Consider the following 72,089-nt stretch of genomic DNA (forward strand, 5'->3'; position numbering starts at 1 on the left):
AAAATAGTTTATAAACCATAGAGAAGTTGGAATACAGTAGGTTTAACACCAATATAAATAAAGAATGAGTTCATTACAGTACCTTGAAGTGGTCTTTTGTTTTCTTTCGCTAACGGAGCTCACGAGATTTTCTGCTAAGTTTTGTGTTGTGAAGTTTTCAAGTTTTGGGTGAAAGATTAGATGGATTGTGGAACAAGGAGTGGCAAGATCCTAAGCTTGGGGATGCCCATGGCAACCCCAAGATAATCTAAGGATACCATAAAGCCAAAGCTTGGGGATGCCCCGGAAGGCATCCCCTCTTTCGTCTACTTCCATCGGTAACTTTACTTGGAGCTATATTTTTATTCACCACATGATATGTGTTTTGCTTGGAGCGTATTGTATGATTTGAGTCTTTGCTTTTTAGTTTACCACAATAATCCTTGCTGTACACACCTTTTGAGAGAGCCATACATGATTTGGAATTTGTTAGAATACTCTATGTGCTTCGCTTATATCTTTTGAGTTATATAGTTTTGCTCTAGTGCTTCACTTATATCTTTTAGAGCACGGTGGTGGATTTGTTTTATAGAAACTATTGATCTCTCATGCTTCACTTAGATTATTTTGAGAGTCTTAAATAGCATGGTAATTTGCTTAAATAATCCTAATATGCTTGGTATTCAAGATTAGTAAAAACTTTCTTATGAGTGTGTTGAATACTAAGAAAAGTTTGATGCTTGATAATTGTTTTGAGATATAAAGATGGTGATATTAGAGTCATGCTGGTTGAGTAGTTGTGAATTTGAGAGATACTTGTGTTAAAGTTTGTGATTCCCGTAGCATGCACATATGGTGAACCGTTATGTGATGAAGTCAGAGCATAATTTATTTATTGATTGTCTTCCTTATGAGTGGCGGTCGGGGACGAGCGATGGTCTTTTCCTACCAATCTATCCCCCTAGGAGCATGCACGTAATACTTTGCTTTGATAACTTCTAGATTTTTCCAATAAGTATATGAGTTCTTTATGACTAATGTTGAGTCCATGGATTATACGCACTCTTCTTCCTTCCACCATTGCTAGCCTCTCTAATACCGCACACTTTTCGCCGGTATCATACACCCACCATAAACCTTCCTCAAAACAGCCACCATACCTACCTATCATGGCATTTCCATAGCCATTCCGAGATATATTGCCATGCAACTTTTCACCGTTCCGTTTATTATGACACGCTCCATCATTGTCATATTGCTTTGCATGATCATGTAGTTGACATCGTATTTGTGGCAAAGCCACCGTTCATAATTCTTTTATACATGTCACTCTTGATTCATTGCATATCCCGGTACACCGCCGGAGGCATTCATATAGAGTCATATTTTGTTCTAAGTATCGAGTTGTAATTGTTGAGTTGTAAGAAAATAAAAGTGTGATGATCTTCATTTTTAGAGCGTTGTCCCAAGTGAAGAAAAGGATGATGGAGACTATGATTCCCCCACAAGTCGGGATGAGACTCCGGACGAAAAATAAAAAAAATGAGAGAAAAAGAGAGAAGGGACAATGTTACTATCCTTTCACCACACTTGTGATTCAAAGTAGCACCATGATCTTCATGATAGAGAGTCTCTCATTTTGTCACGTTCATATACTAGTGGGAATTTTTCATTATAGAACTTGGCTTGTATATTCCAATGATGGGCTTCCTCAAAATGCCCTAGGTCTTCGTGAGCAAGCGAGTTGGATGCACACCCACTTAGTTTCTTTTGTTGAGCTTTCATATACTTATAGCTCTAAGTGCATCCGTTGCATGGCAATACCTACTCACTCACATTGATATCTATTGATGGGCACACTACAAAAAAAAAGACACATCCGTGACATTTTGGGCCGAACGAATTTTTTTTCTGTCATACATAGATAACTTTTCGTCCTATGATATCTATGACGATAATTGTGACAAAACCCGGTATCATCATAGATGTGGTGGGCTCCTACATCTATGACAAAAAATCATGACAGAAAATGGGCTTTTCGTCCTAGGCGGGCCGGAGACGCAGCTGCATGACATTCTTTGGGCCGTCCATGACGGAAAAAACTGTGGTAGAAGCAAGGGCGAGGAAAATTTCGGGGAGTTCCCGGTTACGGTGGGAGGTCGGGGGCCGAGCGATGCGCGTTTCTCTCGTACACGTACGCGCGTGTGTGCGAGGCGTTGGCTCTAACTGAACCCGAGCGAGGCGTTGGGCTCTAACTAAACCCGAGCGATTGCACTGCAGGCTACGCGTTACTGAACCCGAGCGATCGATCGATGGCTGTTAACTGAACCCGATCGAGCGATTCCTTCGCTACTGCTGCTAACTGAAGCCGATCTATGCTGCCTCTGGGATGAACAGTGAGCGTTGCGGGGGGGTTTGGATGAACAGTGAGCGGTGGCGTTGCCTCTGGATGAACAGGACCCCGTGGTGTGGTGGAGGGCTGGATGAACAGTAGACGTTGGAGGGGTGCCCGTGGAGGGGTGGTTGAACAGGACCTCGTGGTGTGGAGGGCTGGATGAACAGTAGACGTTGGAGGGGTGCCCGTGGAGGGGTGGTTGAACAGGACCTCGTGGTGTGGAGGGCTGGATGAACAGTAGACGGTGGAGGGGTGCCCGTGGAGGGGTGGTTGAACAGTAGCCGGTGGAGTAGCGCGCGGTGGAGTCTGGATGAACAGGAGCCCGTGGAGGCTGGAGGAGGTCGACGGTGGAGATGAACAGTATCTCGTGGAGTCCCGTTTTGCGGTACGCCACACCCCTCCCGATGAATACGACCCCCGTTTCGACCGCAGGAGGTCCGTTTCGTCTGTTTTGCGGTACGGCACACCCCTCCCGATCAACAGGACCCCCGTTTCGACCGTAGGAGATCCGTTTGGTCCGTTTTGCGGTACGCCACACCCCTCCCGATCAACAGGACCCCCGTTTCGACCGTAGGAGGTCCGTTTCCTCCGTTTTGCGGTACGCCACACCCCTCCCGATCAACAGGACCCCGTTCCGAACGTAGGAGGTCCGTTTCCCCCGTTGTGCGGTACACCGGGCCTCGTTTTCATCGCCTGTTCCGTCCATGCCCTCCCGATGAACACGACCACACATTCCGTTCCGACCCAGCCGGTTGGCTCCCACGCGTTCCGTTGCCTCCCGATGAACACGACGCATTCCGTTGCCTCCCCATGAACACGACGCATTCCGTTGCCTCCCCATGAACACGACGACGACGCTGTTTCTCCGTTCCGAACCAGCCATGTCAACGAGCCCTCGCCGTACGTATGCGCGAGTAGGCGTTCGAGACCCCGCCCGTATGTACACATACGTGGCCGTATTTTCTTTCTTGCACCTTGGCCGCTGTACGTACGTGTACATGCTACGCGCGCACCTCGACTACGACACGTGCGCGCCTCTACATCCACCAGTATATATGTATGTACACGTTCGCGACCAGAATGACAATGCTACGTACGCTTCGACCAGGTGGGTCCCGACTGTCAGGCACTTCCTTGCGTGCGAAGATGTAGCTGGTGGGTCCCAGCAGTCAGGGGGGCGAATCGTTTTGTTTTTTTTGCCCGGACGCACTTCCTTGCGTGCGAAGGTGTAGCTGGTGGGTCCCAGCAGTCAGGGGTGAAATGCTTTTTCGTGAAATACGGTGGCCCATCCGGTGGGTCCCCGCTGTCAGGTGGAGGAATAATTATTTTGCGCGTAATAAGGAGGCACTTCCTTGCTGCGGCCGTGGACCCAGCTGTCAGCGTCTCCACGCACAGTACTCTTCCGATAGAAGTCGGTCGTTGACCACATTGACCACGCCGCGCCGAGAGCACCACGGCGGTGGATGATGGCGAGGCCTAGGAAGGGGACGACACGGAGGCAGGGAAGACTTGGCAGTTGTTTCCCACGCGGAGGGGAGTACGACTGTACGAGGGTTTACTGGTTCGTCTGCCGTCGCCGGAGAATAACAGCAGGTGTGGGTGAGTAGAGGGATGGCTAGGCCAGCGATGGGAGTACGGTGGGGCGGGGAGGCCTGCGCGGCAGCACAGCCGGCCGCGGGGAGGAGGGAGCAGGCAGTCCCGCCAGCGCTTGTTTGAGCGGCTGGAGCAGGAAGAGCGGAGATTGAAGAAGCACGACGGCCGTTGGATGGACATCCAACAGTCAGTGCTTGTGCGTCAACCTTTTTTCTTAGGAAAGCCTCAAATCTGTGGAAAACAACATACAACTCATCTGCCATTATTTCTAATAATTTACAGCCCATTTGCTAATTCTTATGGTTTTTTTGGAGCCCATATTCTTTTTGTTAGCATCACAGCCCATATTGTGGCCACGGTTAAAAAATTATACGAAATTTTGCATATTTCGGTGTGGTCCGAACTGTTTTTAATCCCGAAATTTCGACTCACATTCAAACTGATTTTAAAAATAAATGTATATCAGTATAAAATCCAACAAATTCTCCACGCATAAAATTTAATGTAATTTAAAATCTTGAAATGAAAAAAAGATATTTGAAACTAATTGCCGGGTTGATGTGTTTTAAAAATGTACAACCCATTTCTCATTACTGATGGGCCATTTTCTCGGCCAGCCGAATGAAAGCTCTCCTCGTCTTGAAAGATTTGCAGCCCAGCAGGCCTGACAAAGTGACTTACTTGGCAAATCACAAAAAAAACTGGGCTGTGGCCGTTGCCCCAGCTGTCAGCCTCTCCACGTACAGTACTCTTCCGATGGAAGTCGTTCCTTGACCACGTTGACCACACCGCGCGGAGAGCACCACGGCGGTGGACGACGGCGAGGCCTAGGAAGGGGACGACGTGGAGCCGGGGAAGACGCGGCAGTGGAAGCCCGCGCGGAGAGGAGTACGAGGGTTCACTGGTTCGGCTGCGGTGTGAGGCTGCCGTCGCCGCAGGGCCTGGCCAGCGGTGGGAATAGTAGGGGGCGGTGAGGCCTCTGCGGCAGCATAGTCGGCCACGGGAGGCAGGAGCATGCGGCACGACCGGCGCTGCTTTGGGAGGCTGGAGCAAGAAGACCAGAGGTTGAAGAAGCACTACGGCCGTTGGATGGACATCATACGGTCACTGGAGCTAGAATCGTTCATATTGACTAAGTCTACAAAGCCCTTCGTCCCCGTCAACTTAGTAGGCCCACAAGTCAGCCTCCCACCAAGGTGGGTCCCAGCTAGCCGGGGGAGTATTCATTTTATTGTGCGTAATAAGGAGGCACTTCCGGTGGGTCCGAGCTGACAGCGGGGGGATCGTTTTTTTCGTGAAATACGGTGACCCGTCTGGTGGGTCTCAGCAGTCAGGGGGAAATGATTTTTTTCGCAAAATACTGGTGGCCCGTCCGGTGGGTCCCCGCTGTCAGGTGGAGGAATAATTATTTTCCGCGTAATAAGGAGGCACTTCCTTGCGGCTGCCGTGGACCCAGCCGTCAGCCTCTCCACGTATAGTACTCTTCCGATGGAAGTCAGTCGTTGACCACATTGACCACGCCGCGCCGAGAGCACCATGGCGGTGGACGACGGCGAGGCCTAGGAAGGGGACGACGCGGAGCCGGGCAAGACGCGGCAGTGGATGCCCACGCGGAGAGGAGTACGAGCATTCACTCGTTCGGCTGCGGTGTGAGGCTGCCGTCGCCGCAGAATAACAGGGGGTGTGGGTGAGTGGAGGGATGGCCTGGCCAGCGGTGGGAGTAGTAGGGGGCGGTGAGGCCTCTGCGGCAGCATAGCCGGCCACGGGAGGCAGGAGCAGGCGGCACGACCGGCGCTGCTTTGGGCGGCTGGAGCAAGAAGACCAGAGGTTGAAGAAGCACGACGGCCCTTGGATGGACATCGTACGGTCACTGCAGCTAGAATCGTTTATATTGACTAAGTTGACAAAGCCCTTGGTACGTCAACTTTTTTTTGAATGCATGCAGATCAGCTTAGTAGGCCCACACGTCAGCTTCCGAAATGGTGCGCCCCAGATGTCAGGGGGAGGAATCATTTTTTGGGCGGGTGAAGCTAGAATATCCGTGATTGAAGAAGAAGCACGGCATCCGTTGGATGGACATCCAACGGCCACTGCTGCTAGAACCGTGTGTTGACTATAAGTTGACAAAGCCTTGCATACGCGTCAACTCTGTTTTTTTAGGGGACGTGTCAACTTAGTAAGGCCAGAAGTGTGTGGCAGAGAACTTATAGCCCATTTGAGATTTGTAAGAATGTGTAGCCCATTTTTGAATTCTAATGGAATTTACTACAGCCCATTTACAGTTTGTTAAAAGTATAGCCCATTTCCATCAACCGTTCAAAACAGAATTCAATAAAATTTCCGACATTTTGATGGGATCCGAAATATTTTTATCCCGAAATTTCTAGTCAGTTTAAATACAATTTCAATATAAATTTATATTACGTAAAAATCCAACGAAACATTGCGCTCGCAACAATTAATGAAATTAATATTTTCAATATCCAAAAATAATATTTTATAAAGTAATCACGTGTTTGGTGCATTTTTTTATAGTTACTGCCCAGTTTTTATAATTACATCCCATTTATTATTTCTTAAAGCCCATTTTCTTGTTAAGCCTAATGCATCCCTCCTAGGAAAGATTTGCAGCCCAGCGGGGCAGAGAATAACAACTTGACCTTGCTTGGGTATTCCTAAAAAAAAGTATAGCCGGGCTAGCCATTTTCAGTTTGAAAAGAATTAATATCTGGGCTGGATATCTGGCCTGGGCTAGACGGGCCACAGCCCGCCCAGTTAATACCTGCAGCGATGTTTTCGTTGTTCTTCAGAGGAGAAAAATTAATATCTGGGCTAAACATCGAAAAACTCTGCAGTGCTCACACCTCAAAAACACAAATACTGCTCGAGCTGCTTGGTCCCAGCTGTCGGCCACTTCTTGTGCAATTCTCTCGTTTATTGACTACTACATAGGTTGACAATGGTGTGGGACCGTGATGTCAGGAAAGCAGGAGGAAGAAAAATAAATTATAGTTATATATATATATATAACAAGGAGGCACTTGCGTACGTGAGGCTATGGACCTGGTGGGTCCCCATTGTCATCCTCTCCAAGTAAAGTCATCTCCTCGCCCGCGCGCGCTTTCCGCCCGAAACAGTCAGCGCCGCCCGCACCGCTTCCCGGTGCAGGCGATTGCTCCGCCTTCAAACGACACAAGTGCCGTCCATCCGTCCATCTGCCGCCCACATTAAAGATACGCGGTTGCCAAGGCGGCTACTCCGGCGCCACACGTCCGTCCCTCCGCCCGCCCACCATTGCTATATAAACTGCTGCGCCAACCATAGCCGTAGTCATCCGCATCTGTTCCCTTTCTCCTGTCCACACCACTACTGCCCACCATGGCTTCCTCGCGCTCCAGCGCTCTTCGGGACGGGCGGACGACGGACCACAAGGAGATGGCAGCCATTGCTGCCGACCGGCTTGCCGGCAGGCAGCTGGAGGACGACGACGTCCCAATGGAGAACATGGTAGTCGACGATCCGGCGCCAACCCCCTCCTCCGCGCCATCCTCGCCGGCGCATTGCACCATGACCATCGGCGAGGCCCGTGCCCAATATATGGACAGGTTGAGGCAGATGCGTGAGGAGCAGTTCCGGGAGGCGCATGCCGATGCCGCCTACAACCACCATCTCCTCCAGGAGCACATGCAGGCGGAGGAGCAGATCGCCGCGGAGCAGGCGGAGCAGGAGGCGCTGCTCGACTCGTACCGCTCCGCCCGCAAGGGCCGCCTCGAGCGCTGGCGGTACCGCATGCGGGTGGCGGAGGCTGCGGCCGCCTACAAAGAGGCTAGCAAAGAGGGCGATGAAGCGGGCGAGGCGCTGTTTGGCGAGACCGAGGACGAGGCATAGGACAATGCCGGCTCCGACGAGTCCCCGCTCCGCTGGCGTCGACAAGGCCCTACTCCGCCGAGGCCCCGCGGCGCCAACAACGAGGCAGTGGACACCGCCGGCTCCGCCGAGGCCCCGCCCCACCAACAACGAGGCAGAGGACATCGCCGGCTCAGCCGAGGCCCCACCCTGCCGGCAACATGGGGGAGGATTTCCACCACTCTGCTGAGGCGCCGCCCGCCGGCAACGAGACAGAGGACATCGCCGGCTCCGCCCGCCGGCAACGAGACAGAGGACATCGCCGGCTCCGCCGAAGCCCCGCCCCGCTGCCAACGAGGCCGCGCCACACAGAAAATGAGGAAGAGTAGAACACGGTAGGTCGCCGCCGCTCGGGTCCAAGTAAGGCCACCGCTGCTACCCTCCGGTTGAAGCCAAGCTAGGCGGGGTGACCATTGACGGCCGGTTAGCTTCTTCGCGGCGACGTGGAGTCGGAGAGCTACGCTGGAGAAGAACGCTGCTTCTACTTAACTACTGGTGCAGTTGGCTGACTCACACGTGGGCCCAACATGCCACATGTCAGTTACGCAACTGCACCTGCAGTTAAGTCACTGAAGCTTCTGTTCGGCTCAGCGGGACACAGGTGGGTAGCTTCGGTTAATTAATTATACCTCTAGCGCACCCCTTTTTAGTTGAAGAATGTATGAAATGTAATGAAATCCGGCATGTTTATATGAAATCCGACCGTGTATGAATGAATTTATTTCGATTAGTTCGAATTCCTATATCACTGGCATTGGATGAACATGCAAAACAATACGTACTAGCATTATTCCCAGGGTGATCACCTCGTTTGCAGCAGTTTCACATGTACTCCCTCCGGTCCTTTCTAGTCTGCATACAAGTTTTGTCTGCAGTCAAAGTATCTCTACTTTGACCAATCTTATACAAAAAAGTATGCACTTTCACAATGTGCGAAGTAAAAAGGAACAGAAGGAGTACAAAGAGTTTGAGCAGCTTTTTAGCGTTTCTGTACATTGCAATCAAACACACAGGCCTGGCAATTCATAGAGAACATTCAAAACAATCAATGATTATGCATCTCAGCTACTCACATGTCAGAGGCAATATTTACTTCACAACTAAAGAATAAAGAAAAAATTGATCGACGCTGCTGACAGCAAAGGGCGTCCCATTCAAAAGTATCAAACGCATGTCTTGCTAAAATCAATGAGCAAAATTTGACAAGGTTGTACCATTCCAAAATATCAAATGCCTACGATTGTGGAATGGGCAGGGTTTGCCATCAGTTCGGACATTGACATGGCACCTCGTGCTAAATAAACCAGCTGTTCTTTTTGTGCAGTTCCACCAAAATCAACCAAATTCGCGCGTAGCTTGTATGATTCGCCCTTATATGTTGCAACGCCTTGAACTTCTCGGCGCCTCCTTTCTTGTGATGGAAATGAATGATTCGGTGTATTCATGAACATTTTGTGCAGTTCCCATTGAAATCAAGCTGAGCGCCCCTGTTTGCACAAATACAAAAAAGTGATTAGTATAAAGCAAACTGTACTATGAATTGATAGTTTCAACAGGCACATACATGGTCCATGTAGAGCACACTTTTAGAAAAATGGAACTCACCAGAAAGAATCCTAGAACAACATTGTACTCGCACATCATACCAAAAAAATGGAGATTTGTCAGTCCTTCGGAGCTGAAGTTAGTTTGGTCTTGTGGGGAGTAATGTAACCATCCTTCAACTTCTCCTTGTGAAATATCCTTATCTTACCTCAATGGGATATTACGGTGCACATATAGATTGGAAGTCTTGTCTCCATTTGTGCAGTTCACTAAAATCAAGCAACATTATCGTACTAGTAGCACAACATATGAGAGCACACAGCAGAATCATGTGAAAGAAGGCTAGTACTGACCTCTCATGATGCGGAATTCAAACAACTCACAAGAAGAAGATCTGCACCAAATTCGCCTTAACGGATAGGAAGTAAGATCTCCTCTTGTGCAGTTCCACTAAGATCAAGCAATCAAGCAACGTTGTCGGTGTGACATTTTGGTTGAACTGCACAAAACCCTCTTAAAATATAAGTGTTTTGTGCAGTGCAACAAAAGGTCACAATGGCAACGAGGTGAAGTAGATAACCCTGTTTACACAGAGGTGCAAAGGAAACAATTAGTGGTCAATAATGGTGGCTGACACAGAAGCCAACAAAAAGAAGCATCTACCTTATCTAAATGGGAAAGAAAGCAAGACAATAGCATTTCTCAAACGGTGGCATTGATTAATATTAACATAGAGATTATATTAACAATAAAATTCGTTAAACATGTAATTTGCTTTTAACTGTGGCATTGCATCAATTTTCCAGCGGCATTATTAGAGGGTGTTTGTTTACAGGGACATTTTTGTTGGGGAACGTAGCAGAAATTCAAAATTTTCTACGCATCACCAAGATCAATCTACGGAGTAATCTAGCAACGAGAGGGGAGGAGTGCATCTACATACCCTTGTAGATTGTGAGCGGAAGCGTTCAAGTGAACGGGGTTGATGGAGTCGTACTCGTCGTGATCCAAATCACCGATGACCGAGTGCCGAACGGACGGCACCTCCGCGTTCAACACACGTATGGAGCAGCGACGTCTCCTCCTTCTTGATCCAGCAAGGGGGAATGAGAGGTTGATGGAGATCCAGCAGCACGACGGCGTGGTGGTGGAAGTAGCGGGATCCCGGCAGGGCTTCGCCAAGCGCAAGTGGGAGGGAGAGGTGTCACGGGAGGGAGAGGGAGGCGCCAGGGGCTAGGGTACTGCTGCGCTCCCTCCCCCCACTATATATAGGCCCCCTGGGGGGGGCGCCGGCCCTGGGGATCCCATCTACATGGGGGGGCGGCGGCCAAGGGGGGAACTTGCCCCCCAAGTCAGGTGGGGCGCCCCCCAACCCCAGGGTTTCCAACCCTAGGCGCAGGGGGAGGCCCATGGGGGGTGCACCAGCCCACCAGGGGCTGGTTCCCCTCCCACTTCAGCCCATGGGGCCCTCTGGGATAGGTGGCCCCACCCGGTGGACCCCCGGGACCCTTCCGGTGGTCCCGGTACAATACCAATAACCCCCGAAACTTTCCCGGTGGCCGAAACTGGACTTCCTATATATAATTCTTCACCTCCGGACCATTTCGGAACTCCTCGTGACGTCCGGGATCTCATCCGGGACTCCGAACAACTTTCGGGTTTCCGCATACTAATATCTCTACAACCCTAGCGTCACCGAACCTTAAGTGTGTAGACCCTACGGGTTCGGGAGACATGCAGACATGACCGAGACGACTCTCCGGTCAATAACCAACAGCGGGATCTAGATACCCATGTTGGCTCCCACATGTTCCATGATGATCTCATCGGATGAACCACGATGTCGAGGATTCAATCAATCCCGTATACAATTCCCTTTGCCTACCGGTATAGTACTTGCCCGAGATTCGATCGTCGGTATCCCGATACCTTGTTCAATCTCGTTACCGGCAAGTCTCTTTACTCATTCCGTAACACATCATCCCGTGATCAACTCCTTGGTCACATTGTGCACATTATGATGATGTGCTACCGAGTGGGCCCAGAGATACCTCTCCGTTTACACGGAGTGACAAATCCCAGTCTCGATTCGTGCCAACCCAATAGATACTTTCGGAGATACCTGTAGCGCACCTTTATAGCCACCCAGTTACGTTGTGACGTTTGGTACACCCAAAGCATTCCTACGGTATCCGGGAGTTGCACAATCTCATGGACTAAGGAAATGATACTTGACATTAGAAAAGCTCTTAGCAAACGAACTACACGATCTTGTGCTAGGCTTAGGATTGGGTCTTGTCCATCACATCATTCTCCTAATGATGTGATCCCGTTATCAACGACATCCAATGTCCATGGTCAGGAAATCGTAACCATCTATTGATCAACGAGCTAGTCAACTAGAGGCTTACTAGGGACATGGTGTTGTCTATGTATCCACACATGTATCTGAGTTTCCTATCAATACAATTTTAGCATGGATAATAAATGATTATCATGAACAAGGAAATATAATAATAACCAATTTATTATTGCCTCTAGGGCATATTTCTAACAGTCTCCCACTTGCACTAGAGTCAATAATCTAGTTCACATCACCATGTGATTAATACCCAAGAGTTTACTAGAGTCAATAATCTAGTTCACATCACCATGTGATTGTAATGAATCCAACACCCATGGGGTTTGTTTATATCTCGCTTGTGAGAGAGGTTATTAGTCAACGGGTCTGAACCTTTCAGATCCGTGTGTGCTTTATGAATATCTATGTTATCTTGTAGATGCAGCTACCACGCGCTACTTGGAGCAATTCCAAAAAACTGCTCTACTATACGAATCCGGTTTACTACTCAGAGTCATCCGGATTAGTGTCAAAGTTTGCATCGACGTAACCCTTTACGACGAACTCCTTTTCCACCTCCATAATCGAGAAAATTCCTTAGTCCACTAGATACTAAGGATAAGTTCGACCGCTGTCATGTGATCCATTCCCGGATCACTATTGTACCCCTTGACTAACTCATGGCAAGGCACACTTCATGTGCGGTATACAGCATAGCATACTATAGAGCCTACGTCTAAAGCATAGGGGACGACCTTCGTCCTTTCTCTCTCTTCTGCTGTGGTCAGGTCTTGAGTCTTACTCAATACTCACACCTTGTAACACAGCCAAGAACTCCTTCTTTGCTGATCTATTTTGAACTCCTTCAAAAACTTGTCACGGTATGTATTCATTTGAAAGTACTATTAAGCGTTTTTGATCTATCCTTATAGATCTTGATGCTCAATGTTCAAGTAGCTTAATCCAGGTTTTCCATTAAAAACACTTTTCAAATAACCCTGGATGCTTTCCAGAAATTCTACATCATTTCTGATCAACAATATGTTAAGAACATATACTCATCAAAAATTCTATAGTGCTCCCACTCACTTCTTTGGAAATACAAGTTTCTCATGAACTTTGTATAAACCAAAAATCTTTGATCATCTCATCAAAGTGTTCATTCCAACTCCGAGATGCTTACTCCAATCCTTAGAAGGATTGCTGGAGCTTTGCATACTTGTTAGCATCTTTCAGGATTGACAAAACCTTCTGGTTGTATCACATACACCCTTTCCTCAAGAAAATCGTCGAGGAAACAATGTTTTGACATCCTATCTGCAAGATTTCATAAATAATGCAGTAACTGCTAATATAATTCTAACAGACTCTTAGCATCGCTACGAGTGAGAAAGTCTCATCGCAGTTAACTCCTTGAACTTGCCGGAAAACATCTTAACGATAAGTCGAGCTTTCTTAATGGTGACACTTACCATCATTGTCTGTCTTCCTTTAAAAATCCATCTGTACCCAACAGCCTTACTACCATCAAGTAGTTCTTCCAAAGTCTATACTTTGCTTTTATACATGGATCCTCTCTCGGATTTCATGGCCTCGAGCCATTCGTCGGAATCCGGGCCCACCATCGCTTCTCCATAGCTCGTAGGTTCATTGTTGTCTAGCAACATGACTTCCAACACAGGATTACGTACCACTCTAAAGTAGTACGCATCCTTATCGACCTACGAGGTTTGGTAGTGACTTGATCCGAAGTTTCATGATCACTATCATAAGCTTCCACTTCAATTGGTGTAGGTGCCACAGGAACAACTTCCTGTGCCCTGCTACACACTAGTTGAAGTTATGGTTCAATAACCTCATCAAGTCTCCACCATCCTCCCACTCAATTCTTTCGAGAGAAACTTTTCCACGAGAAAGGACCCGTTTCTAGAAACAATCACTTTTGCTTCCGGATCTGAAGTAGGAGGTATACCCAACTGTTTTGGCTATTCTATGAAGATGCATTTATCCGCTTTGGGTTCGAGCTCATCAGCCTGAAACTTTTTCACATAAGCGTCGCAGCCCCAAACTTTTATGAAACGACAACTTAGGTTTCTCTAAACGGTGTCGTCTCAACGGAATTGCGTGGTGCCCTATTTAAAGTGAATGCGGTTGTCTCTAATGCCTAACCCATAAACGATAGTTGTAGTTCGATAAGAGACATCATGGTATGCACCATATCCAATAGGGTGCAGTTATGATGTTCGGACACACCATCACAATATGGTGTTCCAGGCGGTATTAGTCGTGAAACAATTTCCACAATTTCTTAATTGTGTGCCAAACTCGTAACTCAGATATTCATCTCTATGATCATATCATAGACATTTTATCCTCTTGTCACGACGATCTTCAACTTCGCTCTGAAATTACTTGAACCTTTCAATAATTCAGACTTGTGTTTCATCAAGTAAATATTCTCAGCATCTACTCAAATCATCTGTGAAGTAAGAACATAACGATATCCACTGTGTGCCTCAGCACTCATTGGACTGCACACATCAAATGTATTACTTCCAACAAGTTGCTCTCTTGTTCCATCTTACTGAAAACGAGGCCTTTCAGTCATCTTGCCCATGTGGTATGATTTGCATGTCTCAAGTGATTCAAAATCAAGTGAGTCCAAACGATCCATCTGCATGGAGTTTCTTCATGCATATATACCAATAGACATGGTTCGCATGTCTCAATCTTTTCAAAAACGAGTGAGTCCAAAGATCCATCTACATGGAGCTTCTTCATGCGTTCTATACCAATATGACTCAAATGGCAGTGCCACAAGTATGTGGTACTATCATTACTATTTTATATCTTTTGGCACGAACATGTGTATCACTGCGATTGAGATTCATTTTAGGTGCAAGACCATTGAAGGTATTATTCAAATAAACAGAGTAACCATTATTCTCCTTAAATGAATAACCGTATTGAGATAAACATAATCCAATCATGTTTATGCTCAACGCAAACACCAAGTAACAATTATTTAGGTTAATCACCAATCTTGATGATAGAGGGAGCATGCGATGCTTGATCACATCAACCTTGGAAACACTTCCAACACATATCGTCATCTCACCTTTAGCTAGTCTTCGTTTATTCCGCAGCTTTTATTTCGAGTTACTAACACTTAGCAACCGAACCGGTATCTAATACCCCGGTGCTACTAGGAGTACTAGTAAAGTACACATTCGTATAATGTATATCCAATATACTTCTGTCGACCTTGCCTGCCTTCTCATCTACCAAGTATCTAGGGTAGTTCTGCTTCAGTGACTGTTCCCCTCATTACAGAAGCACTTAGTCTCGGGTTTGGGTTCAACCTTGGGTTTCTTCACTAGAGCAGCAACTGATTTGCCGTTTCATGAAGTATCCCTTCTTGCCCTTGCCCTTCTAGAAACTAGTGGTTTTACTAACCATCAACAATTGATGCTCCTTCTTGATTTCTACTTTCGTGGTGTCAAACTCTCGCGAGTTGCTCAAGGATCATCATGCCTATCCCTGATATGTTATAGTTCATCACGAAGCTCTAATAGCTTGGTGTCAGTGACTATGGAGAACCATCACTATCTCATCTGGAAGATTAACTCCCACTCGATTCAAGTGATTGTAGTACTCAGACAATCTGAGCACATGCTCAACGATTGAGCTTTTCTCCCTTAGTTTGCAGGCTTAAGAAACTTGTCAGGGGTCTCATACCTCTTGACGTGGGCACTAGTCTGAAATCCCAATTTCAGTCTTCGGAACATCTCATATGTTCTGTGACGTTTCAAAACGTCTTTAGTGCCACAATTCTAAACCGTTAGCATCACACACTGAACTATCACGTAGTCATCAAAACGTGTATGTCAGATGTTTCGTAACATCTACAGACGACGCTCGAGGTTCAGCACACCGAGCGGTGCATTAAGGACATAAGCCTTCTGTGCAGCAATGAGGACAATTCTCAGTTTACGGACCCAGTCCGCATAATTGCTACTATCAACTTTCAACTAAATTTTCTCTAGGAACATATCTTAAACAGTAGAACTAAAGCGTAAGCTATGACATAATTTGCAAAGACCTTTTTGACTATGTTCATGATAATTAAGTTCATCTGATTAACGAACTCCCACTCAGACAGACATCCCTCTAATCATCTAAGTGATACATGATCCGAGTCAAACTAGGCCGTGTCCGATCATCACGTGAGACGGACTAGTCATCATCGGTGAACATCTCCATGTTGATCGCATCTACTATACGACTCATGTTTGACCTCTTGATCTCTTGTGTTCCGAGGCCATGTCTGTACATGCTAGGCTCGTCAAGTCAACCTAAGTGTTTCACATGTGTTCCGAGGCCATGTCTGTACATGCTAGGCTCGTGAACACCCGTTGTATGCGAACGTTAGAATCTATCACACCCGATCATCACGTGGTGCTTCGAAACAACGAACCTTCGCAACGGTGCACAGTTAGGGGGAACACGTCTCTTGAAATTTTAGTGAGGGATCATCTTATTTATGCTACCGTCATTCTAAGCAAATAAGATGTAAACATGACAAACATCACATGCAAATCATAAAGTGACGTGATATGGCCAATATCATCTTGCGCCTTTGATCTCCATCTTCGAGGCGCGGCATGATCACCTTCGTCACCGGCATGACACCATGATCTCCATCATCGTGTCTTCATGAAGTTGTCTCGCCAACTATTACTTCTACTACTATGGCTAACGGTTAGCAATAAAGTAAAGTAATTACATGGCGTTATCATTGACACGCAGGTCATACAATAAATTAAGACAACTCCTATGGCTCCTGCCGGTTGTCATACTCATCGACATGCAAGTCGTGATTCCTATTACAAGAATATGATCAATCTCATACATCACATATATCATTCATCACATCCTTTTGGCCATATCACATCACATAGCATACCCTGCAAAAACAAGTTAGACGTCCTCTAATTGTTGTTGCATGTTTTACGTGGCTGCTATGGGTTTCTAGCAAGAACGTTTCTTACCTACGCAAAAGCCACAACGTGATATGCCAATTTCTATTTACCCTTCATAAGGACCCTTTTCATCGAATCCGATCCGACTAAAGTGGGAGAGACAGACACCCGCTAGCCACCTTATGCAACTAGTGCATTTCAGTCGGTGCAACCTGTCTCACGTAAGAGTACGTGTAAGGTCGGTCCGGGCCGCTTCATCGAACGATGCCGCTGAATCAAGATAAGACTAGTAACGTCAAGTAAATTGACAAAATCAACACCCACAACTACTTTGTGTTCTACTCGTGCATAGAAACTACGCATAGACCTAGCTCTGATACCACTGTTGGGGAACGTAGCAGAAATTCAAAATTTTCTACGCATCACCAAGATCAATCTACGGAGTAATCTAGCAACGAGAGGGGAGGTGTGCATCTACATACCCTTGTAGATCGCGAGCGGAAGCGTTCAAGTGAACGGGGTTGATGGAGTCGTACTCGTCGTGATCCAAATCACCGATGACCGAGTGCCGAACGGACGGCACCTCCGCGTTCAACACACGTACAGAGCAGCGACGTCTCCTCCTTCTTGATCCAGCTAGGGGGAAGGAGAGGTTGATGGAGATCCAGCAGCACGACGGCGTGGTGGTGGAAGTAGCGGGATCCCGGCAGGGCTTCCCCAAGCGCAAGCGGGAGGGAAAGGTGTCACGGGAGGGAGAGGGAGGCGCCAGGGGCTAGGGTACTGCTGCGCTCCCTTCCCCCCACTATATATAGGCCCCCTGGGGGGGGCGCCGGCCCTGGGGATCCCATCTACATGGGGGGGGGGGGCGGCCAAGGGGGGAACTTGCCCCCCAAGTCAGGTGGGGCGCCCCCCAACCCTAGGGTTTCCAACCCTAGGCGCAGGGGGAGGCCCATGGGGGGCGCACCAGCCCACCAGGGGCTGGTTCCCCTCCCACTTCAGCCCATGGGGCCCTCCGGGATAGGTGGCCCCACCCGGTGGACCCCCGGGACCCTTCCGGTGGTCCCGGTACAATACCGATAAACCCCAAAACTTTCCCGGTGGCCGAAACTGGACTTCCTATATATAATTCTTCACCTCCGGACCATTTCGGAACTCCTCGTGACGTCCGGGATCTCATCCGGGACTCCGAACAACTTTCGGGTTTCCGCATACTAATATCTCTACAACCCTAGCGTCACCGAACCTTAAGTGTGTAGACCCTACGGGTTCGGGAGACATGCAGACATGACCGAGACGACTCTCCGGTCAATAACCAACAGCGGGATCTGGATACCCATGTTGGCTCCCACATGTTCCACGATGATCTCATCGGATGAACAACGATGTCGAGGATTCAATCAATCCCGTATACAATTCCCCTTGCCTACCGGTATAGTACTTGCCCGAGATTCGATCGTCGGTATCCCGATACCTTGTTCAATCTCGTTACCGGAAAGTCTCTTTACTCGTTCCATAACATATCATCCCGTGATCAACTCCTTGGTCACATTGTGCACATTATGATGATGTCCTACCGAGTGGGCCCAGAGATACCTCTCCGTTTACACGGAGTGACAAATCCCAGTCTCGATTTGTGCCAACCCAATAGACACTTTCGGAGATACCTGTAGTGCACCTTTATAGCCACCCAGTTACGTTGTGACGTTTGGTACACCCAAAGCATTCCTACGGTATCCGGGAGTTGCACAATCTCATGGTCTAAGGAAATGATACTTGACATTAGAAAAGCTCTTAGCAAACGAACTACACGATATTGTGCTAGGCTTAGGATTGGGTCTTGTCCATCACATCATTCTCCTAATGATGTGATCCCGTTATCAATGACATCCAATGTCGATGGTCAGGAAACCGTAACCATCTATTGATCAACGAGCTAGTCAACTAGAGGCTTACTAGGGACATGGTGTTATCTATGTATCCACACATGTATCTGAGTTTCCTATCAATACAATTTTAGCATGGATAATAAACGATTATCATGAACAAGGAAATATAATAATAACCAATTTATTATTGCCTCTAGGGCATATTTCTAACAATTTTTGGTGTAGGGACTAAAAAAACTCCGTGTCAGTCCCATCTAAACCAAACAGGAGGGACTTTTAGGGACTAAAAGTGGGCATTTGGGACTAAAGAAAGAAGACCCCGAGGGAGTCTTTTTGGGACTTTTTCCAACAGTTGCCCCTGCCACGCATCGCACCTTGTCTATTAGTTCATTACTAGGGGTAACATGGTCTTTTAGCATGTCATTTAATAACCTCTAGTCCATGTTTAGTCCCTGGAACCAAGCAGGTAGGGACTAGGGAGTTTTTAACCAAACAGGGCCTTAGATTAACAACAGCTAATGAGTTGCACGGGACAGTGGACGCACCAGCACCATGTGCATCTACCGATGTACTGTGGTCATGCACAGTCTATTGCAACAAAGAACAAACAACCAAGGAGCATATTTGTGTTGGTCCCAGTTTTGTTATCTTTAGACACCTTTCCCTATGTGAGCGCAGCAAATCTAGTCCTGCTCAAACTCTACAGCCTTGTCCCTTCCTTTCCTTTTTGAACTAGTACTTTCACCCCTTCCTTTCCTCTTTGAACCACGTCCTAGATTTATGCGATACAACTTTCCCCACTACTTTCCCCCATTCCTTTCCTCTTTGAACCACGTCCTAGATTCATGCTATACAACTTTCCCCCTTCATTTCCACTTTGAACCACGTCCAAGATTCATGCTATATACAACTTTTCCCACTACTTTCCCCCACTCCTTTCCTCTTTGAACCACGTCCTAGATTCATGGTATACATGCAGCTAGAGCAATGCATGTGGAGTAAGTAAATTATACCTTAAGGTACTTGGGGCGTGGTTCGGTGGGCGACGGGACGACGACGAAGAAGAAGGGGTCGGAGGCCCTCCCGCGTCGCCGCTGGGTGGAAAGTGAACAGCTGCGCCGGTAGTCCCTCGCCGACGGCGACAACATTAAGCCTCCTTCCCTTCCCGGCAGACGGATCCTGCCGGCTCTTTGAGCAGCAGTGAGGGGAGAGAGAGGCCAACGAAGTCTTGTTTAGATCTGGAGAGGGCGAGAGAGTGTGAAGAGAGAAACTACAAGCGCTGAGGCTCCAGCGGGAGAGGGCGAGAGAGTGTGAAGAGAGCAACTACAAGTGCTGAGGCTCCAGCGTGTATATATATACTGGAGAGAGAGTGTGAAGCGTGCAAACCCTAGAAAACATTTTGACCAGTCAAAGAATCCTCCTGGCACAAATTATGCTCAAGTGTAGTTATCGAACCCGAGACCTGAAGTTTGATGAGCGAATAGGCTAACCAGCTACACAACCCTCCTGTTATGTTCAACGAGAGGGAAATAACCTTTTATACATTCATGCATTCGTGTGAAAAGCATGCCGTGTTTTTTTGTGTGTGTGGGAGTCATTGGGATTTCAATCATAATCGTGTCATGTGGCTTTGGTGGTAAGACTATCCACAGTGGTGCAGAAATAATGCAGCCTTAGTCACCTTACCTGTCTCCACGTAGTACGTTGGGTCCCACCAGTCAGAGGGTGAAACAAACAAATTAATAAGAAAAATTAAAAGCGCCAGCGGTGTATCTTACCTCACACATCTCGCTACTGCTCGGGAACACTGTCCAATTGATCCCTCTGTTCGCTCATGTACTATTTTAAGTGAATCCTTATTATAACATGCACACAAATTTTGGGCACTTGTATTCGACTTAAGTCAGTGTGCCACCGTATCTCGTATACTTACTACTCCCTCCGTCTAGGTGTAATAAGTCACGTTAGAAGGTGCAACGGGACCAAGGTGCGTGCGTGTGCATGTGTGTGTGTGTGTGTGTGTGTTTAACAGCATGTGTGTGTTAGAGAGAGCGACAGATCGACCTACTCCTACAGAGAGATGTTGTGCAGTGTACGATTTTAGCCACGAGAGTCGGTGCATCCTCTCGTTTCCGGGCGTGTCCGGTAGGGACATGCGGATAGCTGCCACGCCCGCTCCTGACCAACCTGGCCCACCCAAAGCCCCTCCATCGCCCGCGCGCGCTTCCCGCCCGAAACGGTCAGCGCCGCTCCAAAGAATCGGTGCCGCATTCATGCCCGGGCAGAGCGGACGCGACCTCTCACTGGCGCAAGAGTGATGGTTGCTTTGTCCGTCCAACTTACTGCTGGGTCTATGTGATTTGACGGCTCATTGGTCTTTATTACTGAGGTGGTAGGACTGCTGGATGTCCCACGCTTTTAGCGAAAGGAGGTACTACTACTAGATTACAATTTTCTCCATTCTTACAGCGGAGGCGTGCAAGAGCAGTGAAAACACGCAGGCTCAGTGATTACATGGCCCACCTCACACTATCACCGTGCGACACCTGACTCTTTACATAGTACTCCCTCCGTTCCTAAATATTACTAGATGAGTCCCCGCGAGTTGCCGCGGAACAGCGGTATATCTCTCTGCGCAAAATTATCGATTTCATAGAACTAAAAAAACTCTATAACCGCATGACAAATGTGGTAGCCAAACTAAATAAACTCCCATCATCATTTAGATCATCCCACGTAAGGAAAAAAGATCAGCCAACTCCTACTGCATAATGGGATTATAATTTTCTTTTTGACATGTTAATGGGACTTAAAAGCTCACCTACATGCATGCTACCGGTGCATGCTTGCATGCAGACATGTTGATGTGATTTAAAACCCACTCCCATGCATGTGCCACGGTATTTCTGCATGCTTGCATATGTCTTAGTGCGGAGCCTCTCAACGTCTAGATCAGACGGCTATTATGGACTGATTTACTTCATCTAACGGCTACATCAATTTTTATGATGTGGCTCAAGGAGAGGATAGAGAATTCCTAGTCGTGGGGGCTAGCTATTACTAGTAGATAAGTCTTTGTAGAGATTCCACTACATACGGAACAAAATGAATGAATCTACACTTAAAATGCATCTATATACATCCCCATGTGGTTCATGGTGAAATCTCTACAAAGACTTATATTTAGGAACGGAGGAAGTACTAGTATAGTACGTACTGTAATTTATCAGCGAGATAAATTTGTACAATGCTATGAAGCTTCCAGCTTCTGTTACATGTATCTTGCGTCCAAGGTTGCCCGTTGCAACATTTCATCAAATACAAAGGAGACTAACATGCATGCTATTGCATCTCAATGATTGACAGATCAGAGCAAATATGTACTCCCTCCATTCCAAAATAAGTGTCTCAACTTTGTGCAAACTTTAGTACAAAGTTGTACTACTACTAAAGTTGACACTTATTTTGGAACAGAGACAGCTAAAGAAAAAAACGATCCATGCAGTCCCTAGCCCTTGAACCGTGAACCCTGACCAGGCTTCAATTTGCTGGCAACGTTCGAGCTTCCTAATAAATGAAGTTTGCAACCTTTTGACCATCGGATCATTTTGTGCAGTTTCACCAAAATCGAGATGAGCATCCCTGTGGCAAAGAAATTGAAGAAGCGTGATTAGAATAAGATTACTGGGACTAGTTGATGAGACATAAACTCATCACAAATACAATACGTAGAAGCCAGTAGAGGTATGTGCGGGGCAAAGAAGTAGAGAAATATCCACAGGGAGTGATGTGGGCAGCTGGAGCAGTGGTGCAAGCCGGTTGTAAAGGGAGTTGTACCTGAGGGGCGTAGCACAACCATGAGGAGGGCGGTGGGAGGCGGCAACTGCCCACGTCGCGGCAGTGAGCAAGGGACGAGAAGGCAACCTCACCGGCTTTGTGAGAGAGAACGGCGGGGACCCCTGATCGGGACGTGCCGACAGTGGGTTTTCGTCGTCGGCGACGGCCACCGCATCTACACTAAGCATCCACCCCTTCCCCAAGCGGACGTGATCCGCCGGGATGTTAGAGATGTGGCCACAGTCGTTTTGTGCGAGAGAGTGTGAAGAGAGCAACCCCAGCAAGCAACCGTGTAGGCTGGCCCGTCCTGACTATGTATATAGTGGAGCGGTTTCCTTTTCTCTCCATATGAACCTATCATATTGCGTACGTGCCACTAAAGAAAAAAACTTTATTTATAAATGACACGGCACCTACTACTCATTCTCCTATAACCTTGCGCTTGGCATCTCCAAAATATTAACCTTGCGATTGGCTCTTCGCCTCTTCGGGAAGTCAAGCAATAATGGTAGTGCAGTATATATCGTTCTGGCTATATGAGACCGAATGAATTGCTGCACGTCCACCACGTGGGCGAGGGTCGAGGGGCGAGGGAGAGTGCTACATACGGAGCAAAATGAGTGAATCTACACTCTAAAATACGTCTATATACATCAGTGTTTGGAATATGTACTAGTAGTTCATATTGAAATCTACTAAAGGACATATATATTCCAAACAATATGATATAATCTCTGTAACCAAGGTAGTAGGGACGAGGAGTAAACGGAGGGAGTAGTAAATTTTTCTCCTCGTCCTGCGAGCCACCGCGCGCATGGGCGAGGGAGCGGGCGTAAGGCGGAGCAAGCTTCACCTCATCCTGCGAGCCACCGCGCCCGTGGGCGGGGGAGATGGCGTACTAAGCAAGCTTCTCCTCGTTCTGCGAGTTGATGGGACACATCAAAAGTACTCCAGTGTATAGAGCCTTGCCTCTAATGTAGGCCCCACATGGTTTGCCTCTTTTTTTAACATAACACGTCAAGTCGCAATTTGTTTGTTCACCCGTGGTAGACGATCCTCCCTCCACCAAGTGGACAACCAGTACACGTGCCAAATTACCACGTGGGCTGCCTTTTTCGTACAGAAATGAGCTCCACCATGTACCGCGCGGGTGTGGTTGGGAAAGAGACGGGAGTATGTGCGCCGTGCATGCACCTCTTCTCTTCGTGCACGTCCCCCACCTACGTGGGTGTGTGTGAGAGATACAAACCGCGTTCGTGAGTGGCTTTTGTTTTGGGGTGGGGGTGGGGTGGGGGGTTGATTTCGTGAATTATTTGTGGGAATATGTGTCGATGACATCTCAAACAAAATTTTGCATGCAATGTGTGTGAAATGGAGGCCTATCCATTTCATACATAGAGGGTCGGGCAATCCACGAGAAGAGAGGGAGGGGTCATAGCTATCGATAGAGTCGAAGAGAGGATCAAGTGGGTGGGTGCGAGATCGATGAAGAGAGCCATCGAAATTGTGTGTGTGTGTGCAAGTCAAAGATATAGGGCGACTGGCCTACCGGAACGTTAGAGGGCACATGTCAAGTTTGTGTGTGGCAGGGAGACATGACTAGAGCGCTCGATGTATCGGTGTGTGTGGGGGGGGAGGGTGTGGGGGAGGGGTAGGCAGATGCCTAACTATAGAGGTAGAACGACTCGTATATGTGTTGAGAAGGAGAGACCCAGCTATGTCTTGAGGGAGATCGGTCGACATCCATACATAACTGAAGGACGGGAAATATGATGGGACAGAGAGAGAGAGAGAGAGAGAGGAGAGAGAGGGAGGGAGAGGGAGGGAGAGGGAGGGAGAGGGGTAGAGTGCTGGATGGGTGATGGAGTTGCTTCTCGAAGATGGTGGGAGAGGCCTACTAGACAAACTGAGGGTGGAACTGCAATGTTATCAATAAGAGTGGGGATGTGTTTCTGTGTGTGCCTGTGCGTGATAGATCTGTCAGGACGCATCCATGGATGATGAAGGGGAACCATGTGTTTGGTAAGCAAACCTAACTAGATTGGTAGATCAATTGTTGTTTGTCGGAGGAAGGGAGAGACACAACTAATGAGGTAGATCGATTGACGTGTGGGTAAAAACGAGTTATAAGGACCTAGCTAGCTATATGTATAGCAAGAGATCGGTCGGTGTACGTCCATTTGTTAGAGGCAAATAAGGCCCAGCGAGACGGATAGACAGAGAGAATGGAGCTAGGAGGTGGTGCGAGAGGCCCAACTACTAGCTAGATAGGGGGAGGAGTGTGCGGTTGTGAGATCGATGAAAAGAGGGGCGAGAGTTTACACGTGTGTCTGACCGTATGAGAGACACGAGGCAAGGACACATAAAGGAGGAGACTGAAGGTGTGTGTGTATGTTGTAGGCAGGCATCGCTGGAGAGGTTTATCGATCGGTGTGTGTCGGAAAGGAGTTGTGGAGACTCTGGGAGAACGACCTAAAGAAAAAAATGAATGTGCCCGGTGGGTAGAATGCCGAGGGAGGGGGAGGGCGAGGAGGGCGTGTGCATGCACGAGAGAAAGTTAGTGGTAGCTACAAAGGTTAGGGGATTGTGTGGGTGTAAGAGACTGACAAAGATCATAATTTGATATGAAAGCGGATTCATATATTTGAATAGGAGATCATAGTGGTTTAAACATTGCATGCATGAATATAGCGGTGATACACGTGTTGTGCACATGTTATACCATAATGTGATAATGCATGGTTGCAACTCACAGCTAAATGCCGAACAATCTAAACCATACTATACATCAAACAATCTCACATTTTATTTGAATTTGTGATAATGTGTGGCGTTTGCAGCTTACAACTAAATATCGAACAATCTAAACAATACTATATATCGAACATTCTCACATTTTATTTGAATTTGTGGTAATGTGTGGTGTTTGCAACGCACATCTAAATACTTGTAGGCGTAGGGGGCGGGGCACCATACATAATGTGATAAACACATTATACATATGAGACATGGTTTAGATTATGAAGATCTAGCTAGAGCTAGAAATGTAATGTGATTTGAAATCAAAATAAAGTGGATTCAAAAAATCTAGTTTGAGTTCATATAGTACACATAGTTCATATGTAACTCGAGACTAATCATGTGGTGTGCTGTGAAGATAATACACAAACGTTGGTTTAACTTGACAATAATGATGATTGTAGATCTTAACTAAACAGAGAAACAAATTCAAATGCTTTGACTTCACAACAATCATTACTGTAGATCTTATTCAAATAGAGAAACGAATTCAAATTTAGTTCATGTTGAAGCGGTAGTACATACGTTTGGAATGCACTAAAACGTTCATTTGAGTAGTAGGTTGCATGCATTATACACGTACTGAAATATTTTAATTGAACATAACATGAATTCAAAGTTTTGAGTGACATTTGTAGTGCGCATTGATTTGGTACAGTACACGTTAGGCTTGTCCGGAAATTTCAACCCGCGCCTTGTTAGCCCGAAATATTTAAGATATATCTTTGTCTCGCTGTGCTCCGACAACTCCCTCCATCTCAACCCGCGCCTTGCTATTCCGAAATTACAACGCGCGCGAAAACTCCCACCTCCTGTGAAATCCTGACACGCGAAATGCCCGTGCTACCCTTGAACCGAAAGAACCGCCTCAAATCGGTGGAGGTACTTTCGTAACTTTCCCCACATTTCGGACAAGCGCGTCTCTAAGCCATGGTTCCCCACTGCCATCCCATCCGCCCACCCATTCGTACACCGAGGCCGCGAAAACCCGCGACGAAACCCCACACCCTGCTCCATCCGCCACCCAGCCGGAGCCTCTTCCCCGACGACGTCGTCCACAGCAACACCTCGACGTCCCTCATCCACCGTACCGTTTGAGGATCCATCGTTGATCTCATCGTCCCCACGGTTCAGCCACCCCGTCCTCCACCTCCAAGGAGCTGCCCCGACGTTGCCCTCGTCTTTCGCGCCACCTCCATTCCCACACCGCCGTCTTCACCTGCACCACCGGAAGAGCATCATCATCACCGTTTCCTCGGATGAAGCTGCGGCCTAATCGGCGCCACCAAAGAGGTTGTACACTAATCGCCGCATTTTCTTCTTGATTCGATCTCACGGTGCTGCCGGCGCTCGGTCCCGAGCCGACACGGCGCGGCTCCATCCACAGCGGCGTCGCCGGCCACTTCCTCCACGGCATCGCTCCCTCGGCGGCGATGTCCACATCAGTAGGAGCTGCTGCTGCTTTAGCTCTCGCTGCTGCTCTGCTCTTGCTCTCGATCCCCTGCCTGGTCTGCTCTTGCTATTGCTCTTGCTCGCGCTACTGCTCTCGCTCTTGCTTGCGATGCTGCTCCGATTTAGCTACACTTCAGTCGACTGAATCGACTTTTGGGTCAGTCGATTTTTAGGGGGTGGGGGGCTCGCCGGGTGAAGGAAGAACCAGCCGCAGCGGGGAGGGGGGCTCGCTGGAGAGGTACCCCACTATCTATCTTAGGGTTCAGGATGGGGGCGGTGGTCGCCGGCGGTGGTGGGGCGTTGGCGGGGCAGTGGCGTGGGGATCGCCGGAGAAAAAGCTCGGCACGGGGGGGCCTAGAGGGATGGCCGGGGCGGCGGCGGACCGGCGGTGGGGAGTGTTTTCGGGGCGGGCGGGGTGGCGCACCGCCGGCCGCGGGCGGCGGGGGGCTGCTGTTTGGCCGGTGGTGGCTGGCGGCTCAGGGGGGTGGAGGTTGAAGATGAACTGCAGGACCTTGATTTCGTATCCAACGGCTGCAAAATCGACTGACTAGAGATGAAAAAGTCAGTCGACCGACGTGTAGCCTCACCTTGCTAGTGCGTTCAGTTTCGACAGCAAAATTCAGTTTCGACAGTAAAATTCAGTTTCGACAGTTAAGTTCAATTTTGACAGTTAAGTTCAGTTTCGACAGTTAAGTTCAGAGATGAGCGGCTGATGTATTTTACATCTAGCACTTTGTGGTTATGTATTTTACGTCATGTATTGGAGATGCTATTAGAATTCCACTCAGGTTAACGTTGTTCGTTGTCTCTCTTGTCCTGCTTCAGCCTCGGCGTTGTACAACTCACCGGAGCTGCTCCAACGACGAAACCCTTCATCACAGCGGAGCAGTACCTCGGGCTCCATCTCCAGACGCCTAAGATCTTCTTCCCCTCCTCCGACAGCAAAGTCAGCCGGAGCATCCTCACCGGCCAACACAATCACGCTGAGATCGACATGGCTTCGCCAAAGAGGTTGTACACTTGCGTGGTTTGTCCCGCTCCTGCTGCGCCGTCGTCCACCCCAGCTCACCTGCTCCAACGACAGAAGGGTCCAGCACAGTAGGGATCCAGCCTCCAGACTGTTTTTCGCCGCCTCAGATCTTCTTCCCCGCCGCTGGCAGCCATGAAAACTGCATTACCATCATCAACCGAGCAGATGACCTCGAGGACTACACGGGTCCGCAAGAGAGGTCGCACTCTTTCGTGTCTGCTTACGTTATGCATCGCTTAATATTACATGCTACTTTATCATCCTGTTCACCGATTAGACTCTGAGTCAGCTCCAAATTAATGGTCAAACTTGAGTTTTTAAATGGTTGTGGGGTACATATCGGGGCCGCTATCAATAGTATCTATCTACTATCTGGTTAATCTCCGGTGTCTACTATGAGTTTCATGTTGGGTGGGAAACAAACAGTAAAGAAGCCATTATCTGTATTTTTTTACTGAAGCCATTATCTGCCTGCTATTATTGGTTTTGGGTCTATCCACAGGTTGCTACCATCACTCTGGATTTCTGCATGCACTCCTTACATAATCTCACTATGTTTTATTACTATGCATGACAGTTATTGTAAACAATGGAACTGAACATGTAGAGCAAAAGAGACAAGCCTTGCGTGGCAATAAAATTTCATGCAGACGTCGCTCCATGGTAGGCGCAAAGGCAGCCCCCCCACCACGCATTTCGCATTGTAATCGAGAGGAAGATATCTGTTCTGAGGGGGATTCAGAAGGAGAAGAAAACTCCTATTTACCCCCTGAGGTCTTCGCTCTAACTTGGCATGCTGATGTTGGTTATATCATGCATATGGTGTCTTGCATTGCTTACTTTATACATCAAATATGTCATCTGCTTAGTTTACACATCCTTTGTGCGAATGCCATCTATTTATTTTATTCATCGTTTATGTGAATTATGCAACGCCATCTTGTTTAGCCAGGCATCATATATGTGAATTTTGCAATGCCATCCTGCTTAGCCAGTCATCTTATATGTAAATTATATCAGGCCATCCTTTTTTCGTTACATATTACATTTGTCAACAATGTTAGTACATTCAACTGCTCTTCGTGTGCATCAGCCATTTGACACGGTGATGGCAAATTCTGGAGTGAAAACAAGGTCTTCAGAGCAGACTATGCTATATGACAAAGCGCATATCTCGCTGGTTACGGATAGCTCCTCAGAGGAGGATTCAGAGACAGATGACCAGTCCTATCCCCCCCGGAGGTGTATGCTCTATCTTGCCAGGGTTATGTTGCTCATATCGTGCATATGGTGTCTCACATTGCTATGTCATTTGATTAGTTTAGACATGCTTTGTGTGAATGCCACCTGTTCAGTGTCTAATTACCATATATGTGAATTATGCATTGCCATCTTGTTGCAAAACATTATATATGTGAATTATACAATGCTATCTTGTTGCAAAGGCATTATATATGTGAATTATGCAATGCCATGCTGTTTAGCCAATCATCATGTATGTGAATTATATCATGCTATCATTTTTTTGTATTACGTGTTCCATTTGTCGACAAAGTTTGTATATTCAACTACTCTTCCTGTGCATCAGCCAATTGAAGCGGTGATGGAAGTATCTGGAGTGAAAACAAGGTATTCAGAGCAGACAATGCTACCTGCTGAAGCAGACATCTTGCTGGTTACAGAGAGCTCCTCAGAGGAGGATTCAGAGACTGATGACCAGTCCTATTTCCCCCCTGAGGTCTATGCTCAAACTTGGCAAGGTTATATTACCCATGTCATGCATGTTGTCTTGCATTGCTTACATCATATATGGATTGCCATCTGCTTACCTGCTTACTATATAAATCATATATTTGAATTATATCATGCCATCATGTTTACATAGTACATACACATCATCTATCTGAATTATGGCATGGCAACCCATTTAATAAAGACATCATATAGTTATATCATCTCATCCTGTTTAGTGTTTACAGTCATCATATTTTGAATTATGGCATTCTATCCGTGAATGTATGTGAATTATGGCATGCCAACCTATTTAATAAACACATTATATAGTTATGTCATGTCATCCTGTTTACATAGTCTCATATTTTGAACTATGTCTTTCCATCTTTTTTAGTTAGCCATCATAATGTGAAATTGTGTCATGCTATCCTGTTTAGTTAGCCATCATATATGTGAAATTGTGTCATGCTATCCTGTTTGGTTAGACAACATAATATGAATTATTTCATGCCCTCTTTTATTCCCCACTATCCATTGCACCTGTCTACCATACAATGTCTATACTTTCAATTACTTTTCTTGTTTATCAGCCATTTGAATTGGAGAGCGTGATGGCAGTATCTAAGGGAGTAACAACACGGTCTTCAGAAAAGATAGTGCTACCAGTTGATGCAGATAGAAACACGGTTGTACTTGCCCAAGGACCAGATCCACCACACATAACCCAGACTCTCGCAGATTGTACCCCTACCAGTTGGACAGAGAACCAGCTACACTCCTTCTAACTCCAACCTCGGCAGATAGTAACCCAGTTCCAGTTGACACAGCACCGTCTCCACCACAGAGCACCCAAACACGAGCAGTTAGTAAGGGAACTACAGTGCCCAAAGCACGAGGACAACCACTCCAAATCCCAACTCAACGCTTAAAGGAGAAGAAGATTTGTTCTCAGGTCAGGTTCTGTAGCTATGGTTCATACTCCTTTGCCCTTGCATTACTGTATTTACTCATACCAACTATTTTCAATTTTGAAGGATGGAATTGAAACTCCAATGGCACAACAGGTATGTTTTAAACCTGTTTCTTTAACTGGTTTGCTGTTGTAACCTGCTCTATGTTGATTTCAGTTTCAATTGAATAAACAGTTATGTTCTCATGTCATGCACATTACAAGTGTTGTTATTGCTCTATAGTTACCCACACTTATATTCCGTCTATTCTGCTTTGTCTTGAACAAATATTATTTGAACTGTGTCTCTATCTTGATTTGGCAACAAAAACTAGAATGATATAGACCATAAAGTGACCATGGTACATAGATATATGTTTGTTTCATGCTGTTATCCTGTCCACTTTACTACTGAACTCATTTACCAAAATGAGTTTCATATACAACATGGTAAACATGTGATGTGTCTGCTTGTTTCTCTTTTAGAATGCGGACAAAATATTGGAGAACAGTACCGCGTTATCCAATGGTAAAGGAAGTAATGCAGATAAGGTCCAAGATAGTGAGACATCCCTGTTGGTCTCCAAGAAAGCTGATAAAAACTATCTTGACGACAGTGAGGGAACCCAAAAGTCCTGTCTTGATGTAGTGTTCGAGTTACTGGCCACTACTGCTGGCACAAGCTCTTCGAACTTGCTGCCTGAATCAGTTCGTCTTCTTGAGTCTCAACTTCAAGTTGAAAGACATCGATCAGATGTGCTATGACAGGAAGCTGAAGGACTGAGGAAGTCCCTGCAGAATTCAGATGCATATTTTCTGGTGCAACAGCAAGCGCTGGAGGATTTAAGCGCCAAACAAGAGAAAGTTAATAAGCTTGCTAAGCATCTTGCCAGCATTATGGGTACCCAGGATATTGTTTCTTGAGACCTTCTGAAGTGGTTTCAGTTCTGGATTTGTTTTGCTGCGGCGTTTATTTGCGCTGGTCACCAACTTTGACAACCAGTGTATATGATATGCTGCTTTGTTCCCTATATTTGCACTGGTGGCGAACTTTGATGCACAGTGGATGTAATATGTGTAATAGCTGTGATAGCCTAGCGTTAGTTGCTTTCTTATTTATTTCCTTGTTGTCTTGTTTATTTGTTTGCTTGTAGTCATTGCAGTTCTTTTTCCGCGGTTAGCTAGTGGCTGCAATAACCTATTTTTTTAAAACTAGGCCACAATAACCATGGGCTAATATTTACTGTAGTGACACTGGGCCTCCTACTGGCCGTAGAAACAGTGGGCCTTCTACGGGCCGTAGAAACAATGGGCCTTCTACGGGCCGTAGAAACAATTGGCCTTCTGTGGGCCATATCATCAATGGGCCTTATACGGGCCGTATGATCGATTGGCCAAACATGGGCCAAACAGACCGCATTATGGCCGTAAACGGGCTAGAGTTGGAATCGTCTGTTCATGGGCCGACCATAACGGGCCATCGTTAATAGGCCGTATTTGATGACACTATGAAAACGGCCCAACGTATTAACGGACCACAAACAGGCCGACTGTAACCACGGGCTGAATTTGGCCCACAAGCAGAAAATGACAGTAACGGGCCGTAAGTAAACGAATGCTGGAAATGAGCCCAAGAATAAATGGGCTCTAAGAAGGCCGGAAGATAACATGGGCTGGAAACGGCCCAACGGAATAACAGGTCGTTAATGGGTATAAAGTGATACACTGTTCATTACGGGCCAGTTTCACCACGGGCCGTTAATGGGTGTAAAGTGATACACTGTTCATTATGGGCCAGTTTCACCACGGGCCATTAATAGGCCAAGAGTTACATAGGGCCTCATATGGGCCGAAAGACGTCATGGGCCATACATGCGCCAGAAGTGAAAACGGGCTGGAATCATATTGGATGGCCCAGATGACGCTACTGGGCCTAATTCGGATAGGGCGTAACGGGCCTTGGGTTAGCGGGCTGTAAATGGGCTATATGCGAACAGGCCGTTAACAGGCTTTCCATGGGCCGGCCCGCCACCTTTTGACCAAGTCAAACGGGCTGGCCTTTTCACAATAATGGGCCTCTGTTGGGCCGTGCCACGTGTCAACGTATCATAGGCGCCTTCCGTCCAATGAGTGGATGACATCTGTCCCAACGATGAGCCGACACGTGTTTCCTCCAGCCAATGATGATTTTACACGTGGAAAATCCCATTGGTCGGGGCTGTTAACGGGTTATCGGATCCAAAAACCGACCCGATAGCTTAACGGCGTTCCGTTATGGTGGATGCCACGTGTCGGTCACCCTTGACGAAAGCACTTCTGTGACGCACGATTTATCGTCATGGAAGTGGACACTTCCGTGATGATAATTTGGCAATGTCATGGAACACTTCTACGACAGCACAGGTATGACTATCTTGATTCTGTCATAAATTTGTCATGGATGTACATGCATGACAGAAAACGCGACCTACTGTGACAAACACGTGTCATCACGGAAGTGTATTTTTTTTGTAGTGGCATCTCCATAGCCCGTTGATACGCCTAGTTGATGTGAGACTATCTTCTCCCTTTTTGTCTTCTCCACAACCACCATTCTATTCCACATATAGTGCTATGTCCATGGCTCACGCTCATGTATTGGGTGAAGATTGAAAAAGTTTGAGAACGTCAAAAGTATGAAACAATTGCTTAGCTTGTCATCGGGGTTGTGCATGATTTAAATACTTTGTGTGGTGAAGATAGAGCATAGCCAGACTATATGATTTTGTAGGGATAACTTTCTTTGACCATGTTATTTTGAGAAGACATAATTGCTTTGTTAATATGCTTGAATTATTATAATTTTTATGTCAATATTAAACTTTTGTCTTGAATCTTTTGGATCTGAATATTCATACCACAATTAATAAGAATTACATTGAAATTATGCCAAGTAGCACTCCGCATCAAAAATTCTATTTTTATCATTTACCTACTCGAGGACGAGCAGGAATTAAGCTTGGGGATGCTTGATACGTCTCCAACGTATCTATAATTTTTGATTGCTCCATGCTATATTATCTACTGTTTTGGACATTATTGGGCTTTATTATTCACTTTTATATTACTTTTTGGACTAACCTATTAACCGGAGGCCCAGCCCAGAATTGCTGTTTTTTGCCTATTTCAGAGTTTCGCAGAAAAGGAATATCAAACGGAGTCCAAATGGAATGAAACCTTCGGGAACGTGATTTTCAGAACGAACAAGATCCAGGAGACTTGGACCCTACGTCAAGAAATAAAAGGAGGAGGCCACAAGGTAGGGGGCGCGCCTACCCCCAGGGCGCGCCCTCCACCCTCGTGGGCCCCCTGTTGCTCCACCGACGTACTCCTTCCTCCTATATATACCTACGTACCCCGAAATGATCAGATACGGAGCCAAAAACCTAATTCCACTGCCGCAACCTTCTGTACCCACGAGATCCCATCTTGGGGCCTGTTCCGGAGCTCCGCTGGAGGGGGCATCCATCACGGAGGGCTTCTACATCATCACCATAGCCCCTCCGATGAAGTGTGAGTAGTTTACCTCAGACCTTCGGGTCCATAGTTATTAGCTAGATGGCTTCTTCTCTCTTTTCGGATCTCAATACAATGTTCTCCCCCTCTCTCGTGGAGATCTATTCGATGTAATCTTCTTTTGTGGTGTGTTTGTTGAGACCGATGAATTGTGGGTTTATGATCAAGTTTATCTATGAACAATATTTGAATCTTCTCTGAATTCTTTTATGTATGATTGGTTATCTTTGCAAGTCTCTTCGAATTATCAGTTTGGTTTGGCCTACTGGATTGACCTTTCTTGCAATGGGAGAAGTGTTTAGCTTTGGGTTCAATCTTGCGGTGTCCTTTCCTAGTGACAGTAGGGGCAGCAAGGCACGTATTTTATTGTTGCCATCGAGGATAACAAGATGGGTTTTTTATCATATTGCATGAATTTATCCCTCTACATCATGTCATCTTGCTTAAGGCGTTACTCTGTTTTTATGAACTTAATACTCTAGATGCATGCTGGATAGCGGTCAATGAGTGGAGTAATAGTAGTAGATGCAGGCAGGAGTCGGTCTACTTGTCTTGGACGTGATGCCTATATACATGATCATACCTAGATATTCTCATAACTATGCTCAATTCTGTCAATTGCTCAACAGTAATTTGTTCACCCACCGTAAAATACTTATGTTCTCGAGAGAAGCCACTAGTGAAACCTATGGCCCCCGGGTCTATCTTCATCATATTAATCTTCCAATACTTAGTTATTTCCTTTGCTTTTTACTTTGCTTTTATTTTACTTTGCATCTTTATCACAAAAATACCAAAAATATTATCCTATCATATCTATCAGATCTCACTCTCGTAAGTGACCATGTAGGGATTGACAACCCCTTATTGCGTTGGTTGCGAGGATTTATTTGTTTTGTGTAGGTGCGAGGGACTCGCGCGTAGCCTCCTACTGGATTGATACCTTGGTTCTCAAAAACTGAGGGAAATACTTACGCTACTTTGCTGCATCACCCTTTCCTCTTCAAGGGAAAACCAACGCAGTGCTCAAGAGGTAGCATACGACGATATGACCGAGGTGTGTAACTGTGGAGGGGGGCACCGCACACGGCTAAGACATTGTCTATTGTGCTATTGGGGTGCCCCCTGGCCATGTATATAAAGGAGGGAGGGAGAGAGGAGGCCGGCCAGGTTGGGCGCGCCAAAGGGGGAGTCCTACTTGGACTCCTAGTCCAAGTAGGATTCGCCCCCCCCCCTTTTCCTTTCTTCCACCGAAGGGAAAGGGAAGGGAGAGAGAGGGGGAAGGAAAGAGGGGGGCCGGCCCCCTCCCCTAGTCCAATTCGGTTTGGGCAAGGGGAGGGCGCTCCCCTCTCTTGTGGCCCTTTCTCCTCTCCTCCAATAAGGCCCACTAGGCCCAATACTTCTCCCGGGGGGTTCCGGTAACCTCCCGGTACTCCGGAAAAATGCCCGAACCACTCGGAACCATTCCGATCTCCAAATGCAACCTTCCAATATATGAATCTTTATGTCTCGAACATTTCGAGACTCCTCGTCATGTCCGTGATCTCATCCGGGACTTCGAGCAAACATCAGTCATCAAATCACATAACTCACAATACAAACCGTCATCGAACGTTAAGCGTGCGGACCCTACGGGTTCGAGAACTATGTAGACATGACCGAGACATATGTCCGGTCAATAACCAATAGCGGAACATGGATGCTCATATTGGCTCCTACATATTCTACGAAGATCTTTATGGTCAAACCGCATAACAACATACGTCATTCCCTTTGTCATCGGTATGTTACTTGCCCGAGATTCGATCGTCGGTATCATCATACCTAGTTCAATCTCGTTACCGACAAGTCTCTTTACTCGTTCCGTAATGCATCATCCCGTAACTAACTCATTAGTCACATTGCTTGCAAAGCTTATAGTGATGTGCATTATCGAGAGGGCCTAGAGATACCTCTCCGATACACGGATTGACAAATCCTAATCTCGATCTATGCCAAACCAATAAACACCTTCGGAGACACCTGTAGAGCATCTTTATAATCACCCAGTTACATTGTGACGTTTGATAGCACACAAGGTGTTCCTCCCGTATTCGGGAGTTGCATAATCTCATAGTCAGAGGAACATGTATAAGTCATGAAGAAAGCAATAGCAATAAAACTTAACGACCATTATGCTAAGCTAACGGATGGGTCTTGTCCATCACATCATTCTCCTAATGATGTGATCCCGTTCATCAAATGACAACACATGTCTATGGTCAGGAAACTTAACCATCTTTGATTAACGAGCTAGTCTAGTAGAGGCATACTACGGACACTTTGTTTTGTCTATGTATTCACATATGTATCAAGTTTCCGGTTAATACAATTCTAGCATGAATAATAAACATTTATCATGGTATAAGGAAATAAAATAATAACTTTATTATTGCCTCTAGGGCATATTTCCTTCACAACTAACTCTCCACATATCTTCCCTAAAAAACCCTCTCCACATATGACCTACCAGTCCCGTAGACGTCGCCGCGCTCGCCATCCGCAGCACTGCCCCTGCTCTCTCTCCCCCAGCATGAGTTCCCGACCATCCCATCTACGACCTCTGCTCCATCTCGTCGGTGCGCCATCTCGTCTGGCATCCGCGCGGGGACTGACTGACCACCTGCTCATCCGACGAGCTTGTAAACTCCCACGCCGCCGTGAATGCCACCAAGATCGGACCCTGCTCCACCTGCATTCTGGCGTCCGATCCACCTTGCCGGTGGGTCGTCTCGGTTTGTGAATGAGGTCAGCGAGGATAGGCTATCACGACATGCAGGAGGATGACTTACCATGCGATGTTGTATCTCAGCTTCACATGCGCAAGTAGGTTACGAGGGTGAAGCATATGTGAGTCTCGATTGATGCATTAGCTTCAATCTGGATTGCACGTATCGTTTATTCATCATTAATTAATGGAGGATTATAGTTTGTATTGTTCTTTTTTCCATTGGGATATTTTCATTATTTTAAGCATTATAGAGTTCTTCTTCATCATTCTTCGATTTGTTCATCGAATTTTGTTAACACCGTCACATGATTATGTCATACAAGAAGCACTGAAGAAGGCAGTAAGATGCAACACGTCTTTCCACAGGCCACGGTGTGAGAGACAAGGTCTTGACACTTTAGCTTGCAGTTCATGTCACTGCCGTAGATGGTGTGCAGTGCTTCAAGATCACCGTGAAAGCAAATTATCTCCTTAACTGAGACAAATGTTGCACAGTTGTGAAAACATATTCCCATGCAGTTTAAGTTATATATTTTTCTCTTTTGATGGGAACAAATATATGTCTGTATGGAAGCAATTCTCTGATACATGAAAATATAGTATCATGATGATTTAGGAAGAAAGTGTATATCTTTGGAGCAAATCCTGATCATATGTGTCATTTTTGTTGTATGGAGTAGATGCAAGTTCCAAATTCTTTGGAAGCATTCTCATTTCTTAGGATGCATATACCAAATTCTTTGGAAGCAAAGTCCCAATTTAATCAATGCAAATACCAAATTCCATGGCGTTGCTAGCTTGTCCCCTATGTCGATGCACTGGTAGAAAAAGAGGCTTCCATACGCCCCCATTAGTCCCCAAAACAATCGAACCGCGACCAAAGGGGTCTTTAGTCGCGGTTCGGGAGAAGACCCGCGACCAACTATCTGGGCCCAGCGCGCTCGGTCGACAGCTGGCGGACGGGAGGGGCTTTAGTCCCGGTTGGCCTGGCCAACCGGGACTAAAGGTCCCCGAAGGCCTTTAGTCGCGGTTGGCCAGGCCAACCGGGACTAAAGGCCCATCCAGCTGGCGGACGGGAGGGGCTTTAGTCCCGGTTGGCCTGGCCAACCGCGACTAAAGGCCCATCCCTATATATAGGACTCAGCTCACTTCACTTCACTCAGCTCACTTCACAATTTTCAGAAGGGGGTGGTGGGTTTGCTTTTGGTTTCTCCTATGCACACAAGGTGTTTGATGAAATGCCCGAGAGCCTGAAACAAACATGATATGAAGTGTCCGAGCCACACTTGAGCTTTCTCATTTATTTTTCCTCCGCGATCGCGGTTAGCAACTTGAACCTTTCATGTGTCATTGATAAAATATGCATGTGTGTAGTTCATTGTTTAATTTGTATTATTTCTAGCTAGTTAGTTTAACAAATGCATGATGGTTAATTATATACTTTATATAATAATAATGCAGATGAATCGACAATGGATGTACGGTCCCCGACTCTCCGGCGAGTTCACTACGGGTTTGAAAGATTTCCTTGTAGTGGCAAATGCGAACAAGCAGCAAGGTTTTATTATCTGTCCATCTGCTGTCTGTAAGAATCAGAAGGGTTACTCCTCCTCAAGAGACGTTCACATGCACCTGCTTCGGCACGGTTTCATGCGAAGCTATAATTGTTGGACCAAGCATGGAGAAAGAGGGGTTAGAATGGAAGAAGATGAAGAAGGGGATGATATCGATGACAACTATCATGATCATTTCGGTGATACTTTCATGGAGGATGATGCTGAAGGTGGGGAAGGGTTAGGTGAAGGTGAAGAAGAGGCACATGATGAGCCCGCTGATGATCTTGGTCGGACCATTGCTGATGCACGGAGACGCTGCGAAACTGACAAGGATAGGGAGAATTTGGATCGCATGTTAGAGGATCACAAAAAGTCGTTGTATCCAGGATGCGATAATAGTCTGAAAAAGCTGGGCTGCACACTGGATTTGCTAAAATGGAAGGCACAGGAAGGTGTAGGTGACTCATCATTTGAAAATTTGCTGAAAATGTTGAAGAATATGTTCCCGAAGAATAACGAGTTGCCCGCCAGTACGTACGAAGCAAAGAAGGCTGTCTGCCCTCTAGGTTTAGAGGTTCTGAAGATACATGCATGCATTAATGACTGCATCCTCTACCGCGGTGAATACAAGAATTTGAATGAATGCCCTGTATGCACTGCATTGCGTTATAAGATCAGAGGCGATGACCCTGGTGACGATGTTGAGGGCGAGAAACCCAGGAAGAGGGTTCGCGCCAAGGTGATGTGGTATGCTCCTATAATACCACGGTTGAAACGTCTGTTCATGAACAAAAAGCATGCCAAGTCGTTGCGATGGCACAAAGAGGACCGTAAGTCCGACGGGGAGTTGAGACACACCGCTGATGGAACGCAATGGAGAAAGATCGACAGAGTGTTCAAAGATTTTGCAGCTGACGCAAGGAACATAAGATTTGGTCTAAATACTGATGGCATTAATCCTTTTGGCGAGCAGAGCTCCAGCCATAGCACCTGGCCCGTGACTCTATGCATCTACAACCTTCCTCCTTGGTTGTGCATGAAGCGGAAGTTCATTATGATGCCAATTCTCATCCAAGGCCCTAAGCAAACCGGCAACGACATCGATGTGTACCTAAGGCCATTAGTTGAAGAACTTTTACAGTTGTGGGCCAGACCTGGTGTACGTGTCTGGGATGAGCACAAAGGAGAGGAATTTGACCTACGAGCGTTGCTTTTTGTAACCATCAACGATTGGCCTGCTCTCAGTAACCTTTCGGGACAGACAAATAAGGGATACAATGCATGCACGCACTGCTTACATGAGACTGAAAGTGTACGTTTGGTTAATTGTAAGAAGAACGTGTACCTGGGTCATCGTCGATTTCTTCCCCGAAATCATAACGTAAGAAAGAAAGGCAAGCATTTCAACGGCAAGGCAGATCACCGGCCGAAGCCTGCGGAACGTACTGGTGCTGAGATATTTGATATGGTCAAGGATTTGAAAGTCATCTTTGGAAAGGGTCATGGCGGACAATCAGTTCCGTGGGGAGTTGACAGGCACGCACCCATGTGGAAGAAGAAATCTATATTTTGGGAGCTAGAATATTGGAAAGTCCTAGATGTCCGCTCTGCAATCGACGTGATGCATGTTACGAAGAATATTTGCGTGAACCTGCTAAGCTTCTTGGGCGTGTATGGGAAGACAAATGATACAAAGGAAGCACGGCAGGACCAGCAACTTTTGAAAGACCCAGATGACCGGCATCCGGAATGGTTTCAAGGTCGTGCCAGCTACGCTCTTACCAAAGAAGAGAAGGTCATTTTTTTGAATGCCTGAGCAGTATGAAGGTCCCGTCTGGCTTCTCGTCGAATATAAAGGGAATAATAAACATGGCGGAGAAAAAGTTCCAAAACCTGAAGTCTCACGACTGCCACGTGATTATGACGCAATTGCTTCCGATTGCTTTGAGGGGGCTCCTACCGGAAAATGTTAGAGTAGCCATTGTGAAGCTATGTGCATTCCTCAATGCAATCTCTCAGAAGGTAATCAATCCAGAAGATCTACCACGGTTACAGAACGATGTGGTCCAATGCCTTGTCAGTTTCGAGTTGGTGTTCCCACCATCCTTCTTCGATATTATGACGCACCTCCTGGTCCACCTAGTCGAAGAGATTTCCATTCTCGGTCCTGTATTTCTACACAATATGTTCCCCTTTGAGAGGTTCATGGGAGTATTAAAGAAATATGTTCGTAACCGTGCTAGGCCAGAAGGAAGCATCGTCAAGGGCTATGGAAATGAGGAGGTAATTGAGTTCTGTATTGACTATGTTCCTGACCTTAAGCCGATTGGTATTCCTCAATCGCGGCACGAGGGGAGACTAAGTGGAAAAGGCAAGATCGGAAGGGAATCCACGATATGTATGGACGGTCATTCTATGACTGAAGCACACCACACAGTTCTGCAAAATTCCAGCTTGGTGGCTCCGTACTTCGAGCAACACAAGAATATTTTACGCTCGGACAACCCGGGGAAGCCTGAATCCTGGATTAGAAAGGCCCACATGGAGACTTTCGGCAGTTGGTTGCGAAAACATTTAATGAATGACAATGATGTTGGAGATCAGCTGTACATGTTGGCCAAGAAACCATCTTCGACTAAACGACTTTCCAAGGGTACGAGATAAATGGGAATACATTTTACACCATCGCCCAAGATAAAAAGAGCACCAACCAAAACAGTGGTGTCCGCTTTGATGCAGCAACCGAGAATGGGCAAAAGGTCACATATTATGGTTACATAGAGGAGATATGGGAACTTGACTATGGACCCTCCTTTAAGGTCCCTTTGTTCCGGTGCAAATGGTTCAAGCTAACAGGAGGTGGGGTAAAGGTGGACGAGCAATACGGAATGACAATGGTGGATTTCAACAATCTTGGTTACCTTGACGAACCATTCGTCCTTGCCAAAGATGTCGCTCAGGTTTTTTATTTGAAGGACATGAGTAGCAAACCGAGGAAACGGAAAGATAAGAAAACGATCAGTACATCATGCGATGATCCAAAGCGCCACATTGTTCTTTCAGGGAAAAGAAACATCGTGGGAGTGGAGGACAAGACAGACATGTCAGAAGATTATAATATGTTTGGTGAAATTCCGCCCTTCAAAGTGAACACTGACCCAAGCATTAAGTTAAATAATGAGGATGCTCCATGGATACGGCACAATCGTAAGCAAGCAGGGACACAAGGGAAGAATTGATGTGTAATAATTTATTGTACCAAACTTTGTATTTGGTCGATGAACTGAAGGGAAGAAGAAGAAGAAGAAGAAGGAAGAAGAAAAAGGAAGAAGAAGAAGAAAGAAAAAGGAAGAAGAAGAAGAAAGAAAAAGGAAGAAGAAAAAGGAAGAAGAAGAAGAAAGAAAAAGGAAAAAGGAAGAAGAAGAAAGAAGGAAGAAGAAAACAAAAGAAAAACAGAAGAAAAACAAGAAAAAGGAAGAAAAAAGGAAAAAGGAAGAAAAAAAAGAAAAAGGAAGAAAACAACAGAAGAAAAACAAAGGAAGAAGAAAAAAAAAGGAAAACACAAGAAAAACAAACAGAAGAAAAAAAACAAAAGAAAACAAAAAAACAGAAGAAAAACAAAGGAAGAAGAAAAAAACAAAAGAAAACAAAAAAACAAAAAAAAGGAGGAAGAAAAACAAAGGAAGAAGAAAAACAAAGGAGGAAGAAAAAAAAGGAAGAAGAAAAACAAAGGAAGAAGAAAAACAAAGGAAAAAGAAAAAAAGAAAGAAGAAAAAAAAAGGAAGAAGAAAAAAAGGAAGAAGAAAAAAAGAAAGAAGAAAGAAAGAAGAAAGAAAAGGAAGAAGAAAAAACAAGAAAGAAAAAGGAAGAAGAAAAAGAAAGGAAGAAGAAAAACAAAGGAAGAAGAAAAAAAGAAAGAAGAAAAAGGAAGAAGAAAAAAAGAAAGAAGAAAGAAAGAAGAAAGAAAAAGGAAGAAGAAAAAAATGAAAACCAAATGAAAACCAAAAGAAAGAAGAAAGAAAAAGGAAGAAGAAAAAAAGAAGAAGAAAGGAAGAAGAAAGGAAGAAGAAGAAAGAAAGAAAAAAGAAGAGGGAAGAAGAAGAAAGAAAGAAGAAAGGAAGAAGAAGAAAGGAAGAAGAAGAAAGAAAGAAGAAGAAAGGAAAAAGGAAGAAGAAGAAAGGAAGAAGAAGAAAGAGGAAGAAGAAAGGAAGAAGAAGAAAGAAAGAAGAAAGAGGAAGAAGAAAGGAAGAAGAAGAAAAAAAGAATTTTTACTTAAAGAATCTTATTTTTTAATTCCTCCTCCTCTATGTCCCCTTAATCTTATTTTTTAATTCCTTTATACTTAAAGAATTTTTACTACATGCAGGAGTGACATATGGCGGACGATAGAACCGAGCCGCTTAGGGATCCGGAGGCTGAACGTTATTTAATGGGCATCATCAACAACGAGATTCCTTATGTGCCGGGCTCAGAATATGAGCAACAAGAGGATGTAGTCTCTTCTTATCTGAACCTTGACGGTGGAACAGAGATTGTCGATGATCAAGAAGGTGAAGGAACGGACATTGTCGACGGAGGTCAACCGTCAACAACCGACGATCTCGAATTGCAAGTAGCAACCACCTCCGGCGAGGTATATATATACATTGAGAGCCTCTCGTGATACAAACTTACTGAAATGTGAATACATATGTATTAACGCGCGCGACTCTCTTTCTTTTTTTAGCCCTCCGGATCGAGTACGACAAAGCGTGGCAAATCCAAGGCGATGAAAACAGGAGAAACATATGCCATTGAGTTTGTCAGTGAAACCAGCAAGCCCCTACAGCACACCTCAAAGTTTATCAACCAATGCGGAGTCGTTGTTAGAGACAACGTCCCGATCACCGTCCAGGAATGGAAGGAGCCAAAGAAGGCACGTATTGGTTTCAGTTTTGTCGACAAGAGAACGAAAAAGGATTGCTGGAGAAAGCTTATGGAACATTTCATTCTACCTCCGGAATACAACAAAGTCGATGAATTCGGTAACGAGGTTCCGGGTGGACGTCAGAGGAGGAGGCTAGTTAAAGAGTTCGCTCTTCAGAAGATGGGCGAAGCATTCCGGAACTTCAAGAAAAATTTAACCCGTGACTATGTCAACAAGGGCAAGACTCCGGATTTCAATGGACAACATGAGAAACTGAAAGATGATTGGCCAGAATTTGTGAGGCAAAAGCAATCGGAGCATTTCAAGGAAATATCGAAAAAAAAGGATAATGCGAGTAAGAAAAAGTTCCATCATATTATGGGGCCAGGAGGATACCGCCTTTCGGAGCCTAGGTGGCAGAACATGGAGGAGGACCTGAGGGTGCGAGGAATCCCTCTAGGTACAGAGGGATGGGACCCAAGGGCCAAAAGCTGGTGGTACGGGCATGGGGGATCGCTAGACCCGGAGACAGGGGTGTGTGTTCACCGGCAGAGACAGTTTGCTCCCACCCAAGCCCTTATTGACGCAATGACCCAAGCTCAAGAGGGCTTGATCAAGTTCAACAGAGAGAAAGACGCACTGACAACAGCCCTCGGGAATGATGAACACGGAGGACGTGTACGAGGCAAAGGCAAAGTTCCGTGGAAAGTAGGGTTTTCCCAGGACAATGACCCGTACTGTTACAGAAGCCGTAAGAGAAAGACGGACCGGGATGCAGATCTTATGACAAAGTTTGCATCGGAACTCCATGAGTTGAAGCAGACCGTGCATGAACTAGTGAAAGAAAAATCGGTTAATCTCCGCAACGGTGCACAGTTAGGGGGAACACGTCTCTTGAAATTTTAGTGAGGGATCATCTTATTTATGCTACCGTCATTCTAAGCAAATAAGATGTAAACATGACAAACATCACATGCAAATCATAAAGTGACGTGATATGGCCAATATCATCTTGCGCCTTTGATCTCCATCTTCGAGGCGCGGCATGATCACCTTCGTCACCGGCATGACACCATGATCTCCATCATCGTGTCTTCATGAAGTTGTCTCGCCAACTATTACTTCTACTACTATGGCTAACGGTTAGCAATAAAGTAAAGTAATTACATGGCGTTATCATTGACACGCAGGTCATACAATAAATTAAGACAACTCCTATGGCTCCTGCCGGTTGTCATACTCATCGACATGCAAGTCGTGATTCCTATTACAAGAATATGATCAATCTCATACATCACATATATCATTCATCACATCCTTTTGGCCATATCACATCACATAGCATACCCTGCAAAAACAAGTTAGACGTCCTCTAATTGTTGTTGCATGTTTTACGTGGCTGCTATGGGTTTCTAGCAAGAACGTTTCTTACCTACGCAAAAGCCACAACGTGATATGCCAATTTCTATTTACCCTTCATAAGGACCCTTTTCATCGAATCCAATCCGACTAAAGTGGGAGAGACAGACACCCGCTAGCCACCTTATGCAACTAGTGCATGTCAGTCGGTGCAACCTGTCTCACGTAAGAGTACGTGTAAGGTCGGTCCGGGCCGCTTCATCGAACGATGCCGCTGAATCAAGATAAGACTAGTAACGTCAAGTAAATTGACAAAATCAACACCCACAATTACTTTGTGTTCTACTCGTGCATAGAAACTACGCATAGACCTAGCTCTGATACCACTGTTGGGGAACGTAGCAGAAATTCAAAATTTTCTACGCATCACCAAGATCAATCTACGGAGTAATCTAGCAACGAGAGGGGAGGTGTGCATCTACATACCCTTGTAGATCGCGAGCGGAAGCGTTCAAGTGAACGGGGTTGATGGAGTCGTACTCGTCGTGATCCAAATCACCGATGACCGAGTGCCGAACGGACGGCACCTCCGCGTTCAACACACGTACAGAGCAGCGACGTCTCCTCCTTCTTGATCCAGCAAGGGGGAAGGAGAGGTTGATGGAGATCCAGCAGCACGATGGCGTGGTGGTGGAAGTAGCGGGATCCCGGCAGGGCTTCCCCAAGCGCAAGCGGGAGGGAAAGGTGTCACGGGAGGGAGAGGGAGGCGCCAGGGGCTAGGGTACTGCTGCGCTCCCTTCCCCCCACTATATATAGGCCCCCTGGGGGGGCGCCGGCCCTGGGGATCCCATCTACATGGGGGGGGGGGGCGGCGGCCAAGGGGGGAACTTGCCCCCCAAGTCAGGTGGGGCGCCCCCCAACCCCAGGGTTTCCAACCCTAGGCGCAGGGGGAGGCCCATGGGGGGCGCACCAGCCCACCAGGGGCTGGTTCCCCTCCCACTTCAGCCCATGGAGCCCTCCGGGATAGGTGGCCCCACCCGGTGGACCCCCGGGACCCTTCCGGTGGTCCCGGTACAATACCGATAAACCCCAAAACTTTCCCGGTGGCCGAAACTGGACTTCCTATATATAATTCTTCACCTCCGGACCATTTCGGAACTCCTCGTGACGTCCGGGATCTCATCCGGGACTCCGAACAACTTTCGGGTTTCCGCATACTAATATCTCTACAACCCTAGCGTCACCGAACCTTAAGTGTGTAGACCCTACGGGTTCGGGAGACATGCAGACATGACCGAGACGACTCTCCGGTCAATAACCAACAGCGGGATCTAGATACCCATGTTGGCTCCCACATGTTCCATGATGATCTCATCGGATGAACCACGATGTCGAGGATTCAATCAATCCCGTATACAATTCCCTTTGCCTACCGGTATAGTACTTGCCCGAGATTCGATCGTCGGTATCCCGATACCTTGTTCAATCTCGTTACCGGCAAGTCTCTTTACTCATTCCGTAACACATCATCCCGTGATCAACTCCTTGGTCACATTGTGCACATTATGATGATGTGCTACCGAGTGGGCCCAGAGATACCTCTCCGTTTACACGGAGTGACAAATCCCAGTCTCGATTCGTGCCAACCCAATAGACACTTTCGGAGATACCTGTAGCGCACCTTTATAGCCACCCAGTTACGTTGTGACGTTTGGTACACCCAAAGCATTCCTACGGTATCCGGGAGTTGCACAATCTCATGGTCTAAGGAAATGATACTTGACATTAGAAAAGCTCTTAGCAAACGAACTACACGATATTGTGCTAGGCTTAGGATTGGGTCTTGTCCATCACATCATTCTCCTAATGATGTGATCCCGTTATCAACGACATCCAATGTCGATGGTCAGGAAACCGTAACCATCTATTGATCAACGAGCTAGTCAACTAGAGGCTTACTAGGGACATGGTGTTATCTATGTATCCACACATGTATCTGAGTTTCCTATCAATACAATTTTAGCATGGATAATAAACGATTATCATGAACAAGGAAATATAATAATAACCAATTTATTATTGCCTCTAGGGCATATTTCTAACAATTTTTGGTGTAGGGACTAAAAAAACTCCGTGTCAGTCCCATCTAAACCAAACAGGAGGGACTTTTAGGGACTAAAAGTGGGCATTTGGGACTAAAGAAAGAAGACCCCGAGGGAGTCTTTTTGGGACTTTTTCCAACAGTTGCCCCTGCCACACATCGCACCTTGTCTATTAGTTCATTACTAGGGGTAACATGGTCTTTTAGCATGTCATTTAATAACCTCTAGTCCATGTTTAGTCCCTGGAACCAAGCAGGTAGGGACTAGGGAGTTTTTAACCAAACAGGGCCTTAGATTAACAACAGCTAATGAGTTGCACGGGACAGTGGACGCACCAGCACCATGTGCATCTACCGATGTACTGTGGTCATGCACAGTCTATTGCAACAAAGAACAAACAACCAAGGAGCATATTTGTGTTGGTCCCAGTTTTGTTATCTTTAGACACCTTTCCCTATGTGAGCGCAGCAAATCTAGTCCTGCTCAAACTCTACAGCCTTGTCCCTTCCTTTCCTTTTTGAACTAGTACTTTCACCCCTTCCTTTCCTCTTTGAACCACGTCCTAGATTTATGCGATACAACTTTCCCCACTACTTTCCCCCATTCCTTTCCTCTTTGAACCACGTCCTAGATTCATGCTATACAACTTTCCCCCTTCATTTCCACTTTGAACCACGTCCAAGATTCATGCTATATACAACTTTTCCCACTACTTTCCCCCACTCCTTTCCTCTTTGAACCACGTCCTAGATTCATGGTATACATGCAGCTAGAGCAATGCATGTGGAGTAAGTAAATTATACCTTAAGGTACTTGGGGCGTGGTTCGGTGGGCGATGGGACGACGACGAAGAAGAAGGGGTCGGAGGCCCTCCCGCGTCGCCGCTGGGTGGAAAGTGAACAGCTGCGCCGTTAGTCCGTCGCCGACGGCGACAACATTAAGCCTCCTTCCCTTCCCGGCAGACGGATCCTGCCGGCTCTTTGAGCAGCAGTGAGGGGAGAGAGAGGCCAACGAAGTCTTGTTTAGATCTGGAGAGGGCGAGAGAGTGTGAAGAGAGAAACTACAAGCGCTGAGGCTCCAGCGGGAGAGGGCGAGAGAGTGTGAAGAGAGCAACTACAAGTGCTGAGGCTCCAGCGTGTATATATATACTGGAGAGAGAGTGTGAAGCGTGCAAACCCTAGAAAACATTTTGACCAGTCAAAGAATCCTCCTGGCACAAATTATGCTCAAGTGTAGTTATCGAACCCGAGACCTGAAGTTTGATGAGCGAATAGGCTAACCAGCTACACAACCCTCCTGTTATGTTCAACGAGAGGGAAATAACCTTTTATACATTCATGCATTCGTGTGAAAAGCATGCCGTGTTTTTTTTGTGTGTGTGGGAGTCATTGGGATTTCAATCATAATCGTGTCATGTGGCTTTGGTGGTAAGACTATCCACAGTGGTGCAGAAATAATGCAGCCTTAGTCACCTTACCTGTCTCCACGTAGTACGTTGGGTCCCACCAGTCAGAGGGTGAAACAAACAAATTAATAAGAAAAATTAAAAGCGCCAGCGGTGTATCTTACCTCACACATCTCGCTACTGCTCGGGAACACTGTCCAATTGATCCCTCTGTTCGCTCATGTACTATTTTAAGTGAATCCTTATTATAACATGCACACAAATTTTGGGCACTTGTATTCGACTTAAGTCAGTGTGCCACCGTATCTCGTATACTTACTACTCCCTCCGTCTAGGTGTAATAAGTCACGTTAGAAGGTGCAACGGGACCAAGGTGCGTGCGTGTGCATGTGTGTGTGTGTGTGTGTTTAACAGCATGTGTGTGTTAGAGAGAGCGACAGATCGACCTACTCCTACAGAGAGATGTTGTGCAGTGTACGATTTTAGCCACGAGAGTCGGTGCATCCTCTCGTTTCCGGGCGTGTCCGGTAGGGACATGCGGATAGCTGCCACGCCCGCTCCTGACCAACCTGGCCCACCCAAAGCCCCTCCATCGCCCGCGCGCGCTTCCCGCCCGAAACGGTCAGCGCCGCTCCAAAGAATCGGTGCCGCATTCATGCCCGGGCAGAGCGGACGCGACCTCTCACTGGCGCAAGAGTGATGGTTGCTTTGTCCGTCCAACTTACTGCTGGGTCTATGTGATTTGACGGCTCATTGGTCTTTATTACTGAGGTGGTAGGACTGCTGGATGTCCCACACTTTTAGCGAAAGGAGGTACTACTACTAGATTACAATTTTCTCCATTCTTACAGCGGAGGCGTGCAAGAGCAGTGAAAACACGCAGGCTCAGTGATTACATGGCCCACCTCACACTATCACCGTGCGACACCTGACTCTTTACATAGTACTCCCTCCGTTCCTAAATATTACTAGATGAGTCCCCGCGAGTTGCCGCGGAACAGCGGTATATCTCTCTGCGCAAAATTATCGATTTCATAGAACTAAAAAAACTCTATAACCGCATGACAAATGTGGTAGCCAAACTAAATAAACTCCCATCATCATTTAGATCATCCCACGTAAGGAAAAAAGATCAGCCAACTCCTACTGCATAATGGGATTATAATTTTCTTTTTGACATGTTAATGGGACTTAAAAGCTCACCTACATGCATGCTACCGGTGCATGCTTGCATGCAGACATGTTGATGTGATTTAAAACCCACTCCCATGCATGTGCCACGGTATTTCTGCATGCTTGCATATGTCTTAGTGCGGAGCCTCTCAACGTCTCGATCAGACGGCTATTATGGACTGATTTACTTCATCTAACGGCTACATCAATTTTTATGATGTGGCTCAAGGAGAGGATAGAGAATTCCTAGTCGTGGGGGCTAGCTATTACTAGTAGATAAGTCTTTGTAGAGATTCCACTACATACGGAACAAAATGAATGAATCTACACTTAAAATGCATCTATATACATCCCCATGTGGTTCATGGTGAAATCTCTACAAAGACTTATATTTAGGAACGGAGGAAGTACTAGTATAGTACGTACTGTAATTTATCAGCGAGATAAATTTGTACAATGCTATGAAGCTTCCAGCTTCTGTTACATGTATCTTGCGTCCAAGGTTGCCCGTTGCAACATTTCATCAAATACAAAGGAGACTAACATGCATGCTATTGCATCTCAATGATTGACAGATCAGAGCAAATATGTACTCCCTCCATTCCAAAATAAGTGTCTCAACTTTGTGCAAACTTTAGTACAAAGTTGTACTACTACTAAAGTTGACACTTATTTTGGAACAGAGACAGCTAAAGAAAAAAACGATCCATGCAGTCCCTAGCCCTTGAACCGTGAACCCTGACCAGGCTTCAATTTGCTGGCAACGTTCGAGCTTCCTAATAAATGAAGTTTGCAACCTTTTGACCATCGGATCATTTTGTGCAGTTTCACCAAAATCGAGATGAGCATCCCTGTGGCAAAGAAATTGAAGAAGCGTGATTAGAATAAGATTACTGGGACTAGTTGATGAGACATAAACTCATCACAAATACAGTACGTAGAAGCCAGTAGAGGTATGTGCGGGGCAAAGAAGTAGAGAAATATCCACAGGGATTGATGTGGGCAGCTGGAGCAGTGGTGCAAGCCGGTTGTAAAGGGAGTTGTACCTGAGGGGCGTAGCACAACCATGAGGAGGGCGGTGGGAGGCGGCAACTGCCCACGTCGCGGCAGTGAGCAAGGGACGAGAAGGCAACCTCACCGGCTTTGTGAGAGAGAACGGCGGGGACCCCTGATCGGGACGTGCCGACAGTGGGTTTTCGTCGTCGGCGACGGCCACCGCATCTACACTAAGCATCCACCCCTTCCCCAAGCGGACGTGATCCGCCGGGATGTTAGAGATGTGGCCACAGTCGTTTTGTGCGAGAGAGTGTGAAGAGAGCAACCCCAGCAAGCAACCGTGTAGGCTGGCCCGTCCTGACTATGTATATAGTGGAGCGGTTTCCTTTTCTCTCCATATGAACCTATCATATTGCGTACGTGCCACTAAAGAAAAAAACTTTATTTATAAATGACACGGCACCTACTACTCATTCTCCTATAACCTTGCGCTTGGCATCTCCAAAATATTAACCTTGCGATTGGCTCTTCGCCTCTTCGGGAAGTCAAGCAATAATGGTAGTGCAGTATATATCGTTCTGGCTATATGAGACCGAATGAATTGCTGCACGTCCACCACGTGGGCGAGGGTCGAGGGGCGAGGGAGAGTGCTACATACGGAGCAAAATGAGTGAATCTACACTCTAAAATACGTCTATATACATCAGTGTTTGGAATATGTACTAGTAGTTCATATTGAAATCTACTAAAGGACATATATATTCCAAACAATATGATATAATCTCTGTAACCAAGGTAGTAGGGACGAGGAGTAAACGGAGGGAGTAGTAAATTTTTCTCCTCGTCCTGCGAGCCACCGCGCGCATGGGCGAGGGAGCGGGCGTAAGGCGGAGCAAGCTTCACCTCATCCTGCGAGCCACCGCGCCCGTGGGCGGGGGAGACGGCGTACTAAGCAAGCTTCTCCTCGTTCTGCGAGTTGATGGGACACATCAAAAGTACTCCAGTGTATAGAGCCTTGCCTCTAATGTAGGCCCCACATGGTTTGCCTCTTTTTTTAACATAACACGTCAAGTCGCAATTTGTTTGTTCACCCGTGGTAGACGATCCTCCCTCCACCAAGTGGACAACCAGTACACGTGCCAAATTACCACGTGGGCTGCCTTTTTCGTACAGAAATGAGCTCCACCATGTACCGCGCGGGTGTGGTTGGGAAAGAGACGGGAGTATGTGCGCCGTGCATGCACCTCTTCTCTTCGTGCACGTCCCCCACCTACGTGGGTGTGTGTGAGAGATACAAACCGCGTTCGTGAGTGGCTTTTGTTTTGGGGTGGGGGTGGGGTGGGGGGTTGATTTCGTGAATTATTTGTGGGAATATGTGTCGATGACATCTCAAACAAAATTTTGCATGCAATGTGTGTGAAATGGAGGCCTATCCATTTCATACATAGAGGGTCGGGCAATCCACGAGAAGAGAGGGAGGGGTCATAGCTATCGATAGAGTCGAAGAGAGGATCAAGTGGGTGGGTGCGAGATCGATGAAGAGAGCCATCGAAATTGTGTGTGTGTGTGCAAGTCAAAGATATAGGGCGACTGGCCTACCGGAACGTTAGAGGGCACATGTCAAGTTTGTGTGTGGCAGGGAGACATGACTAGAGCGCTCGATGTATCGGTGTGTGTGGGGGGGAGGGTGTGGGGGAGGGGTAGGCAGATGCCTAACTATAGAGGTAGAACGACTCGTATATGTGTTGAGAAGGAGAGACCCAGCTATGTCTTGAGGGAGATCGGTCGACATCCATACATAACTGAAGGACGGGAAATATGATGGGACAGAGAGAGAGAGAGAGAGAGAGAGGAGAGAGAGGGAGGGAGAGGGAGGGAGAGGGAGGGAGAGGGGTAGAGTGCTGGATGGGTGATGGAGTTGCTTCTCGAAGATGGTGGGAGAGGCCTACTAGACAAACTGAGGGTGGAACTGCAATGTTATCAATAAGAGTGGGGATGTGTTTCTGTGTGTGCCTGTGCGTGATAGATCTGTCAGGACGCATCCATGGATGATGAAGGGGAACCATGTGTTTGGTAAGCAAACCTAACTAGATTGGTAGATCAATTGTTGTTTGTCGGAGGAAGGGAGAGACACAACTAATGAGGTAGATCGATTGACGTGTGGGTAAAAACGAGTTATAAGGACCTAGCTAGCTATATGTATAGCAAGAGATCGGTCGGTGTACGTCCATTTGTTAGAGGCAAATAAGGCCCAGCGAGACGGATAGACAGAGAGAATGGAGCTAGGAGGTGGTGCGAGAGGCCCAACTACTAGCTAGATAGGGGGAGGAGTGTGCGGTTGTGAGATCGATGAAAAGAGGGGCGAGAGTTTACACGTGTGTCTGACCGTATGAGAGACACGAGGCAAGGACACATAAAGGAGGAGACTGAAGGTGTGTGTGTATGTTGTAGGCAGGCATCGCTGGAGAGGTTTATCGATCGGTGTGTGTCGGAAAGGAGTTGTGGAGACTCTGGGAGAACGACCTAAAGAAAAAAATGAATGTGCCCGGTGGGTAGAATGCCGAGGGAGGGGGAGGGCGAGGAGGGCGTGTGCATGCACGAGAGAAAGTTAGTGGTAGCTACAAAGGTTAGGGGATTGTGTGGGTGTAAGAGACTGACAAAGATCATAATTTGATATGAAAGCGGATTCATATATTTGAATAGGAGATCATAGTGGTTTAAACATTGCATGCATGAATATAGCGGTGATACACGTGTTGTGCACATGTTATACCATAATGTGATAATGCATGGTTGCAACTCACAGCTAAATGCCGAACAATCTAAACCATACTATACATCAAACAATCTCACATTTTATTTGAATTTGTGATAATGTGTGGCGTTTGCAGCTTACAACTAAATATCGAACAATCTAAACAATACTATATATCGAACATTCTCACATTTTATTTGAATTTGTGGTAATGTGTGGTGTTTGCAACGCACATCTAAATACTTGTAGGCGTAGGGGGCGGGGCACCATACATAATGTGATAAACACATTATACATATGAGACATGGTTTAGATTATGAAGATCTAGCTAGAGCTAGAAATGTAATGTGATTTGAAATCAAAATAAAGTGGATTCAAAAAATCTAGTTTGAGTTCATATAGTACACATAGTTCATATGTAACTCGAGACTAATCATGTGGTGTGCTGTGAAGATAATACACAAACGTTGGTTTAACTTGACAATAATGATGATTGTAGATCTTAACTAAACAGAGAAACAAATTCAAATGCTTTGACTTCACAACAATCATTACTGTAGATCTTATTCAAATAGAGAAACGAATTCAAATTTAGTTCATGTTGAAGCGGTAGTACATACGTTTGGAATGCACTAAAACGTTCATTTGAGTAGTAGGTTGCATGCATTATACACGTACTGAAATATTTTAATTGAACATAACATGAATTCAAAGTTTTGAGTGACATTTGTAGTGCGCATTGATTTGGTACAGTACACGTTAGGCTTGTCCGGAAATTTCAACCCGCGCCTTGTTAGCCCGAAATATTTAAGATATATCTTTGTCTCGCTGTGCTCCGACAACTCCCTCCATCTCAACCCGCGCCTTGCTATTCCGAAATTACAACGCGCGCGAAAACTCCCACCTCCTGTGAAATCCTGACACGCGAAATGCCCGTGCTACCCTTGAACCGAAAGAACCGCCTCAAATCGGTGGAGGTACTTTCGTAACTTTCCCCACATTTCGGACAAGCGCGTCTCTAAGCCATGGTTCCCCACTGCCATCCCATCCGCCCACCCATTCGTACACCGAGGCCGCGAAAACCCGCGACGAAACCCCACACCCTGCTCCATCCGCCACCCAGCCGGAGCCTCTTCCCCGACGACGTCGTCCACAGCAACACCTCGACGTCCCTCATCCACCGTACCGTTTGAGGATCCATCGTTGATCTCATCGTCCCCACGGTTCAGCCACCCCGTCCTCCACCTCCAAGGAGCTGCCCCGACGTTGCCCTCGTCTTTCGCGCCACCTCCATTCCCACACCGTCGTCTTCACCTGCACCACCGGAAGAGCATCATCATCACCGTTTCCTCGGATGAAGCTGCGGCCTAATCGGCGCCACCAAAGAGGTTGTACACTAATCGCCGCATTTTCTTCTTGATTCGATCTCACGGTGCTGCCGGCGCTCGGTCCCGAGCCGACACGGCGCGGCTCCATCCACAGCGGCGTCGCCGGCCACTTCCTCCACGGCATCGCTCCCTCGGCGGCGATGTCCACATCAGTAGGAGCTGCTGCTGCTTTAGCTCTCGCTGCTGCTCTGCTCTTGCTCTCGATCCCCTGCCTGGTCTGCTCTTGCTATTGCTCTTGCTCGCGCTACTGCTCTCGCTCTTGCTTGCGATGCTGCTCCGATTTAGCTACACTTCAGTCGACTGAATCGACTTTTGGGTCAGTCGATTTTTAGGGGGTGGGGGGCTCGCCGGGTGAAGGAAGAACCAGCCGCAGCGGGGAGGGGGGCTCGCTGGAGAGGTACCCCACTATCTATCTTAGGGTTCAGGATGGGGGCGGTGGTCGCCGGCGGTGGTGGGGCGTTGGCGGGGCAGTGGCGTGGGGATCGCCGGAGAAAAAGCTCGGCACGGGGGGGCCTAGAGGGATGGCCGGGGCGGCGGCGGACCGGCGGTGGGGAGTGTTTTCGGGGCGGGCGGGGTGGCGCACCGCCGGCCGCGGGCGGCGGGGGGCTGCTGTTTGGCCGGTGGTGGCTGGCGGCTCAGGGGGGTGGAGGTTGAAGATGAACTGCAGGACCTTGATTTCGTATCCAACGGCTGCAAAATCGACTGACTAGAGATGAAAAAGTCAGTCGACCGACGTGTAGCCTCACCTTGCTAGTGCGTTCAGTTTCGACAGCAAAATTCAGTTTCGACAGTAAAATTCAGTTTCGACAGTTAAGTTCAATTTTGACAGTTAAGTTCAGTTTCGACAGTTAAGTTCAGAGATGAGCGGCTGATGTATTTTACATCTAGCACTTTGTGGTTATGTATTTTACGTCATGTATTGGAGATGCTATTAGAATTCCACTCAGGTTAACGTTGTTCGTTGTCTCTCTTGTCCTGCTTCAGCCTCGGCGTTGTACAACTCACCGGAGCTGCTCCAACGACGAAACCCTTCATCACAGCGGAGCAGTACCTCGGGCTCCATCTCCAGACGCCTAAGATCTTCTTCCCCTCCTCCGACAGCAAAGTCAGCCGGAGCATCCTCACCGGCCAACACAATCACGCTGAGATCGACATGGCTTCGCCAAAGAGGTTGTACACTTGCGTGGTTTGTCCCGCTCCTGCTGCGCCGTCGTCCACCCCAGCTCACCTGCTCCAACGACAGAAGGGTCCAGCACAGTAGGGATCCAGCCTCCAGACTGTTTTTCGCCGCCTCAGATCTTCTTCCCCGCCGCTGGCAGCCATGAAAACTGCATTACCATCATCAACCGAGCAGATGACCTTGAGGACTACACGGGTCCGCAAGAGAGGTCGCACTCTTTCGTGTCTGCTTACGTTATGCATCGCTTAATATTACATGCTACTTTATCATCCTGTTCACCGATTAGACTCTGAGTCAGCTCCAAATTAATGGTCAAACTTGAGTTTTTAAATGGTTGTGGGGTACATATCGGGGCCGCTATCAATAGTATCTATCTACTATCTGGTTAATCTCCGGTGTCTACTATGAGTTTCATGTTGGGTGGGAAACAAACAGTAAAGAAGCCATTATCTGTATTTTTTTACTGAAGCCATTATCTGCCTGCTATTATTGGTTTTGGGTCTATCCACAGGTTGCTACCATCACTCTGGATTTCTGCATGCACTCCTTACATAATCTCACTATGTTTTATTACTATGCATGACAGTTATTGTAAACAATGGAACTGAACATGTAGAGCAAAAGAGACAAGCCTTGCGTGGCAATAAAATTTCATGCAGACGTCGCTCCATGGTAGGCGCAAAGGCAGCCCCCCCACCACGCATTTCGCATTGTAATCGAGAGGAAGATATCTGTTCTGAGGGGGATTCAGAAGGAGAAGAAAACTCCTATTTACCCCCTGAGGTCTTCGCTCTAACTTGGCATGCTGATGTTGGTTATATCATGCATATGGTGTCTTGCATTGCTTACTTTATACATCAAATATGTCATCTGCTTAGTTTACACATCCTTTGTGCGAATGCCATCTATTTATTTTATTCATCGTTTATGTGAATTATGCAACGCCATCTTGTTTAGCCAGGCATCATATATGTGAATTTTGCAATGCCATCCTGCTTAGCCAGTCATCTTATATGTAAATTATATCAGGCCATCCTTTTTTCGTTACATATTACATTTGTCAACAATGTTAGTACATTCAACTGCTCTTCGTGTGCATCAGCCATTTGACACGGTGATGGCAAATTCTGGAGTGAAAACAAGGTCTTCAGAGCAGACTATGCTATATGACAAAGCGCATATCTCGCTGGTTACGGATAGCTCCTCAGAGGAGGATTCAGAGACAGATGACCAGTCCTATCCCCCCCGGAGGTGTATGCTCTATCTTGCCAGGGTTATGTTGCTCATATCGTGCATATGGTGTCTCACATTGCTATGTCATTTGATTAGTTTAGACATGCTTTGTGTGAATGCCACCTGTTCAGTGTCTAATTACCATATATGTGAATTATGCATTGCCATCTTGTTGCAAAACATTATATATGTGAATTATACAATGCTATCTTGTTGCAAAGGCATTATATATGTGAATTATGCAATGCCATGCTGTTTAGCCAATCATCATGTATGTGAATTATATCATGCTATCATTTTTTTGTATTACGTGTTCCATTTGTCGACAAAGTTTGTATATTCAACTACTCTTCCTGTGCATCAGCCAATTGAAGCGGTGATGGAAGTATCTGGAGTGAAAACAAGGTATTCAGAGCAGACAATGCTACCTGCTGAAGCAGACATCTTGCTGGTTACAGAGAGCTCCTCAGAGGAGGATTCAGAGACTGATGACCAGTCCTATTTCCCCCCTGAGGTCTATGCTCAAACTTGGCAAGGTTATATTACCCATGTCATGCATGTTGTCTTGCATTGCTTACATCATATATGGATTGCCATCTGCTTACCTGCTTACTATATAAATCATATATTTGAATTATATCATGCCATCATGTTTACATAGTACATACACATCATCTATCTGAATTATGGCATGGCAACCCATTTAATAAAGACATCATATAGTTATATCATCTCATCCTGTTTAGTGTTTACAGTCATCATATTTTGAATTATGGCATTCTATCCGTGAATGTATGTGAATTATGGCATGCCAACCTATTTAATAAACACATTATATAGTTATGTCATGTCATCCTGTTTACATAGTCTCATATTTTGAACTATGTCTTTCCATCTTTTTTAGTTAGCCATCATAATGTGAAATTGTGTCATGCTATCCTGTTTAGTTAGCCATCATATATGTGAAATTGTGTCATGCTATCCTGTTTGGTTAGACAACATAATATGAATTATTTCATGCCCTCTTTTATTCCCCACTATCCATTGCACCTGTCTACCATACAATGTCTATACTTTCAATTACTTTTCTTGTTTATCAGCCATTTGAATTGGAGAGCATGATGGCAGTATCTAAGGGAGTAACAACACGGTCTTCAGAAAAGATAGTGCTACCAGTTGATGCAGATAGAAACACGGTTGTACTTGCCCAAGGACCAGATCCACCACACATAACCCAGACTCTCGCAGATTGTACCCCTACCAGTTGGACAGAGAACCAGCTACACTCCTTCTAACTCCAACCTCGGCAGATAGTAACCCAGTTCCAGTTGACACAGCACCGTCTCCACCACAGAGCACCCAAACACGAGCAGTTAGTAAGGGAACTACAGTGCCCAAAGCACGAGGACAACCACTCCAAATCCCAACTCAACGCTTAAAGGAGAAGAAGATTTGTTCTCAGGTCAGGTTCTGTAGCTATGGTTCATACTCCTTTGCCCTTGCATTACTGTATTTACTCATACCAACTATTTTCAATTTTGAAGGATGGAATTGAAACTCCAATGGCACAACAGGTATGTTTTAAACCTGTTTCTTTAACTGGTTTGCTGTTGTAACCTGCTCTATGTTGATTTCAGTTTCAATTGAATAAACAGTTATGTTCTCATGTCATGCACATTACAAGTGTTGTTATTGCTCTATAGTTACCCACACTTATATTCCGTCTATTCTGCTTTGTCTTGAACAAATATTATTTGAACTGTGTCTCTATCTTGATTTGGCAACAAAAACTAGAATGATATAGACCATAAAGTGACCATGGTACATAGATATATGTTTGTTTCATGCTGTTATCCTGTCCACTTTACTACTGAACTCATTTACCAAAATGAGTTTCATATACAACATGGTAAACATGTGATGTGTCTGCTTGTTTCTCTTTTAGAATGCGGACAAAATATTGGAGAACAGTACCGCGTTATCCAATGGTAAAGGAAGTAATGCAGATAAGGTCCAAGATAGTGAGACATCCCTGTTGGTCTCCAAGAAAGCTGATAAAAACTATCTTGACGACAGTGAGGGAACCCAAAAGTCCTGTCTTGATGTAGTGTTCGAGTTACTGGCCACTACTGCTGGCACAAGCTCTTCGAACTTGCTGCCTGAATCAGTTCGTCTTCTTGAGTCTCAACTTCAAGTTGAAAGACATCGATCAGATGTGCTATGACAGGAAGCTGAAGGACTGAGGAAGTCCCTGCAGAATTCAGATGCATATTTTCTGGTGCAACAGCAAGCGCTGGAGGATTTAAGCGCCAAACAAGAGAAAGTTAATAAGCTTGCTAAGCATCTTGCCAGCATTATGGGTACCCAGGATATTGTTTCTTGAGACCTTCTGAAGTGGTTTCAGTTCTGGATTTGTTTTGCTGCGGCGTTTATTTGCGCTGGTCACCAACTTTGACAACCAGTGTATATGATATGCTGCTTTGTTCCCTATATTTGCACTGGTGGCGAACTTTGATGCACAGTGGATGTAATATGTGTAATAGCTGTGATAGCCTAGCGTTAGTTGCTTTCTTATTTATTTCCTTGTTGTCTTGTTTATTTGTTTGCTTGTAGTCATTGCAGTTCTTTTTCCGCGGTTAGCTAGTGGCTGCAATAACCTATTTTTTTAAAACTAGGCCACAATAACCATGGGCTAATATTTACTGTAGTGACACTGGGCCTCCTACTGGCCGTAGAAACAGTGGGCCTTCTACGGGCCGTAGAAACAATGGGCCTTCTACGGGCCGTAGAAACAATTGGCCTTCTGTGGGCCATATCATCAATGGGCCTTATACGGGCCGTATGATCGATTGGCCAAACATGGGCCAAACAGACCGCATTATGGCCGTAAACGGGCTAGAGTTGGAATCGTCTGTTCATGGGCCGACCATAACGGGCCATCGTTAATAGGCCGTATTTGATGACACTATGAAAACGGCCCAACGTATTAACGGACCACAAACAGGCCGACTGTAACCACGGGCTGAATTTGGCCCACAAGCAGAAAATGACAGTAACGGGCCGTAAGTAAACGAATGCTGGAAATGAGCCCAAGAATAAATGGGCTCTAAGAAGGCCGGAAGATAACATGGGCTGGAAACGGCCCAACGGAATAACAGGTCGTTAATGGGTATAAAGTGATACACTGTTCATTACGGGCCAGTTTCACCACGGGCCGTTAATGGGTGTAAAGTGATACACTGTTCATTATGGGCCAGTTTCACCACGGGCCATTAATAGGCCAAGAGTTACATAGGGCCTCATATGGGCCGAAAGACGTCATGGGCCATACATGCGCCAGAAGTGAAAACGGGCTGGAATCATATTGGATGGCCCAGATGACGCTACTGGGCCTAATTCGGATAGGGCGTAACGGGCCTTGGGTTAGCGGGCTGTAAATGGGCTATATGCGAACAGGCCGTTAACAGGCTTTCCATGGGCCGGCCCGCCACCTTTTGACCAAGTCAAACGGGCTGGCCTTTTCACAATAATGGGCCTCTGTTGGGCCGTGCCACGTGTCAACGTATCATAGGCGCCTTCCGTCCAATGAGTGGATGACATCTGTCCCAACGATGAGCCGACACGTGTTTCCTCCAGCCAATGATGATTTTACACGTGGAAAATCCCATTGGTCGGGGCTGTTAACGGGTTATCGGATCCAAAAACCGACCCGATAGCTTAACGGCGTTCCGTTATGGTGGATGCCACGTGTCGGTCACCCTTGACGAAAGCACTTCTGTGACGCACGATTTATCGTCATGGAAGTGGACACTTCCGTGATGATAATTTGGCAATGTCATGGAACACTTCTACGACAGCACAGGTATGACTATCTTGATTCTGTCATAAATTTGTCATGGATGTACATGCATGACAGAAAACGCGACCTACTGTGACAAACACGTGTCATCACGGAAGTGTATTTTTTTTGTAGTGGCATCTCCATAGCCCGTTGATACGCCTAGTTGATGTGAGACTATCTTCTCCCTTTTTGTCTTCTCCACAACCACCATTCTATTCCACATATAGTGCTATGTCCATGGCTCACGCTCATGTATTGGGTGAAGATTGAAAAAGTTTGAGAACGTCAAAAGTATGAAACAATTGCTTAGCTTGTCATCGGGGTTGTGCATGATTTAAATACTTTGTGTGGTGAAGATAGAGCATAGCCAGACTATATGATTTTGTAGGGATAACTTTCTTTGACCATGTTATTTTGAGAAGACATAATTGCTTTGTTAATATGCTTGAAGTATTATAATTTTTATGTCAATATTAAACTTTTGTCTTGAATCTTTTGGATCTGAATATTCATACCACAATTAATAAGAATTACATTGAAATTATGCCAAGTAGCACTCCGCATCAAAAATTCTATTTTTATCATTTACCTACTCGAGGACGAGCAGGAATTAAGCTTGGGGATGCTTGATACGTCTCCAACGTATCTATAATTTTTGATTGCTCCATGCTATATTATCTACTGTTTTGGACATTATTGGGCTTTATTATTCACTTTTATATTACTTTTTGGACTAACCTATTAACCGGAGGCCCAGCCCAGAATTGCTGTTTTTTGCCTATTTCAGAGTTTCGCAGAAAAGGAATATCAAACGGAGTCCAAATGGAATGAAACCTTCGGGAACGTGATTTTCAGAACGAACAAGATCCAGGAGACTTGGACCCTACGTCAAGAAATAAAAGGAGGAGGCCACAAGGTAGGGGGCGCGCCTACCCCCAGGGCGCGCCCTCCACCCTCGTGGGCCCCCTGTTGCTCCACCGACGTACTCCTTCCTCCTATATATACCTACGTACCCCGAAATGATCAGATACGGAGCCAAAAACCTAATTCCACTGCCGCAACCTTCTGTACCCACGAGATCCCATCTTGGGGCCTGTTCCGGAGCTCCGCTGGAGGGGGCATCCATCACGGAGGGCTTCTACATCATCACCATAGCCCCTCCGATGAAGTGTGAGTAGTTTACCTCAGACCTTCGGGTCCATAGTTATTAGCTAGATGGCTTCTTCTCTCTTTTCGGATCTCAATACAATGTTCTCCCCCTCTCTCGTGGAGATCTATTCGATGTAATCTTCTTTTGTGGTGTGTTTGTTGAGACCGATGAATTGTGGGTTTATGATCAAGTTTATCTATGAACAATATTTGAATCTTCTCTGAATTCTTTTATGTATGATTGGTTATCTTTGCAAGTCTCTTCGAATTATCAGTTTGGTTTGGCCTACTGGATTGACCTTTCTTGCAATGGGAGAAGTGTTTAGCTTTGGGTTCAATCTTGCGGTGTCCTTTCCTAGTGACAGTAGGGGCAGCAAGGCACGTATTTTATTGTTGCCATCGAGGATAACAAGATGGGTTTTTTATCATATTGCATGAATTTATCCCTCTACATCATGTCATCTTGCTTAAGGCGTTACTCTGTTTTTATGAACTTAATACTCTAGATGCATGCTGGATAGCGGTCAATGAGTGGAGTAATAGTAGTAGATGCAGGCAGGAGTCGGTCTACTTGTCTTGGACGTGATGCCTATATACATGATCATACCTAGATATTCTCATAACTATGCTCAATTCTGTCAATTGCTCAACAGTAATTTGTTCACCCACCGTAAAATACTTATGTTCTCGAGAGAAGCCACTAGTGAAACCTATGGCCCCCGGGTCTATCTTCATCATATTAATCTTCCAATACTTAGTTATTTCCTTTGCTTTTTACTTTGCTTTTATTTTACTTTGCATCTTTATCACAAAAATACCAAAAATATTATCCTATCATATCTATCAGATCTCACTCTCGTAAGTGACCATGTAGGGATTGACAACCCCTTATTGCGTTGGTTGCGAGGATTTATTTGTTTTGTGTAGGTGCGAGGGACTCGCGCGTAGCCTCCTACTGGATTGATACCTTGGTTCTCAAAAACTGAGGGAAATACTTACGCTACTTTGCTGCATCACCCTTTCCTCTTCAAGGGAAAACCAACGCAGTGCTCAAGAGGTAGCATACGACGATATGACCGAGGTGTGTAACTGTGGAGGGGGGCACCGCACACGGCTAAGACATTGTCTATTGTGCTATTGGGGTGCCCCCTGGCCATGTATATAAAGGAGGGAGGGAGAGAGGAGGCCGGCCAGGTTGGGCGCGCCAAAGGGGGAGTCCTACTTGGACTCCTAGTCCAAGTAGGATTCGCCCCCCCCCCCCTTTTCCTTTCTTCCACCGAAGGGAAAGGGAAGGGAGAGAGAGGGGGAAGGAAAGAGGGGGGCCGGCCCCCTCCCCTAGTCCAATTCGGTTTGGGCAAGGGGAGGGCGCTCCCCTCTCTTGTGGCCCTTTCTCCTCTCCTCCAATAAGGCCCACTAGGCCCAATACTTCTCCCGGGGGGTTCCGGTAACCTCCCGGTACTCCGGAAAAATGCCCGAACCACTCGGAACCATTCCGATCTCCAAATGCAACCTTCCAATATATGAATCTTTATGTCTCGAACATTTCGAGACTCCTCGTCATGTCCGTGATCTCATCCGGGACTTCGAGCAAACATCAGTCATCAAATCACATAACTCACAATACAAACCGTCATCGAACGTTAAGCGTGCGGACCCTACGGGTTCGAGAACTATGTAGACATGACCGAGACATATGTCCGGTCAATAACCAATAGCGGAACATGGATGCTCATATTGGCTCCTACATATTCTACGAAGATCTTTATGGTCAAACCGCATAACAACATACGTCATTCCCTTTGTCATCGGTATGTTACTTGCCCGAGATTCGATCGTCGGTATCATCATACCTAGTTCAATCTCGTTACCGACAAGTCTCTTTACTCGTTCCGTAATGCATCATCCCGTAACTAACTCATTAGTCACATTGCTTGCAAAGCTTATAGTGATGTGCATTATCGAGAGGGCCTAGAGATACCTCTCCGATACACGGATTGACAAATCCTAATCTCGATCTATGCCAAACCAATAAACACCTTCGGAGACACCTGTAGAGCATCTTTATAATCACCCAGTTACATTGTGACGTTTGATAGCACACAAGGTGTTCCTCCCGTATTCGGGAGTTGCATAATCTCATAGTCAGAGGAACATGTATAAGTCATGAAGAAAGCAATAGCAATAAAACTTAACGACCATTATGCTAAGCTAACGGATGGGTCTTGTCCATCACATCATTCTCCTAATGATGTGATCCCGTTCATCAAATGACAACACATGTCTATGGTCAGGAAACTTAACCATCTTTGATTAACGAGCTAGTCTAGTAGAGGCATACTACGGACACTTTGTTTTGTCTATGTATTCACACATGTATCAAGTTTCCGGTTAATACAATTCTAGCATGAATAATAAACATTTATCATGGTATAAGGAAATAAAATAATAACTTTATTATTGCCTCTAGGGCATATTTCCTTCACAACTAACTCTCCACATATCTTCCCTAAAAAACCCTCTCCACATATGACCTACCAGTCCCGTAGACGTCGCCGCGCTCGCCATCCGCAGCACTGCCCCTGCTCTCTCTCCCCCAGCATGAGTTCCCGACCATCCCATCTACGACCTCTGCTCCATCTCGTCGGTGCGCCATCTCGTCTGGCATCCGCGCGGGGACTGACTGACCACCTGCTCATCCGACGAGCTTGTAAACTCCCACGCCGCCGTGAATGCCACCAAGATCGGACCCTGCTCCACCTGCATTCTGGCGTCCGATCCACCTTGCCGGTGGGTCGTCTCGGTTTGTGAATGAGGTCAGCGAGGATAGGCTATCACGACATGCAGGAGGATGACTTACCATGCGATGTTGTATCTCAGCTTCACATGCGCAAGTAGGTTACGAGGGTGAAGCATATGTGAGTCTCGATTGATGCATTAGCTTCAATCTGGATTGCACGTATCGTTTATTCATCATTAATTAATGGAGGATTATAGTTTGTATTGTTCTTTTTTCCATTGGGATATTTTCATTATTTTAAGCATTATAGAGTTCTTCTTCATCATTCTTCGATTTGTTCATCGAATTTTGTTAACACCGTCACATGATTATGTCATACAAGAAGCACTGAAGAAGGCAGTAAGATGCAACACGTCTTTCCACAGGCCACGGTGTGAGAGACAAGGTCTTGACACTTTAGCTTGCAGTTCATGTCACTGCCGTAGATGGTGTGCAGTGCTTCAAGATCACCGTGAAAGCAAATTATCTCCTTAACTGAGACAAATGTTGCACAGTTGTGAAAACATATTCCCATGCAGTTTAAGTTATATATTTTTCTCTTTTGATGGGAACAAATATATGTCTGTATGGAAGCAATTCTCTGATACATGAAAATATAGTATCATGATGATTTAGGAAGAAAGTGTATATCTTTGGAGCAAATCCTGATCATATGTGTCATTTTTGTTGTATGGAGTAGATGCAAGTTCCAAATTCTTTGGAAGCATTCTCATTTCTTAGGATGCATATACCAAATTCTTTGGAAGCAAAGTCCCAATTTAATCAATGCAAATACCAAATTCCATGGCGTTGCTAGCTTGTCCCCTATGTCGATGCACTGGTAGAAAAAGAGGCTTCCATACGCCCCCATTAGTCCCCAAAACAATCGAACCGCGACCAAAGGGGTCTTTAGTCGCGGTTCGGGAGAAGACCCGCGACCAACTATCTGGGCCCAGCGCGCTCGGTCGACAGCTGGCGGACGGGAGGGGCTTTAGTCCCGGTTGGCCTGGCCAACCGGGACTAAAGGTCCCCGAAGGCCTTTAGTCGCGGTTGGCCAGGCCAACCGGGACTAAAGGCCCATCCAGCTGGCGGACGGGAGGGGCTTTAGTCCCGGTTGGCCTGGCCAACCGCGACTAAAGGCCCATCCCTATATATAGGACTCAGCTCACTTCACTTCACTCAGCTCACTTCACAATTTTCAGAAGGGGGTGGTGGGTTTGCTTTTGGTTTCTCCTATGCACACAAGGTGTTTGATGAAATGCCCGAGAGCCTGAAACAAACATGATATGAAGTGTCCGAGCCACACTTGAGCTTTCTCATTTATTTTTCCTCCGCGATCGCGGTTAGCAACTTGAACCTTTCATGTGTCATTGATAAAATATGCATGTGTGTAGTTCATTGTTTAATTTGTATTATTTCTAGCTAGTTAGTTTAACAAATGCATGATGGTTAATTATATACTTTATATAATAATAATGCAGATGAATCGACAATGGATGTACGGTCCCCGACTCTCCGGCGAGTTCACTACGGGTTTGAAAGATTTCCTTGTAGTGGCAAATGCGAACAAGCAGCAAGGTTTTATTATCTGTCCATCTGCTGTCTGTAAGAATCAGAAGGGTTACTCCTCCTCAAGAGACGTTCACATGCACCTGCTTCGGCACGGTTTCATGCGAAGCTATAATTGTTGGACCAAGCATGGAGAAAGAGGGGTTAGAATGGAAGAAGATGAAGAAGGGGATGATATCGATGACAACTATCATGATCATTTCGGTGATACTTTCATGGAGGATGATGCTGAAGGTGGGGAAGGGTTAGGTGAAGGTGAAGAAGAGGCACATGATGAGCCCGCTGATGATCTTGGTCGGACCATTGCTGATGCACGGAGACGCTGCGAAACTGACAAGGATAGGGAGAATTTGGATCGCATGTTAGAGGATCACAAAAAGTCGTTGTATCCAGGATGCGATAATAGTCTGAAAAAGCTGGGCTGCACACTGGATTTGCTAAAATGGAAGGCACAGGAAGGTGTAGGTGACTCATCATTTGAAAATTTGCTGAAAATGTTGAAGAATATGTTCCCGAAGAATAACGAGTTGCCCGCCAGTACGTACGAAGCAAAGAAGGCTGTCTGCCCTCTAGGTTTAGAGGTTCTGAAGATACATGCATGCATTAATGACTGCATCCTCTACCGCGGTGAATACAAGAATTTGAATGAATGCCCTGTATGCACTGCATTGCGTTATAAGATCAGAGGCGATGACCCTGGTGACGATGTTGAGGGCGAGAAACCCAGGAAGAGGGTTCGCGCCAAGGTGATGTGGTATGCTCCTATAATACCACGGTTGAAACGTCTGTTCATGAACAAAAAGCATGCCAAGTCGTTGCGATGGCACAAAGAGGACCGTAAGTCCGACGGGGAGTTGAGACACACCGCTGATGGAACGCAATGGAGAAAGATCGACAGAGTGTTCAAAGATTTTGCAGCTGACGCAAGGAACATAAGATTTGGTCTAAATACTGATGGCATTAATCCTTTTGGCGAGCAGAGCTCCAGCCATAGCACCTGGCCCGTGACTCTATGCATCTACAACCTTCCTCCTTGGTTGTGCATGAAGCGGAAGTTCATTATGATGCCAATTCTCATCCAAGGCCCTAAGCAAACCGGCAACGACATCGATGTGTACCTAAGGCCATTAGTTGAAGAACTTTTACAGTTGTGGGCCAGACCTGGTGTACGTGTCTGGGATGAGCACAAAGGAGAGGAATTTGACCTACGAGCGTTGCTTTTTGTAACCATCAACGATTGGCCTGCTCTCAGTAACCTTTCGGGACAGACAAATAAGGGATACAATGCATGCACGCACTGCTTACATGAGACTGAAAGTGTACGTTTGGTTAATTGTAAGAAGAACGTGTACCTGGGTCATCGTCGATTTCTTCCCCGAAATCATAACGTAAGAAAGAAAGGCAAGCATTTCAACGGCAAGGCAGATCACCGGCCGAAGCCTGCGGAACGTACTGGTGCTGAGATATTTGATATGGTCAAGGATTTGAAAGTCATCTTTGGAAAGGGTCATGGCGGACAATCAGTTCCGTGGGGAGTTGACAGGCACGCACCCATGTGGAAGAAGAAATCTATATTTTGGGAGCTAGAATATTGGAAAGTCCTAGATGTCCGCTCTGCAATCGACGTGATGCATGTTACGAAGAATATTTGCGTGAACCTGCTAAGCTTCTTGGGCGTGTATGGGAAGACAAATGATACAAAGGAAGCACGGCAGGACCAGCAACTTTTGAAAGACCCAGATGACCGGCATCCGGAATGGTTTCAAGGTCGTGCCAGCTACGCTCTTACCAAAGAAGAGAAGGTCATTTTTTTGAATGCCTGAGCAGTATGAAGGTCCCGTCTGGCTTCTCGTCGAATATAAAGGGAATAATAAACATGGCGGAGAAAAAGTTCCAAAACCTGAAGTCTCACGACTGCCACGTGATTATGACGCAATTGCTTCCGATTGCTTTGAGGGGGCTCCTACCGGAAAATGTTAGAGTAGCCATTGTGAAGCTATGTGCATTCCTCAATGCAATCTCTCAGAAGGTAATCAATCCAGAAGATCTACCACGGTTACAGAACGATGTGGTCCAATGCCTTGTCAGTTTCGAGTTGGTGTTCCCACCATCCTTCTTCGATATTATGACGCACCTCCTGGTCCACCTAGTCGAAGAGATTTCCATTCTCGGTCCTGTATTTCTACACAATATGTTCCCCTTTGAGAGGTTCATGGGAGTATTAAAGAAATATGTTCGTAACCGTGCTAGGCCAGAAGGAAGCATCGTCAAGGGCTATGGAAATGAGGAGGTAATTGAGTTCTGTATTGACTATGTTCCTGACCTTAAGCCGATTGGTATTCCTCAATCGCGGCACGAGGGGAGACTAAGTGGAAAAGGCAAGATCGGAAGGGAATCCACGATATGTATGGACGGTCATTCTATGACTGAAGCACACCACACAGTTCTGCAAAATTCCAGCTTGGTGGCTCCGTACTTCGAGCAACACAAGAATATTTTACGCTCGGACAACCCGGGGAAGCCTGAATCCTGGATTAGAAAGGCCCACATGGAGACTTTCGGCAGTTGGTTGCGAAAACATTTAATGAATGACAATGATGTTGGAGATCAGCTGTACATGTTGGCCAAGAAACCATCTTCGACTAAACGACTTTCCAAGGGTACGAGATAAATGGGAATACATTTTACACCATCGCCCAAGATAAAAAGAGCACCAACCAAAACAGTGGTGTCCGCTTTGATGCAGCAACCGAGAATGGGCAAAAGGTCACATATTATGGTTACATAGAGGAGATATGGGAACTTGACTATGGACCCTCCTTTAAGGTCCCTTTGTTCCGGTGCAAATGGTTCAAGCTAACAGGAGGTGGGGTAAAGGTGGACGAGCAATACGGAATGACAATGGTGGATTTCAACAATCTTGGTTACCTTGACGAACCATTCGTCCTTGCCAAAGATGTCGCTCAGGTTTTTTATTTGAAGGACATGAGTAGCAAACCGAGGAAACGGAAAGATAAGAAAACGATCAGTACATCATGCGATGATCCAAAGCGCCACATTGTTCTTTCAGGGAAAAGAAACATCGTGGGAGTGGAGGACAAGACAGACATGTCAGAAGATTATAATATGTTTGGTGAAATTCCGCCCTTCAAAGTGAACACTGACCCAAGCATTAAGTTAAATAATGAGGATGCTCCATGGATACGGCACAATCGTAAGCAAGCAGGGACACAAGGGAAGAATTGATGTGTAATAATTTATTGTACCAAACTTTGTATTTGGTCGATGAACTGAAGGGAAGAAGAAGAAGAAGAAGAAGGAAGAAGAAAAAGGAAGAAGAAGAAGAAAGAAAAAGGAAGAAGAAGAAGAAAGAAAAAGGAAGAAGAAAAAGGAAGAAGAAGAAGAAAGAAAAAGGAAAAAGGAAGAAGAAGAAAGAAGGAAGAAGAAAACAAAAGAAAAACAGAAGAAAAACAAGAAAAAGGAAGAAAAAAGGAAAAAGGAAGAAAAAAAAGAAAAAGGAAGAAAACAACAGAAGAAAAACAAAGGAAGAAGAAAAAAAAAGGAAAACACAAGAAAAACAAACAGAAGAAAAAAAACAAAAGAAAACAAAAAAACAGAAGAAAAACAAAGGAAGAAGAAAAAAACAAAAGAAAACAAAAAAACAAAAAAAAGGAGGAAGAAAAACAAAGGAAGAAGAAAAACAAAGGAGGAAGAAAAAAAAGGAAGAAGAAAAACAAAGGAAGAAGAAAAACAAAGGAAAAAGAAAAAAAGAAAGAAGAAAAAAAAAGGAAGAAGAAAAAAAGGAAGAAGAAAAAAAGAAAGAAGAAAGAAAGAAGAAAGAAAAGGAAGAAGAAAAAACAAGAAAGAAAAAGGAAGAAGAAAAAGAAAGGAAGAAGAAAAACAAAGGAAGAAGAAAAAAAGAAAGAAGAAAAAGGAAGAAGAAAAAAAGAAAGAAGAAAGAAAGAAGAAAGAAAAAGGAAGAAGAAAAAAATGAAAACCAAATGAAAACCAAAAGAAAGAAGAAAGAAAAAGGAAGAAGAAAAAAAGAAGAAGAAAGGAAGAAGAAAGGAAGAAGAAGAAAGAAAGAAAAAAGAAGAGGGAAGAAGAAGAAAGAAAGAAGGAAGGAAGAAGAAGAAAGGAAGAAGAAGAAAGAAAGAAGAAGAAAGGAAAAAGGAAGAAGAAGAAAGGAAGAAGAAGAAAGAGGAAGAAGAAAGGAAGAAGAAGAAAGAAAGAAGAAAGAGGAAGAAGAAAGGAAGAAGAAGAAAAAAAGAATTTTTACTTAAAGAATCTTATTTTTTAATTCCTCCTCCTCTATGTCCCCTTAATCTTATTTTTTAATTCCTTTATACTTAAAGAATTTTTACTACATGCAGGAGTGACATATGGCGGACGATAGAACCGAGCCGCTTAGGGATCCGGAGGCTGAACGTTATTTAATGGGCATCATCAACAACGAGATTCCTTATGTGCCGGGCTCAGAATATGAGCAACAAGAGGATGTAGTCTCTTCTTATCTGAACCTTGACGGTGGAACAGAGATTGTCGATGATCAAGAAGGTGAAGGAACGGACATTGTCGACGGAGGTCAACCGTCAACAACCGACGATCTCGAATTGCAAGTAGCAACCACCTCCGGCGAGGTATATATATACATTGAGAGCCTCTCGTGATACAAACTTACTGAAATGTGAATACATATGTATTAACGCGCGCGACTCTCTTTCTTTTTTTAGCCCTCCGGATCGAGTACGACAAAGCGTGGCAAATCCAAGGCGATGAAAACAGGAGAAACATATGCCATTGAGTTTGTCAGTGAAACCAGCAAGCCCCTACAGCACACCTCAAAGTTTATCAACCAATGCGGAGTCGTTGTTAGAGACAACGTCCCGATCACCGTCCAGGAATGGAAGGAGCCAAAGAAGGCACGTATTGGTTTCAGTTTTGTCGACAAGAGAACGAAAAAGGATTGCTGGAGAAAGCTTATGGAACATTTCATTCTACCTCCGGAATACAACAAAGTCGATGAATTCGGTAACGAGGTTCCGGGTGGACGTCAGAGGAGGAGGCTAGTTAAAGAGTTCGCTCTTCAGAAGATGGGCGAAGCATTCCGGAACTTCAAGAAAAATTTAACCCGTGACTATGTCAACAAGGGCAAGACTCCGGATTTCAATGGACAACATGAGAAACTGAAAGATGATTGGCCAGAATTTGTGAGGCAAAAGCAATCGGAGCATTTCAAGGAAATATCGAAAAAAAAGGATAATGCGAGTAAGAAAAAGTTCCATCATATTATGGGGCCAGGAGGATACCGCCTTTCGGAGCCTAGGTGGCAGAACATGGAGGAGGACCTGAGGGTGCGAGGAATCCCTCTAGGTACAGAGGGATGGGACCCAAGGGCCAAAAGCTGGTGGTACGGGCATGGGGGATCGCTAGACCCGGAGACAGGGGTGTGTGTTCACCGGCAGAGACAGTTTGCTCCCACCCAAGCCCTTATTGACGCAATGACCCAAGCTCAAGAGGGCTTGATCAAGTTCAACAGAGAGAAAGACGCACTGACAACAGCCCTCGGGAATGATGAACACGGAGGACGTGTACGAGGCAAAGGCAAAGTTCCGTGGAAAGTAGGGTTTTCCCAGGACAATGACCCGTACTGTTACAGAAGCCGTAAGAGAAAGACGGACCGGGATGCAGATCTTATGACAAAGTTTGCATCGGAACTCCATGAGTTGAAGCAGACCGTGCATGAACTAGTGAAAGAAAAATCGGTTAATCTCCGCAACGGTGCACAGTTAGGGGGAACACGTCTCTTGAAATTTTAGTGAGGGATCATCTTATTTATGCTACCGTCATTCTAAGCAAATAAGATGTAAACATGACAAACATCACATGCAAATCATAAAGTGACGTGATATGGCCAATATCATCTTGCGCCTTTGATCTCCATCTTC

The sequence above is a fragment of the Aegilops tauschii genome, chromosome 7 (genome assembly GCF_002575655.3).
Source record: "Aegilops tauschii subsp. strangulata cultivar AL8/78 chromosome 7, Aet v6.0, whole genome shotgun sequence".
NCBI classification, from domain to species: domain Eukaryota; kingdom Viridiplantae; phylum Streptophyta; class Magnoliopsida; order Poales; family Poaceae; genus Aegilops; species Aegilops tauschii.